This window comes from Dermacentor andersoni, chromosome 9 (assembly GCF_023375885.2).
Source record: "Dermacentor andersoni chromosome 9, qqDerAnde1_hic_scaffold, whole genome shotgun sequence".
In the NCBI taxonomy this organism is placed as follows: domain Eukaryota; kingdom Metazoa; phylum Arthropoda; class Arachnida; order Ixodida; family Ixodidae; genus Dermacentor; species Dermacentor andersoni.
Window position 1 is genome coordinate 81,836,969 of NC_092822.1, and position 72,089 is coordinate 81,909,057.

Here is a 72,089-nt window from a genome sequence, read left to right on the forward strand (position 1 = left end):
GGAGCAAGTTGTGAATGTTACGAATAAAAAGATACCGCATGCGCTATTAGCGGGCAAGCCTTGTATCATAGTTGCTTGACTCACCATGCAAATAGTTCATATTTACCGCTCAAGAGCAAAACACGTCAGCCGCCGAAACCGCGAAGGGACCAATATTCGGGTAAAGTCCGTCACTGCGAACATGGAGAAGTAATAACTCTACTAATCGCGAAAAACACACAAAGACGCCTTACCGAATGGAAGAACCACCGGGCGTAAATCCTGAAGGACCCAGGCCGCGTCTGCACAAGCTGAGAAGCGACCACGTTGAGAATTCCCAGCTGCTGAACACGCCGACAAACATCGTAACGAACTGCCATGGTGTTAGACCAGCAACTGGTGACGCGTGCACTGCCGTAGCCGCCGTGTGGGTCGCGTCTCCTCTAACTTTTCTCCTTGCCCACGGTCCCCTTCAGATTGTCGCGTGATTATCCTCTATTGGCTGTTCGCGGCTGCACCTTCCATGATTGGCTCAAGCTTACTCGTTTCTACCGCCCATGCCGTTCTCTCTCACGTGATCACGTGATTTTTTCAGATGGGCTGTTCTCCGACCACGTCGACAACCGCCTCTCTTCGCTTATCTTCCCTTTCCCTGGTCTTCCAGGAAAGCCGACAATAGTGCGCTTTTCCCATTAAATCTCTTTTTTCTATCTCTTGCCGAGCGAAAACTGCTCCATCGTGGTCAGCTGATTTAAAGACAACTTTCCCTGAACATTTGATTACAGCTAATGGCGGCAGATTTGGTGTTTTTAAATGATGGAAATCGTCATTTCTTTCTCACTTTGATTTTACCTCAACCGTTGCCTAGTATGTCCAATTTTCTGTTTTAATCAACGCTCATGCATGCTACCTGATGTCAGCCGCCCTGTACGCTGTTTCCGCGAGGCCAGGATGTTGATCTTGCCGACATTCTTTCTAACAATAAAATGACAAAAATAAAATCAATGTGCCCTTCACAGTATACGGGGTGTGCGAATGTCCTGTGCAATGGTTTTAAATTACAGGTCATGATCATTATAAGCACAATCAGTACCATCTTCAAAACAATGGCCTTTCCCAAAGATTTCTAAACACCTTTATTTTGCCGTAGCTGATCCAATCCTCTGCCTACATATTTCCTATTTTCATCACACAGGTTTATCCTCCGTATTCTTCAGCATCTTTTCCAATTTCCTTTTCTTGACGCTCAATGTCTTATGCAGTAAAACCACCGGTCATTTGTTTTGCATAATTTATGACTTCCTCACAACTCTCGTTTTCTCATCCACATTCGCGTAACATTCCAGTCTCCACGACGTTACGCATATTCATGTTTTCGTTCCGTCATCCCTCGCTTGGGCTTAGCTTCTGATCAAGTTCGACTGTTGCCCACAAGCATTTGTAATAAATTCTAAGAAAACTGCCTACCCCTCTGAAGTACTCTGCGTTATTTTCTGCAGCCTAAATAATGACTGAAAAACCTAGAGGTTTTCTATTTCTAAGCTGTTGAACAAATGATCGAGTAGGCTCGAGTTAACATAAATAGCTCATGGATTATATGAAATTGCTTATCTACAGCAGTAGCGTGTACGCTCAAGTATTTCTTTTTCTTTGGAATTCTGGCAGACGGACGCTTCTGCGAAAGTATTCCGACTTACTCTTGAAAGAAATAAAGTCACTCTAACCCATAAATATTCCGTACGTTTTCAGGTTGTTAAAGCGAACCTCCCTTTGCCTTTTCTTTCGACTTTCCCATTGCTGCTTCTGTGGCTGCGACTGTTCGGAACACCGCGTCGGGGGTGGTTCAGAGCATGTATATACATAGAAGAAGTGAGTCATGGAATAGACGCCAGGAACTCGTTTGGACGGCAGCGCGTCGAATATGCACAATGCCCTCTGGAGCTCCGGGGTCGTCGCCACATTAGCCTCTTGACCGCTGTAATTATCCTTGACCCCAGTAAGCCCTTACCTTTCTACCCACATGCGGACGGAAGCTATACACGCTGTAAGAGAGGGGGGAGAGGAGCAGAGAATAGGTAGTACCGACGCCGTCGCTAAACGAGTCAATAACAGCCTTGCCACTCTTCGCTCGCATTTCCCATACAAATAAATGGGGTGGGGGGGCCAGAAAAATTTAACGTGATAAGGCAATGAAACGCTGGATAAACTTAAGTTCAAGGTGCGGTATGGTGTGTTTCCGCGATTTCTGAAAAATAAAACCATGTAAAAATGTCTAGCGCAGAACTTACACATGGCGTCCGGAGCCCGAGCCGCAGTAATTAAAGCGCACCGCAGGATCTAGGCGACACAACGGAAGCGGTCGCACGTCAAATCAACACTTCTGTACCCGCCGCGATAGCTTTTTGGCTGTGGCATTGCGCGAGGCCGCGGATTTGACCGAGACAGCCGCATTTTAACGGGGGCGAAATAAGAAATGTTCGCTCAGTTTGATTTAGTGACACGTTAAGGAGCACGACGGTGCCAAAATTTATTTCTAGTGCGCCACTACGGCCTGTCTCATAATTCGATTGTGGTTTTGGCACGTACAGCCCCATAACTGAAATCTAGTTTAATGCTTCTGCCACGATGCGATGTGCCCTGTGAGGCAATGACAATGCTCAACAATCTCAAAGCTTATGAAATATGGCGCACACGAACGCGTCAAGCAAACACCTATACCGTTGTGTTTTGTGCACTACGCAGAAAAACAGCGGTGCACGCAAAGTAACGTTTAACAAATACTCACCACTCTCGTGTTGGACACAACGTTGAAGAAACTAAGCATTCTCCGCCAACACCACAGCTATTCATCGTCAATCAAAGCAAATTGCACTGAGAGCTTCGCTTGCATTGATTCCCACAGTACGTGGGATCTGCATATCTTTTTTACGCGAAGCATATTAACGTAGGTTTCGGGCCTTCGCGCGACGCCCGGCGGTGGCCACCATCGACCCTAAAGTGGGGTCACGTGACATGACGTCACGTGATGACGTCACACAGGCTGCAGATGGGGCCTCATATCGCGCCGTCGGTCGCCTCCCGGCGGTCGCCACCATTGACCTTCAAGTGACCTTCAAGTAGGTCACGTGGCATGACGTCACGTGATGACGTCACACCGGCTGCACATGGGGCCTCATATCGCGCCATCGGTCGCCTACCGGCGGTGGCCACCATTGACCCTGAAGTGAGATCGCATGATGTGACGTCACGTGATGACGTCACACCGCCTGCAGATGGGGCCTCATATCGCGCCGTCGGACGTCGCCCGGCGGAGGCCTCCACGCTTCGGTTCGCGCCGTCGCGCGCGACGCGGCGGCGCTTCGCATCCACTGGGCTTAACCTTGATAAGCCTCCAATTTTTAAGATGCGAGCGTACCGCAACAAATATTCGCCTTGTTACCATTGGCAGCAAAAAAATGTACAAAATAATCAAAAAAACTAATTCCTTAATTTGAGGAACGCAGGCTTCAAGAACTCGATTTTCGGTTGCTTATAATTAGGAAGGAAAGCATGTTAAGAACAGTTTTGAATATGCAAAAGATGCTGCACGAGCTGAAACGATCGCCGAAGTCACATGCACGCCTGTATTTCACCACTAATCATGCGTGCTACAAATTGATCGGGACTATTTCCATTGAGTAAGCAAGATTACGCGTGTAGACGCAAGCAGAATGCTTCGCTAAATCTCTAGCACACCTTGTTGAGCACCTAATAGTCTTCATTTATAAAGGCGTGCACTGTATTTGTCGCCCCGTCTGTTCCTACTTGATGGCAGTCTACAAGTGTTTACTGACTAGCCGCATGAATTTGTTCACGTGTATGGGCAGAAGACAATTTGAAATACTTCTTACAGGCGACAATTATCGAGAAACGGGCCATTCTAAATTCTACTGCGTAGAAATACCTATTTCGTGATCACTCCTTAATCTTAATGAACAATTTTTAAACTTAACGAGGGTTGCAACGTGGGCATGTTGGTAATGCATCTTCAAGGGGCGTACGGTAGCGCGACTAAAAGACATGTGTGTCCCTGTGCGTCTGTGTGTGTGTCCCTTTTTTTGTCCAAAAATGAGTCGCATTTTTCACAGACAGGAGTCAACGCTTGCGCGATTTGTATGCATGAGACAGTTGATCCATTTTATTGAACCCCTTTTTTCTAACAAATATGGCAGAAGGTATGGTTGTTTGAAAGCCGGTCAGGCGATGAAAAAATAAGAAATCTTTTTGTGTAGTATCGTGTGTTTGTGCGCTGTAATATTTCATATGAGCGCGTATGCGGTCTTGTGACTTGCTTCTTGAAAGCCTACAGTGATTTAGCGCCGTTTAGAAGACTGCCGGGATCAGTACATGTACACGTGTTGCACTTGGTTTGCTATAGGAAACAAACAATACACAAGGGTAAATGGGAGAAGCTGGGCGACACCTAGAGCCAGCTTCTCCAGCCAGCTAGTGCGTGCTGGCGCAGACAGGAAGCGGGCCAGGGCATAAGGGCAACACAAAAGATGGTGCATAAGAGAGGTTAAAGAAAGAAAAACCGAGTGCAGCTTAAAATGCTACATTTGAGCAGGGATGGGTGAAAGAAAAGAATTAAGGTGAATCAGGAGCACCGGACAACAGGGAATGTCCACAGCCCACCGTTAAAATTTGCCGTCTTCCGGTACTGTAAAAGTGCGCGCGTAGATTCGAAGGCTGACGAGCTACAAGGCCAGGTACTCAAAACTTCTCTCAGGAAAAATGTACCGGATTTCGTTGAAGGCAGGCAGAGAGCACGTCGTTTGTCGCATTGTAAATACAGTCAGCGGAGATTATGAATAGTCTCTTCAAATCTGCAGCGCAAATGAGTACCTCCCAATGCGAGTGCAAAGGCAATAATGAGCAATGAGACTTACAAGTACCACGAGTTAATTTCATTTCGCTCAACACTTGATGCGTGAAATTGTAACGATGGATCAAAGTTGTATAGTTGAACATTGGAGCCTTGGCAGAGTACTTGCACTACGACAGTAAACGTATCTGGAGAGCAGATACGGAGTATTTGGGCCACACTCCATACCTATTCACAACACGTTTGCTTGGGGCGCCAACACTTACGCAAAGAGTACCAACGCAAAAAGGAGCTGCAACAGCCGCAACAGTTTTATTCAAGCACCAAATTTCCGCCCCTTTTCGAACTACAAACATGTTCATTTGCAACTTGGAATAGCGCTAATACATCAGAACTGAAGAATTGGAAAAGCTCCAAAAGGAGCCGACGTGACGAACATTTCGGAAAGTATGTCGCCCTTTAATACTTTCAAAAAACCTCTTGTAAAAGTCACAATAAACGGCGAGGGTGTTATAACACGGTTGCGGAAGATTAAAAACGAGACATAAAATGAGCACTATGATTAAAAAGTGGAGATTGTTTTTTCGAAGGAAGAATATATATTGCGTCGAGTAATCAAACGGGTACCAAGGTAGGAAAGCGCCGTGGGCACTATCGGTGTAGCACCGTCATGAAATTGGGTACTTTTGAGAGAGCTAGAATGATGCGCTCGAGTACGATGAAAACCAACAAGGAAGTAATTTTAGGGAGCAGGAAATTTTAGAAGGGGTACAATTTGTTGAAAACAACCATACATGACCTGTATTAATGGACGGCGTTGTCATGGCGGTACCTGGAACGCCTAATGCGGTAGCTCGATGTTAGAAGTCTGCTAATCCGGATGGACAGGACAAAATTTGCAGCTAAGTCACATAATGGTCTGGGAAAAGCACGAAATGTTTTTTGACGAGAAGTGTGGCTCATTATTAATCGTAGCTGTTTGAATTCACGAATACGTATGAAATGTTCGCACGAACGTTTTTGGAGGTGAGGCAGTGGGGCAGTTGCATATGTATAGGAAGAGACAGGGGCTCTCACTGGCGCCTTAGACGTCCATGACATCAGTAAGGCTGAGGTAGCTGCAAATGAGGGCCAGGAGATCGACGTCGAGATCGTCGAGCGTGGTTCTTCCCAGTTGGTCGCAAGTTACTCTCCTCCTGATGACGCCCGTGAGGATGAAGTAATTGGCAGCCAGACGCTTACGAGCGTCCTCGACCTTTTCCTTCGCCTCCTTGTCGGTGAGGCTGAAGTTCTCGCACAGCATCAACGGCACGGAGTATGAGTACTGCAGGGTCTCGAAGGCTAGGGCATCACTCTTCTGCATTGACCCGTAGACGAACCGGATGGCTTGGTTCACAAGCATCTGCGTATCGGAGAAGGTGGAGTTTGTCACTGAGATGTGCAGAATCCATGGAAAGGCCCTCAGTCCGAAGTGCTTAATTTCTTCACTCTCGCAGTGCAGAGCATAAGCACTCGATTGTGTACCATCACATCGAGAGTAGAAGTTAGGTTACAGACGGGTTAATTGATCCAAAAATATTTGCAATCGTACTCAAGAGGTGAAACAGGCTCACCATGTTACGCCTCAAAGATTCCTTGATGACATAGTCACTGGCGCGGTTGTCATCGCCAACAGCCACGCTGACTACTACGAGAAAGCGATTGCGGAGAATGGCCTCCTTCAGCTCGCGGCAGACAGACCGCAACTGGGTCCAGTTGTCAACGCCGCTGTCCATGAGGTCGATATAGAGCAGGTTCATCGTGCGGTTCTGCTCTACCATTCGTCCGAGTGCCTTGACGGCCCTCCTCCTGAAGGTCATGTTGGAGAGGAATAACCTCTTGACGCTCCTATTATCTTCCAGCGACCGAAGGATGCTGACAGCGTTGGCTTCAGATACAGCAACATCCAGTTTCAGCTCTCTGCATAGATAGAAAAGGCATTGTTCATATGCTAAGGGATGAATGTGGTATATACCCAGCTGCTAGAAAAAGGCCTCGCGGATATAACGCGCAAAATTCCCATTAGATAACCATTTCGTTACAAACGATGACCCTACGAACGAGTGTTCCAATTGCTCGAGAATGCAGTAACCAGGAGGCTGAAACACCTAAACGCCGTGGATGAAACATGCGAGAGCTCTGCGTATCGACCGGTCGTTTCTCTCCACGTCGAGCTAGCTTGTGACGGAATGCCGGGGCCAAGATCTGTTGGGCCCAGCTTTTGGCTTTCCAGCTTGTTTCCTTGCTTCATGTTGATGCCCAGCGACGAGGTGGCAGCTAATGCCGATAGAAATGCTGTGATGTCTGATGCGTGCAACATGGGGTGGCATGAAAATAGGCAGGAGTTACTGGAAAAATCTACCACGGCGTGCAGTTCATAAAGAGAGTTTTTTTCGAGAAATACTGTTACGGGGATGTTAGGAGTATAAACTGACTGTACTTACCATACATATAGAAGTAATCAAGGTAGTTAAGATTGCTGAACAAGAACACTCAGCAGCGAGCGTCTCACGATCTTCCTTTCTCTTTTATCCTTCCCCAACAATAGAAAGCTTCTGGACGTTAGGTATTCTGGTGTATCCAAGCAGCGCATGCTATGAAGCATGCAAGGTCAGTCGTTTTACAGAGCTTGTGGTAATTCGAAGGCGGGTAATTGTTCACTGCACGTAACGTTTAGTATGTATCATGGGAGAAACCCTACGTCTGCATACTAACTTGAGGGATGCCTGTTCGTTTGCTTATTTTGGCATTCTTGAATAGGCGCCCTATGGAAGAGGGCTTTGAAAAAGACTCGTTTGATGCAGAATACTGCACAAAAATTATATGCATTTATAATCAATTATAGTTGCTCCTAGTTTTGTAGTTGAGCAAATAATTCCTTCATCTGGGAGAAGTCGAAGAATTCTTCCTCCATTTTGTAGTTGCGGAATTATTTCTTCACTAATTTAGTCATGGTAATGAACGAAAACCTTTAACGGAGTGGCATTGATTACTTCGTTTCTGTGCGCGTACAAGCATGGCTCTGTAATGGTTATGCATAGAGTATAGACAACATCTAGGGGGACATAACCCTGAACTGCCTGCAAGCGAGTATTGTTATTCAACGGTAGTCATGACAAAAGCAAGGATAGATACCTGAGGTACTTCGTCTTGCCGAGAGCCTCAGGCAGGTATCGGATCACCGATGGGATTGTGAATTCTGTGCAGTCCAAGGTGAGTGCGTTAACTTGGCGGCTTGACACCAGGGTGTCCAGAAGGATTCTGGCGTCCTCGGGATCGCGCCTGTCCAGGTCAAAGTAGGTGGAGGCCGCCCTGCACAAGTGGTTTCCCTCGGCGAAAACGTCCCCGTCCGGGTTCACCCAGCCCAAGACCAGACGAGAGGAGAGGTCGAGTTCCCGGATGGTGTCGAACACAGGGGTTAAGTTTGCTGGGCACACCAAGTTAACTGCGAATGTATCCAGTGTGGTGTTCACCTGCGGGAGGCACATAGGCGCTGAGGAAGAGCTAGTTGCAGTCTTCGAAGAAAAGTGAATGTGAAAAGTGAAGCCACACCGATGGAGAGATTTTGCAATCGGTGCACGAAATACGGGACTTTCGGTTTTAACATTGGGCTAGGCGAAGAATATGACACGGATGTGCGTAAATTGTACTGGTTGGCGTTGCGAGAGCAGTTTGAAATAAATGCCTTAGAGGAGGTGCTGCCTCAGTTAATATATTGAGGATTTCTATACGGGGGCCTTCTGGTGCAATGCATAGCGCGAGTAATACTGAGCTTTCCCTGTAGTAGCAATGCCGAATTCATGATTGAAAATCGTATTATGGTATTACCCATTTTGAAAGCATGTGAATTATTCCGGGGTGACACGTTGCTAGTGCTGGGCAACGTGAAAAAAATCGTGAGCCATTCTACTCTGAAGTTGGGTGACCAGCGAAGCTGTGTGGCACACGACAAAGGGGCAACTGAATTGAGGAAAAGTACGAACACGTTGTCTTGATCGATGGTCCTCTTGACGGAAGGCATGCACACATTTCTGTAGATCCACGTGCGCGTTATGCGTTTGTTATATCGCATTCCTGTTTGCATTTCGCTATATATTTAGGCAAGGAATTGCAGACCGATTGTCCTTGGGCCAGTGCCGCCAGCGCTTTCGCAGAGGTAGGGCCGTATGGGAACGCTGGCATGATGATCGGCATCGGAGACAGCCGCCGTAAAAGCGGTAAAAGGTAAAAGCGGGAGCCAATGGTTCGGCAAGTTGACTCGTCTTTTTAAGGCGACCTATGCTTTCCTCAGCATAAAATTACCCATCCCTATATATACTTTGCCGAGGAAAGCATATGTCACCGTGAGACTTGCAAGTCCACTTGTGAAACGATGGCTCCTGCTTTTACCTTATGGTTTTGCTCAAGCATTAGCTGAACGCTTGAGTTAGGCACAAACGACCATGTCTAATATGAAAAAAAAAAAGATGGCAACTATAGCCTCGATGAAACTACAAGATCTCGCAGGTAACTGAACAAAACATTTGGAAAGCGACAACGACTGCAGGTAATTAAAGCAATGCAACAGGTTCTCCATGGCGTATGCTCTTCGCCGATGCTCAGCAGTTCAACTTTGCTCCAAATTTTTTTGATCCCGAGTTCGTTGGGACCTGTAATCTAACTGTACCGTGTAAACACGTTGACCACAATGTTGAAGGAGAGCACGAGCTTGGGGCTAGGACTACCACATTATCGACGTTTGCGCATTGCTTTTCTATTGTATATTTAAGTAGCTTCTTGAGCCACACTAATGTATCAGACGGTCACACCTTGAAGTAGAAGTGAATTGCGAGCAACTTCTGTAATGCGAAATGACGTACAATGACACACAGTGTGCTCATTTCAACTTTATGCAAGCTGCACACCAGCACTTGCGGGCCTCGCGGTAACTTGATATTCTACCCATTTGGTTCGTTTGTTTCGCCAGCGATCTTTGCTATGTAATCTGTTTTATTTGCTTGTTTGACACGACCCCTTTAATGTAAACTCTTTGCCTAAGAAAGAAAAAGCAGCGGGCAACATCCACCATGCCATGCTCTCCTAGACACATTCTTTTTTTTTGTGAAGGAACACGGCTCTAAACTTGTACACACCACAGCAAAGCTCCGGCAATAAATTTTAAAGCCCGAGGGTGTCCGCGATAACTATGCGGAACGACAATATATTTGAGGAGCTCGATATTATTAAACACGTCCCGCACAAACGTGTTCATTGAGGCTAAAGGCTGAACTGGAAAGATTCACGATACAAATTGAAATGCCAGGCTCGTCATTGCTGAGTAATGTATCTGGTGTTATTTTGCACTGCTATCACTACAAAGTTGACTGGTTATACGACGCTTAAACAGAAAAGCTTGAAGTAAAAATTAAGCTTTGGTTCTTTACAGGTGTGCTTTCAGCTGTTTTGAAACTGAATTATGAGGGTACATTGCCAGTAAGGTCGTGTTATCACGCGTATGGTGTTGATGAAATCTTGGAGCTCTAAGCTTTCTCGGGGACGCATGCGCTTGATTGGCCCCACATGTCAAGCACTGAGCTAGATGTGAATTGTATTTAGTGGGAAGGTCAAAGGAGCGCTTTTGATATTTAATGCAATGGCTCGGAAGGAGCGTGCTATAATCAACATCGAAGGTAGACATTCGATGACAACTGAACCGAAAAACTTGCAACATTTCTTACAATACATGCATGCAGTGCAGTATATCGTAGAGACGATAAGTAACTAAATGTCTACTTCGTTTACTCTGAAACCTTTGTCTACCATCCACCTCCCCACATTTTTTTCTTTGCAATATAGGCAATTTTTTGAGGGTATAGGCAAAACTAAGTTGCAGAGGGCTGCAAGAATTTGAAACTTATTTGTCCTCTAAACAAAAGCTCAGATTATCTTGTATTTCCGTAGCAATCGCACTAATTCTCAAAGCGAGGATTTACGACACAGGTGTCGTTGCTGGATATCCTGATATAGGATTCCGAGCAAGCAACTTCATGCCGGTTTTTCCTGCTGCACTTTGAAATGCGCTGCTGAACTACCTCGATCACCTTCGTCGAAGAAAAAAAAAACCGATGTTAATGCCGTAATTCACTTAGAAGTTAGAGTATCATGGCGACACTTCAATCTTGGACTGTGGCTCACCCCTAGGGCCTGGAGCATGGTGCACCGTCCATTGATGGAGAACGGATTTTCCTGCAGGTACAGCGCTTGCAGGCGGGTGTCGATGACAAGTTTTTCCGCGGCAGCCGAGGCGAAGACATCGGAGAGATTGCAGTTCGTCAGCGCCAGACTTAGAAGCACACCTACGCCATGACAGTGACATGGCAGGAGAGAATGGGAGAGGGAATATGCAGTGAATATGCAGAAAAATAATTCAATGCACTCTCGTTTTATTCCCCGAAAAACCAGCGACCTGCATGTTGCGAGGTACGCCTGCAGAATTTTTTTGACCGCCTACGTGCACCTAAGGGAAAGAGCACTCTTGCGCTTTTGTTTCATCGTAGTTGTGGGAAGAATGCCGTTGAGAGGTGGACGCATAGTGTTTACACCGCGCGTGTAAAAGTGAACCAGGCAATCTCGCGTGGGCCTGGAATGCAGTGGCCCTAGAATAGGGGCAGGCAAATAAAAAAAAGAACATTCGACTAGCATCTCTGATCACCCTTTACTAGACAGGGTGTACCACCTACCTTTGGCCAGGGTTAAAAAAAAATGCAAATGACACGTAGCTGGACAGAACAAAGGTAATGTCTGCCGTCGCGTGGAGTTGCTCGAACTACTTTGTTCATTCCGCCTAATTAAATAATTAGTCTTCATTAACCAGCTGCTCTAATATAAAAATTAGATGAGAAGTGTTAAGAAGAACACTGTAGAGCGGCATGTAAAACTCGCTACATAGCTTCGCTGTTCAAGGCACGATACATAAATACATACAGCGTTAAAGAAGCCAGCAAATACACGCAAAGTGCTTCGAGCAGCTAGTCACGCGGCAATGTCTCGTCCATTTGTGGGCTTGTTTTACGATTTTCTTGATTTACTCGGGAAATTCAATTAATTCAGTAACGGCTCCGCCACGTAAAGGGCCTTCGTGGTTGTTCGGAATACTTTTTCGCGAAGCGATGTCAGACGCCAAGACAGATTTTTTGCGACACGGTGCCCTGAACGCTATCGCGTTGAAATTATCACAGTATTTACTCCACAACATACCGACAGACTCGAAACGGTGAATTGGGTAAAAGAAATGGGAGGGTAGATGTTTTGCCATGACCAATACATTCACCTCTATTCTATGCTAGAAAGGTTAGTCGAAGCTACACAGGAAAAGTTTCATAAACCACAGAGTTGCACAACCAAAGTAGGACCAATGGCGATGCAGCAAAATAAGCGCGAGCGCTGGTCACTCCGAAGCGCTTACCAGCATACTTGAGTGCAATTTGGTCCGCCTTGGTCGTGGCATAGCTAGCATAGCGGTCTCTGGCCGTTCCGCACGCAGTGAAGCCCTAGCAAGCCGGACGCCTAACAAGGGGCCTGCTTGTACCAGTAGGTGTCCGGCGGTGGGGAGCGAACCACGCAAACTGCCGTAACCGAGTACAGCAGCTAATGCTAACTGAGACAGTAAGTTGGACGCTATGGTAACTGAGCATATTACCAGGTGTTTATCTCTGCGTGACAAAGACACCAAGTTTTTAATGGTAAGACAGACTCACACTCTCACCACTTGTACTACTCACTCCATCACATGATCCCATGCTCTGCACCATTAACCACTTGTTCGAAAAAATCCAGTTGTCAGTCTGCGCTCGTATCTTCAACTTCTTTTTGATCTTTCTCCGGCTTGCGCTGGCCACCCCTAGGAATATGTACGCCAATTCGGTGCCACTCCATGAAATAGAAGTTTCCCCAGGCACTGGAGCGGTACATAAAGACACATAGCGGTGCAGGCCACACTCAATGCGCCAAGTGAAACGGCACATGGATTGCACAACACTCTTTTAGGAACATTCACCCTAGAAGCATAAAAAACTTCCGCACTCGCCAACTATCACTGAAATTGAGCTGCGCCTACGATTTCGCAACCAGTAGTATAAAATTTTCCACCCATAAGGGTACCGGTTTGTCCGGACTGAGAACTTTACGCTAAGGACTAAGAAAGCTTTAAGCCACACGACAGCGGGCTCGTATTACACCTGCAGGGCGAAAATCCGTGGCTGAAACTTAATCTGGACCACAGGCTCTGCCCTAAAGAATCTGACAAGAGATCAGTCACGATTGCTATTAGTGCTTAGCCTGCAATTTTACTGCCATGCGTCGCAGCTGCCACGTTAGCTTACCGCAAGATATGCCCAAAAAAGAATGAACATTCATTTTTACTTAAAATGATGTTACTCCTCTAAAATAACGTTAACGCATGCAAAAAAAATGTTTATTGTGTATCGTCGCTTGTAACTTGCGCGCACAAGTAAGTGTCGATGCTTGCCTCCGATAAGGTTGGCGTAGGCTCTCTGCAACGGCAGATCCGTCTTGGGGCAGTTCGCGAAGCTGAGGTGCTCGAGGCGGCTCGTCGGTGAAGGTGGCGCCGCGGTCGCACCCCGAAGAGTGGCCGGAGACGGCGGACGTCGGGTTAAGGCGGCGGCCATCGCCCTGATGTCCGGGGCAGCGATGAAGCACGCGTTGACAGTCAGTGTCCGCAGGCTGACGCTCTGCACAGCTGCCTTCAGCAGAGCTGACGGATTAGCGGTTCCCCCGCCAGAGACCTGGCGGAAAATTAGGCGAAGCCAAGGCATTCAGGCACAACGGACAGTACTTGGTATATGGTGGCTCGCGATGCGCGATCGAAAATGCAGCTTGACTGAATCGCAGACAAGCTGAAGGATCGCGCGCGCAGATTGTCGAGGGGGGCAAGTTAGAGATTAAAACCGGATATGTCTAACAAACATTGCCGTTCTTTATATAACACGTGGAAACGAAGCAAAAGTTACCTTTTTTTGGGAAATAGACTGCCGTACGAGAGAACTTTAGTTAATTCCCTCGAAACAAATGAATTCATCCCACCACTATTGCGATTGGCTAATCCGCATGAAGCAGTGCGCGCGGTACTGCACGCGTGTTGTCAGAGCTACTGGTCTGAAAGATCGCAAACCGAATCAGCAGTGTGGCGTCTACCGAAAATAAAGGCGTGTTTAAGCGAAACATAGCCGCATGTGCGTGTTCTCAGCACGTCAGAAATAAATTTTGGCCAGAAGAAATTTCGGAAGCAGTCGCGTGTATATCACATTCATTACAATCACCGCAGCCTATTACCTCTTAAATGCACGCGGCAATAACAGGCGTGAAGAACAGTTCCAAGTAGTGGCTAAAAGCTTGCCAAGTGCGGCAGCAAGGTGGGGGGGAAGAGGTTATGGCCAAACGCTCGTATGTATGCGTTTAGGAAAATGGGTAAGCTAGTTGCAGTACCCTGGCTGCACCACGGTCGACACATAGACATGGTCGTAGAGAGAGAACCACGTGGGATCGAGTGGCGTGCGCAGTGGTTTGCCGGTTCTCCGGTCACCTACTGAGATGGTCTGAATAAATTTGGTTTCTCGTTTGGGTCTAACGTCTCTCCTGCGTTCGGCTTCCTCCGAGGTCCCACAGCGCGTCGACCCGACGTTTCCTCCGCGTTTCAGATGCTTCAGCATTTCTATGCCTACCCAACGAGGAAAGCCCGTAACGTAAGACTATCGTTTTCAACATAGAGGCCTCAGGAGCGAGCGAATTCGCATTCATGCTGCTTCTCGCTTTAACGCTAACTAAGCGGCGAGAACACGGCGCACACGAAGCTATCAGCACCCAGTGCACTGTCTCCACCGCAGACCGCTTTCAAGATATGGCGCGCTCGTTTCGCGGCAACGCGAACTGAGCGGTGAGAAAAACGCGCCCGTGCTGCCGTGCCATACGTAGCCGGAGTACGATTGATCACGATGGATTATGGTTTGACACAGGTGGATAAGGCGATAAAGGGCACTAACGGCTTTGATAATCCGAGCGTCATCAGCGCACCTAACGGCGCCACCTACATTACTTTGCTTGCATCATCAATTCACCATGCGCCGCCGTCCGCAGCAGTTCAGGTCGCCGCAGCGCTGTGGTTTGTACTGGTTGGACTAGGTCTCATAAGATTGACGATACCGGCCTGCGTGGAGATTTGGAGTATAAGTCTGTATAAGCATTGCACCAGGTGGTCGAGTAGTTTCTACGCGATTTTTTTTTTTTCGAGGGCGGGCATGTCGATTGAGCAGCTATATACGGCAGTTCTCCAGGGCCAAGGCACATTTGACCCCAGGAAAGCTGGTTCTTCGGAGGCCCCACAATAGCGTTCAGAAAGGCGCCAGAGGGAAAGCGAGACGCACTAAAATGAGCAGCTAACCAGCAAGCGAAGTGGAACGTAAAATTACAGCGTTCCTGTCCACATTTGTGCATCCATGTTATTGTCTTCTGCTCCGTTCAAGTCGCATGCGCCTTTATGCTCTCAACCTCGTGGTCTTTCAGAAACGAGGATAAACTTGCTCGTCGGAAGTAGTGTGTTGAGGTCTGGGCACCCTCGTAAATGGTAGTGGGAAGTCCGGCGCTTGTGATGTCCACCCTCGAGTAGAAACAGGTGCGACGTACATGGCTTGCGCAACACCGCTCTGCACTATCACTTATATACTGGCACCTTGGGACGTCAGGATATTGACACGAAAGCTTGTGGAGCCAGTGGTGAGGGAGGAATTGAACCTGTGCCATGCGCCGGGGCTTGTGAGTTTCATAACGGGAAACGGGATCGAATGTGCTGGAAGGCTTCAATGAGAACCGAGTTTGCATCAGTGTATCGTGCATTTTGTTATAAATAAAAAGGACGTGTTCGTCAAGCCCAAATTTCTTGATAGACCTTACTCCATAAAACTCGTGGCTAAGATGCAACTGCTTATGGGATTGGATTTTGCTTGGTCCTTGGAAAGAGCATGGTCACTTGCGCAAGGTTTGACTTTCATACTAGCGGGCTTGTGAAGTAGGCAATATTCACCCTAAAGACTACTTTCAAATATGTTGAGTGTTTAGTTTAGTAACAAATATAAATATTCCTATGTGTTAAGGATATTCACATTCCCTGCATAAAAGACATTTCTGCATGCACGTGAATATTTTGGTTGAGGTCCAGTAATTGCGCATACGAATGTGCTGCACATTTGGAAGTAGCGTATGCTTGAAGAAAAAAATCTTCAGTATTTCGTAGTCTCGCTATTTGCAGTGAACGAGAAAACTGCAATTATGTCCGTAAAAATTCAAAATATTTCTGGAGCAACATTGTAGATGTAAATGCTTCATCTCCGCAAGAGTGCGTAAAGCAAGTCCTGGTTTGCAACAACAACCAATCTTGCTGATGACTGACTGAGCTGCTATTCGGTATTTAACAAATAAAAGGCGGTTTTCTGTGCTTAGCAGATTCTTTCACACGTAAAGAGCCGGAGATGTGCCTAGCGCTGGTGATTATTGAGGAACAAACCGATGAATGGTCAGGCAGGGCCAGTGGTGGCTTGTGCTTACAAACGAGGAAAGCTCATTATCTGAAAAACCGTGCGCATTATCAATCGACCATGAATGGGAAAATGATCCTGGGGTAAGCACCGCTAAAGTGACTCAATTGGAATAACTTTTTGCAATTCTCATTCGAAAAAGCATCTCGATATTTCTTCAGGAAAATTAAACGCGCACTCCTGCAACCAAAAAAAAAAAAATACTTTAGAACAAACCTACAATTATCTCACCCACATCTATTCTTAAGTTTAACCCAACAAATCTCGTGGACACCGCCAATTAGTCTCCCCTTCGCTAATGAGCACTAATCCTTAAGCAAAAATATCCTAGCCAATGGACGAAATTTATACCACCGTTCACTAATTTTCTTGTAAATCATCTGTCCGATGACAAGCTAAAACACAGACAATGCCACAATTAGCACCCAGTTCGGTAATAAAATGTTCGATATCATAAAGACTGCTTAAAACACCTCTATCTTGTTTAAGAGTTCGTTGAACAGAAATGCCAGCGTACCTGTAAGTTTATCTAAATTGAAATGATTTAGAATATTGACTATTTCTCTGTCGTAGATAACGTTGTTATCAATTCCGCATCATTTCGTTGCGACTCTAGCAATGAGGCCTCGACGCGGTAGGGAGGCCGCATGACATGCGGCCCTTATATCGTCCTCGACTGGACGCGTAGGCTGACCAGCGATCGCAACACGAGGTCCTGAAGAGTAGTGGTAAAACGTGGAAAGGTAGGACCCGCGTGTACTTAAGTGGATATATGTCGGTCAGTAGAACGAACATATACAGTGCACCATAAAAAAAAAACCAAACTTATTAAGGAATCCTGAACTATGGGGCCACTGGAGGGAGCATTATAAGGGAGCATTTCTTACAAATTGATTTCAAGCTCTTTGACCTGAAACCGAACACTTACTAACCTGCGTTGTGACGAGATTTACTTACCGTACACGGAGTGTTCAGTAACATACCCTTCCTTTGCTAAATTACGGAAGGCCAGAGACATCAATTACGGTCAGCTACTCGTAGGAAGCGCAAGTTGAAAACTGAGCTCATGGGGTAAACTGCAGGGTGGGTGAAAGAATGACGTGCGAGATTAGCCTGCGCGCGCAGCACCACGCGCCACCGGATCTCCGAGGCTACCGAATGGTAAGGCAACGCCTACTACGCGACGGTGGCCACGTGGCCCCGCCTGCAGCTGCAGGTAGGCTGCGCAGCGGTTGCATGCATAACATGTAAAAGTAACCAGTCATCTACCATGAAATGGAACCTGGGTGCGTTTCAAATTTTGGCGGACCCAAAGTTTGCCAGCGACGCCGGAAGGCCGTAGTGCAAGTCGATGCTGCATCAGTTCCCGACTAGCGGGCACAAAGCTTCAAGGAGACTTGAAACCTGCAGCTAAGGCAGCTATGGTGTAGCGAGCAGAAGACAGACGAGTGGTGTTATGGAGCTGAGGTGTGCTGCGGAGTGAAGGGAGTGAACGAGCTATACCTCATCGATCACTGATGATCATCATCACTGATGGAAGCGAGGGTAAAAGCGTAACTGCAAGTGCTTCCCGAGCACGAGCGCTAACCGACGCCAGCAGGAATGTGTGCGAGTCGTCCTACAGCTGAGGTCTAAGAAGCCGCAGTTCTCTTGCAAATTATATCGCATTTTAGACTAATGAAAAAAAAACATCGTTCTTAGAGATATTTACTTAGGCTTAGTACTTGGCTTGACATCAAGTATTGGACGTGAAGGGTAATTAGGTGCGAAGACGTGATGACGCTTTGCCTCTCGGAAAGATCGGATGGAGAGATTTGCATCAAGTCAGAAAAACAGCTAAAAAAAAGGAGTGCTCGGATATATCTTACCTCAAGTGTCTCGAGGGTAGGGTGCTTACGGACGACGTCCGCAAGGGCGTCGCCTGCACGGGCCACGAGGAGGGGTCGCTGCAACCACAAACTCTTCAACGAGCAGTTGCGGGCCAAGTAGTCGAGGAATGTGGCAGCATCATCGTTTTCGACCTGTGAATGCAAGCCAAAGCGCGCCTGTCCAGACGGCAATTTCGCGCAACACGCGGGAAGACCACAGAATAAGAATCGAATAGTCTGCTATTCAACACGGTGCAAAACCTCGCTATTAGAAATTAAAGAATATTTGTCCCATGCGATTACGTCGAAGGAAAACAAGAGTCAAGACCGATTCCGGTGTAAGAGAACCGGAATCGGTCTCTTACACCGCGGTTGTAGTGCAAGCGATACCGTTAGTGAAAAAGCATAAAATAAGTCGCATATTCTGAATAGTTAGCCGTCGTTGAGTAAGTATATGCCCTTGGGCAGACTACGCGTTCTCAGTGTATTTAGACAAATCTACTTATCATACAGCAATTATGTTTTGGTTCGTTCAAAACGACATGCCGTGCTCTATTGCCCTTAACGCATTAATCGAGCACTGCACTCGTGCTTGTACTAGGGACGTGCTGTTTTTTCCCACCCACTTTAATGTTATCACGTCCAATTTCTGTACACGGCTTCGTTTGATTTGCAATTGTCATTTCAATTACTATTCATTTGTCAACATAATAAATAATGCCTTTAGTTGCCATAATCCATGAAGTTTTCCATGTGAGATTTTTTTTTAGTTATTGGGGTTCAGCATCGGAACGTCACCTCGAATGTTGTTCGAGTAGATGAATTCCCTATTCATACATCCGCAGTTCTTTTAATGATCCCTGTATAGGGATTTTACAGGTGCCGCTAACACCAGCACCAATACACCGGAAACCAGTAAGTATGAAAACGGCACCGAGAATCAGCTTGCAGTTGTACTGATCAACATGTGTCAAACGCAAGCAACTATTTCCTTGGGACAATGCGTCGATACTGTATTTTTTGGCAACGCAAAATTAATTTTACTTTATTTGACGTGGGGAAATAAAAAGTGAACTTCTGAATCGGGAGGAAGCAGGCACCTGACGCCGCCGGCCCCTCGCTCATCGTTACGACGAGATACCAGGTCGCTCAGTGCGGTTTACTTGAAATGTAGAGAAGCAGTGCGAATGCGCGAGCTCCATGAGCCTCGGTCCATCAAGGAATACCCATGTTTAGGGCAGTCATCCATGCACATCTCCCCACAGAAGTTGTACATGGTCAACCGCCCGCGCTGAATAACCGAATGTCAGCATTGACTTCCAGGTTAGCACAGCGTCACCGCCACCACGATGACAAAATATCACGAAAGACGATGAAACTCTACAAGCTTTAGGGTAAGCCCTATAACGTCCTCCCCACACAAGCACGACTGAATAACTCGAGCAACTTTACTTTTCACTGCAGCGAACTGGAACTGGAACCGCGGAGCACCGGGAGGTTTTTTTTCTTTGCTTTGGGAATCGAGCAGCTGGCGAGATATAGTTCAACCACTTGGAATAATTTCGCCCACGCAACCGCATTTTTATTCGGCGCTGCAAGCAATCAAAAAGCCATTCCTAACTTATCCGATCAGCGCTGGCCACAAGAATGTAGCAGTCGGAACCATTCTCTGTGGTTGGAGCAGGTCGCAAACAGATTTTTCTGCGCGCACGCACTTTTCCGAAGTTTTACGAAGAGTTCACGACAGCGGGTGTACGGCCGCAATAGCGTTGCAAATTAACCGCAGCAAAGACGCCGAATGCAAGGGAACGAAGCAAACAGGCTGCTACATTCGTCGTCTTCAGCCAGTAAGCTTACAATAAGATTGCAGCACAGAGCTAACAGATAAACGAAAGCTACAGGTACGCTGCCTCTGGAATATTAACCAATGTTTCACATAGTCCAGTGAATACAGCGGCTGTCACAGCGGCTGGGACAGCCGTGTATGCGGCCGCCATGGCCATTGTAAACAAGTGAGCACAGGTCGATCGGAAGAAGCTCAATGGCGAGCGCTGCCAACTGACCACATAACGACGCCCATGGCTATGGTGCTGAAAAATGCCCACACGTGGGAGGCTACAATTTCGTTTCGCTGCCGCAGCTCCTACACTCGGGTAATTGAACTGTACTGAATCGTGTCCTGCGTTTCTTTGAAGCAATGCTTGCTGGCGGCAACATTTCGGCTTTCCTATTCGGTATTTTTCACCTTGTATAGATTTCACCTGAAATCCGCAGCAGAAGGGGACGCGTCTGAACGATGTTTATTGCTATTGTTCTGAGGCATCAGCTTCTCTGTGCATGAACATCTTTCTACGTCATAAGAAGGCGACTTGTCAGGGAGTCGTTACATGGTATTAGAGAACGAACGACAACCTAAAATAAAGGGGATGACAAATATTGAGCGCAGTACTCCAGTCGCCTTGCCAAGAGGAATGTTCGTCAATAGGACGATTTGCGATTGCGTATTGTGTATGATGCCTTAAAATATATATCAGTTCCTGCATCCGCCCCGCGTACGCAGGCTTATGGTAGAGAACGTGTTACCTATTTGTTTCTTGCAGACATGTGGAAATATTTTACTTCGATAGCATGCGATGTCCAGACACACGAGAGCGCAATTTCGCTTTCGTGTAGTTATTTACTTTTCTATTATTTTGATCACCTCACGGCATAAGGAAATCCTCGCTATCTTATGCGTACCTTGCCGACCATAGAATGCCATTTAACCGCTTAACACTAGATACCATCCATCCTTTTAACAAACTATTCTCCAGCCTCATGGAGGCCTATAACCGTAATTTAGTACGAATTCAGTGAGCGTTATATCACATACAACCACTGAAACTTTCAAGGAAACCGCAGTGAATGACTTAGTACTCCGCATGTCCGTGAAAAATTAGACGCCAAGTGTGCGGCGCCCAATAGTTTCTGCACTGCGATCGGGGGTTGGTGGGGAACCGCGGCGACGTTTGGGAATGGAAACCGCCTCATCGTTTCCAAGAGCGGTGTAGTGTTGGCAACAGTCAACTTAGAGGAAAAATAAATTTGTTGCGTAGAACGAGCTTGCACTGCGCTTTATTTCTGAACGAAGCATGAAACTATCTGAAAACTATAGCACAATTACACCTTCGCTGCCACGGGAACTCTTCGTTGTGCAGGAACTAAGAATAGCTGCGCCACATGGAAGGCGAAGTGTCATGGGCAATTTTTGTTACAGAAGCGCATCCGATACATTTAAGCCACTAACAGGCGAAAAAGGAAATACTGTACATTAAATGTATTTATTAGTTCATATCTTCATGTTGCTCAAATGAAGTAACAAGTGAAATATTGAAGCGTTCCATTAAAAAAACTAAGCAAGATACAGCAGATCAATACTTCGTTGAACAGCTGGTGGAATGTAAATGTAGGCTCAAAAACTGGCATATGGTCCTAGCTGTGACAAGATCAATGTGTATTTGAGATGCACCTTTATGTAGGTGCATAAATAAAAGTATGGAAAGACAGGCTAATATTTGAATTTCTGGTTTTTGCAGATGTGGTGTGTCACTATTGTTGAACTGCCATCTAAACGGTTAACTATGACCGTCGTTGTTTTGATAGACGAGCGGAACCATCCACGGTCTGACGTTATATGAATGAAATGAACATCTTACTAATAAAGGAATGCACGATTGAGACGTGCAAGTACCGTCATGCAACTAGGGGTTGGCAGGCACAGAGACGAGTACGCAAACTATTCGTGCACTTTCAATTTAAAAGGTATTCGCTTCGCTAGAGCTGGCGAAAGAAAACTACATTGTTGTGTAGCGGTTGCGCTGCTACGTATATTTGACCTCGGTTTTTAGAGAGCTTTAGAGTAGGGGCCCCGATATTTTGGGGGGCAAAAAGCTTTGCGGGTTTTAGCGTTGGGGCACGCAGGGTTGAGGAGTTGAGTAGGGCTTTGCGTTTGCGGATAGTCTTGCGCTGGCAGCGCTACTGTGCCGTGAATGAGAAGCTACAAATATACAATATACTATTTTACGATAAGGAGTGTTGACTAGTGTTTTCTCGTGTAATTAGACTTGAGGTTATTTTATTAGCAGCAAGCAATTTGCTGCGCTTAGTTCTGAGTAACGAAATTTACGTGCCTTCACTGGACAAGTTGAGCCATGTGAGGCCTACGAGCCATGAAATTGACAATCGAACTCGGAATCAGCGGCGTCTACCAAATCAATCTTCATTACACACGTTAGTTGATAGAAAGTGATTACCGCAGTCACATCTAGCTCGCGCGTAACCGCGAATCTAGTCCAGTTTAGTGCTGGGTTTGAGCTGCCGCTTTGATGGGTGCAGACATGTTTCTTGACGCAAAGCTTTTGGGGCAGCTTTAGGTGTTCCCGATAAATCGGAAATAGCGTGCCTGACGCAGAACCTAAACGCACTGCGCGCCTCACGCATGCGCAGTGGCTTCAATACAGTTTCTTTGGAGCCCTTATACGGCTCTTTTTTTCCTTTATACATGTGGAGGTGGAAATGGCAGCTTTTTAAGGCACTACAGATCTTTCGGTTGAATACCCGTGTGAACTGAAAGAGTGGCTTGAAATTTGGCTGATGCGGCAGTTGAGTGGTACATAGTGCCAGTGTAGCAAGTAGATAGTGCCAGCTCCGAAAGTTCAATGGCGGGTTGAAACATTGCGCCTGAATTCTGTAATCAGACGCGAAAGGAGTCTCAAATTTATCCCCAGAAGATGAACCAGAACACAACTGGTGTTTCCAGGTTTTCCGGCTGGAGATAAACATTGCGTCATGGTGCACAGACAAGAAAAAGGTTTCCGGTCACTACCAAAGTCAAAAGTTCTTTCGGATAAAGGTGCGCCGTAATTAACTTCGGACTTGGTGGTGAGTCGAGAGCTGTTTGTTTCCGAATATGCTACAGGACCATACGAGTTGGCACACTTGATTACGAGGCAATTTAACGATGCAGCATGCCAGTGAGTAACAATTCAAAAGCACAGAGGCATCTAAGTTCAAATAGAGCATAGCGCGAAACAAAAAGTTGCAAGAATGGTTACCGAGACTTCATCCACGGTGAGATGGATAAGGGAAGTGGTATCTTCCATGTAGCGTCCCAGCGTTAGCGCTACTTCTCTGTCGAAGAACACACGCATTAGGTGCAGCTTGCGAAGAGATGTCAAGGCAGCCAGCGAGCGAGACCATAGGGTAGCTATCGCAGGAGGTACCTGGAAGAATAGAGTGGGGACAGGAGTGATTAAACAGAAAAACGACGTAATTCCATGCACCGATGGACGTCACAAAAAATGAAATTATGGGGTTTTACGTGCCAAAACCACTTTATGATTATGAGGCACGCCGTAGTGGGCGACTCCGGAAATTTCGGCCACCTGGGGTTCTTTACCGTGCAGAAGAAATCTAAGTACACGGGCGATGGTGTTCACGCTGCTGCTACAGAAATGAACAGAGGTGAAACAAGTTCGAGTGAATTTGACGACGTGACGGCAGTAAAACTTCAACCCGTAACCACTATCGAACTGAAGCTTTAGTTCACATCTAAATCCGCGAGATTATGTTGTAAACCACGCGGAGCGTGCTTGTAGTGTTATCGCTGACAGCTAGGTTAATCGGAACTCATTCAGCATTTCCCCCGCTGCTTATCAGCCCATATGTTGTTCCGAAACCGCTCGTCGTAATAGTTGTTCACACGGGGGCACACGGGAGCTGTTCTGTTCGCATGCTCAGCGGATGACCAGCAGGGCCTGTGATCTTTAGCAGAATAGCCTAGGACGAAACGCTGAAATGCACATGTGTGAGCATGCGCCGGCAATCGCTCCTCTCGCATAGGCATCAGTCACACGACGCGGGCCGTCGCGGCCAGCGCTAAATGGCTTGTTACTTCTGTCATCCACGGGTCACGCTCACCTGGCCGAGCATATGGGCGTCGTCGGAGTGCAACTCGAAGTGCTCGAGCTCCCAGGCGCGGGTCTCAATGGCGTTCCAGAAAACCATGGGTTCGACTCTGTTGATAGCCGCGTCCCACACGACGCGTAGGACGCATCTGTGGACAAAAACAGACTGTCAGAGCCGACACTGAATTCGCGAACGAATTCGACAGTCGGGAATGCACTCGGCCTGACCGATAGTTTGGCAAGACGCATCGAAACAAAACCAAAACTTGCCGGAAAGACTGCTTCCCTCAGACCGGCCACCCATCGCCGTAGACGATGCACGATTAAGGGTTCAGTTTTTTATATAACCCGAATAAGATATGCAGAACCCACGCACTGCGGGAATCAAAGCTATGCGAGGCATATTGTAGGTACTGGCTATCGACGTAGTCTGGGGTTCTCCGAATGGTTATCGGATGGGCGAAAGCGCATGTTTAAAGCAAGCAGGTGTGGTTGACGGGAGACTTGCGACTACGGAGGCAAGACTACTACGATAGTATGACGTCGACAGCATACGAAAGTTTACACTTTGTTTCTCCGCGAAGAAACTTGCGATCATAGCGACCTGGGTCGGTCACTATAAGGCGGTACAATGGAGAGATTTAGATTTCGCTTACGCAAATGAGGTTTGGCTGCCCAAGGGGACGCAAACCGCAACCCACGGCTGCGTTTACAAGCGAAGCTTGTATTGTATTGCTTCACTCGTGCGGGCATCGGTGTTGGTGCTGCCGTACGAAAAACCCATGCAGCGCGAAAATTTTAATTGCTTGAAGGGTATCGAGACCACCCCACTCATCCCGATTCAGCCACTGTCGGTTCTTACGCGACCTTTAAAGCGGGTCTTCATAAGCATGAAGTAGACGCAGCGCAACGCACGAGCCAATCACAGGCGTCCCCTCCATCCGTAGGACAGCACACGAGGGTTGGGCCCTCCCGCCTTCTTTCCTCTCTTCATCTTTTTCACCCCACAACCCTTTCCCCGTGCAGTGCTGTTGAGGTGCCCTTGCGAGAGAGTTACGGCACTTCACTTATCTCTCCCACTCTTTAAAATCACTCCGTCCCCCCCCCCCCCATCCGGAAGAGGTAAAAGGGTGTGATCGCGTGTTCGCTCGACTCGCGCCCGCCGTTTTCTGTTTATTCAGGCTCGGCAGTCAGAAGGAGAGGCTCAGATTCGTTCTTTCTGCCTCAGAGCAGGCGGCGTCGAAGGAACGGCAATGGGCCGCGTGTCATGCGTTCGGCGGAAGAACAGGCAGCATTGGATGAACGCAGGCGGGAACTCGCTCCAGAAAGGGCTCGTCGTCGACGTGCCGATAACGCCGTGAGAGAGCGCGAAGCCGACGCGTAACGACAACGAAGAGCCGCTGATTCCGCGCTTCACTTGGACCCCTCTGCACAGTAGTGCAAGGGGGGTGAAAATTTCTTTTGTACTCCTTTGGAGTTCGTTTTTTAGCCCGGCAATTTCCGTACCCCAAATTCGCATGCGAAAATACTAGAACTCACTAATGTAACGCAACATCTCCGTAGCGTTACCTGCTACGAAGAAGTGACTAATAAATTGGAGCCAATCCCGAACGCGGCGCAATATAGTCAAAGCTTTAGTTGCCATGAGGCAAGAAGAGAAAAAACTGACACAATGTAGGGGCAAATGTGTGGCCGAATGCAAACCAGCGCGGGCTCACGTGCCCTTGCAAGTGCCCTGTGATGCGAAGCACCCGTCAGTGGTCTAAATGAGCTCGTTAATTTTGGTACGAGAGAAGCATGAATGCGACGGTGGTTGGACTAAAAAAATTTGGAGGACCTTAAGCTTCGCCTTTAACAGTGGAACGCGATGGCATTCAAAGATCCTTGACTGTTTCCTGGCAACTGTAGGTGATGTAACCATAATGTTTACCGGAGAACAATGGCGGCGAGCGCTACGGACGAAGGTGAGCTTTCTAGTAGAAACGTGGCCTCTTGTCTGGGCCCCGGATGCGCGCAGGCGAGCGCCATCTGGATGGTGCTGCAAGGAATCGAGCGGGACGTGCCACTCCATGAATGGTAGAAACGCTGGAAAGGGTGTTTGCGTTGAAATATCCGCCTAACACAGTTACCTTGTTTTCGTATAGTAAAATTACAGTCCAACGCCATCATGCCTATAGGCTGTGTCTAAGCCATACCTTACAATTTTTCTGACGCATTTTACTTTGAGAAATTCAATTAGTTCGGTGACACCTTTGATCTACACGGGGGCCCTGCGTGGTTCGGTGCGAGTGCTTCGGAACCATTTTTCACTCACGAGACTCCCGGTGTCAGCGTATGGCGCCGGATTTCCTGCGACACGGGAGGATAGTGGTTCCGCCACATCGCACATTGAGTGCGATGGTAGCGTAACGTTGAGAGCATCGGGATGCTCTGCACGGCTGGCGCACTTCTACTGTTGCGATTTTGATATTTTACGTTCCAAAACGATGATCCGATTATGCGCTACGCAGTAGGGGAGGCTCCCGAATAATTTGCGCCACCTGACTATAGCGTGAACCCAATGCACCGGGCGGTTTTGCACTTTGCTTTTGGTGAAGTGCTGTCACCGCGACCAGATTTTATCCAGCGACCTCATGCGTAGCAGTGTAACGTACTTGAGCTAAGCTTCCACGGCGAATGACGCGAGTTTCCGTTTTATGAAACCAGCGGAGACATGAACCTACGTACCACAAGGTATCTGACTAGCCAAACAATGCTTCGCTTTAACGATATAGTTATGCCGAAAGTTTTATAGAAATTTTGTTTTGACCGAAAATGGTTCGTGAAAGAAGCTGCCGGAGATCGATAGGGCAACCCGTTCGCAGCTGTGTGTCTACATGCACTCCGACGAAAGGAGCCCGGAAATTCGAGACTGTTCGCCCAACGAGTAATTATCTTGTCCGTACTCTGGTAAAACAATTGGTAGTGACAACTAGTGAACACTTTCTCAAACTACAGGGATTTGAAGAATTTCAATGGGGCACGAATCTTCCAAACTATAGCGCAAAATTAGAGATCAGGATAGAAGAGGCACATCTGCGATCGCTACTGGCACCTCTATTGCGTTGCGCCCATTTCGTACCGTTTAAAATGGGCAACCTATACCTGAGTTTGCCTCCCCCCATTAATGTTCTTATAGAAATAAAACTTCGATTACATTAACTACTAACGAGCTTAAAGATTATGTCTTAGCAGCGTTGAACTAGAAGTTCAGTAGGGTATGGTGGCTGTTACGTTTCGCCTACAACGCGCGGTAATGCCGGCGCGGATGCAACGTACGCCGGGGCTTTGTTCAAAGCGGCGGACATTTTGGCCCGTCCGACGCCGCCGCAACGCCTACCCGCCAAGCGTGCCCAGGCGTGTTTCAGTGCCACGTGTCTTCGTGTGTGCGTGTGTGTGTGTGTGCCCTCGCTTGTCAAAGCGCGGCAGCCGGGGAGCGGAGTTCCCCGAATGAGGAGCCTGGAGGTCTCTCGGCTCAACTGTTCGCGCCGTCGTGTGGGTGAGGGTTGGCGATGCGTCACTACTCTCGGTTCAGCAGGTCTCTCGGCCCGACAGTTCGCGCCGTCGTGGGCTCCTGCTGCGCCGTCCCGTGACCTTCATCCCGTGACCTTCCCTCCTTCCCTTTTGGACCGCGACGCCGGGAGTATAAGAGCAGCTGCCCCCGGACGCCAAGAGAGAGGCTCCGATTTGTACTGTTGAGTTACGTGCTCTCCCGTCTCTCCACTTCGGTCGAACTGACCGGCCGCTCTTTTGCTATGTTAGAATAAACAAGTTGTTCGGTTACCAGTCTTCTCATGCTTTGCCGGGACCTTCGGATGCTTCCAGTGCCCCAGGCCGCCAGGCCAACGCTACCCTTGGGGCTTGCGACCCATTGGCAATAACGGGCGTCAGCACCGAGACCCCAACAACTCGTGCCAGCGGTGCGATTCCAACATCTGGTTGCCAGCGGTGAGATCGCGACAACGGAGGCCAGCAGCGAAGAGATGCGGTTGACTGTATGCTGAGCAGCACAACGACCATCCGGGAGCAGTGCAACGAGCCCTGTGTGATGACTGGTTGCCTGCAGCGGAACGACTGCGCTGAAGTCTTGGCTGCAAGGTTTGGTGAGTGCGGGACTTTCTTCTTCTGAGTTTTGCCAGGCTTTTGTTAGTGTTAGAAACAGAGCTGGTAATTGTGGTTGTCGTTACTACCGGGTTAGTTTGCGGCAAGACAATAGTAGGCAGTAGAGAAAGCAGCATTCAGAGCAGCCATGGATTTGAAGTCGTTGCGCAAACCGATATTACTGGAGCTTGCAAAAGAGTTGGGTCTGGATGTCTCAGACAAACTCAGAAAACCAGAACTGCTAAGGGCTATTCTTGAGTTAGAAGCTGAGGATGACGAGCTGTCGGAATGCCTTGAGACCATTGAGGAGAGGGAGCTTGAACTTAAAGAACAGAAAGAGAAAGATGAGCGTGAACGAAAAGAACAGAAAGAGAAAGATGAGCGTGAACGAAAAGAACAGAAAGAAAAAGAAGAGCGCGAACACGCTTTGGAAATGAAGCGTCTCGAGGTAGAGATGGAACGCGCTCGTAATGGAAGTCAGGCACACGGTGCAGGAGAACGAGTATTGTTCAAAATGACTGACCTGATGCGGCCGTTTAAGCTTGGAGAGGACATTGGTTTGTTCCTGGTTAACTTTGAGCGAACGTGCGAGAAGCAGGGGTTCTCTCGGGAAACGTGGCCACAGCGCTTGCTCACTTTGTTACCCGGCGAGGCGGCCGACGTAGTCGCTCGCTTGGAGAGAGAGGAGGCAGAGGATTTCGACAAAGTGAAATCGAGTCTGCTAAAAAAGTACCGGCTGTCAGCGGAGGCGTTCCGTCGGAAGTTTCGGGAAAATGAGAAAGGCAAAAGTGAGTCATATACAGAGTTTGCGTACAGGCTTATGTCAAACATGCAGGAGTGGCTCAAAGAAGAGAAAGCGTTTGGTGACCACGAGAAAGTTCTGCAGTGTTTCGGGCTAGAACAGTTTTATAGTCTGTTACCTGAGAACGTGCGGTACTGGGTCTTGGATAGGCCAGACGTTAGTACGGTGGCTAGAGCCGCTGAGTTAGCCGAGGAGTTTGTGACGCGTCGGGCTCGCGGAGCTAAGGACGGTCAAAAGGGTGAATTTGGCTCCAAGTTTGAGAGGCCGAAGTTCACACCCATGAGAGCAAAGGGGGATACACGTAGTGCGGATGCGAGTGAAAGCAGTCCGACCGAACGTAAGGAGACGGCGGCAACCGAAGCCGAACGCAGAAAGCGGTTCGAGACGAGGCAAGCGCGCGTTTGTTATACGTGCCAGAAGCCGGGTCACTTTTCGGCGCAGTGTCCAGAAACAAAAACACAAGTCGTGTTTTTGTCTATATGCAGCACTGACGAGAACATGAAGCTTCTCGAGCCTTACATGCGAGACCTCCTCGTGAACGGGAAAGAGTGCCGAGTGCTTCGCGATTCCGCAGCTACAATGAATGTAGTTCACCCCTCTTACGTAGAACCCGATATGTTCACAGGCGAGTGCGCATGGATCAAGCAAGCAGTGGAAGCTCATAGCGTGTGTCTGCCGGTAGCAAAAGTGCTTATTGAAGGACCTTTCGGAGCACTTGAGACGGAGGCCGCAGTGTCATCTATGCTGCCCCCCCAGTACCCGTACCTATTTTCGAACAGGTCCGATCACTTCCTGCGCGAGAAGGGGCTTTTGTTTGGTGAGGCTAGCGTTCAGGCCTTAACCAGATCGAAGGTTCGGGAGCTCGCTGCAAAGGCGGTAGTTGCGGGGCCGACGTTGTTGAACGATGAGAAAGGGTCAGAGGCGCAGCAAGCTGGTATTCAGAGCACGCCCGAACAGAATACAATTGAGCCTGTAGCGTTAAAGGCAGCAGATACTGGAGAGGAAATTCCCGACACGGGAAAGTTAGAAGAGCTGTCTCCAGATTTGCTCATCGCGCCTACGTCAGACGGACTTAACAGGTTGCTAAAAGTCAGCCGGTCGGCTTTGATAGCCGAGCAAAAGAAGGATGGCAGCCTAGAAAACATACGCTGCATTATCAAGGAAGGTATCGCCAAGAAAAATGCTCGCTTTGTGGAAAGAGGTGGGGTCCTGTACCGGAAGTATCTAGACCGCAGAGGAGTGGAGTTCGATCAGCTGATCGTGCCTCAATGCTATCGTCAGGATCTGTTGCGCTTGTAGCATGGGGGTTCGTGGTCCGGACACCTAGGAGTTAAGAAAACTAAGGACCGTCTCTTGCAGGAGTACTATTGGCCAGGGTGTTTTCGGGACGCAGACCACTTTGTGAAGACATGCGACACCTGTCAGCGGGTGGGCAAGCCAGGGGACAAATCGAGGGCGCCGTTGAAGTTGGTACCTATCATTACGGAGCCTTTTAGACGGCTCGTTATTGATACAGTGGGACCTCTGCCGGTAACAGCCACGGGGTACCGACACATTTTGACTGTGATCTGCCCAGCGACAAAGTTCCCTGAAGCAGTGCCGCTTAAAGAACTCAGCTCAGTTGAGATAGTCAATGCACTACTGTCCATATTTGCGCGAGTTGGTTTTCCTGCAGAAATCCAGTCAGATCAGGGTACAGTGTTTACTAGCGCTTTGACGACAGCCTTTCTCGAAAGGTGCGGGGTAAGGCTGTTACACAGCTCAGTGCACCACCCCCAGTCGAATTCCGTTGAGAAGCTCCACTCCGTCATGAAGCGCGTGTTGAGAGCATTGTGTTTTGAACATCAAACTGACTGGGAGCTGTGTCTGCCTGGAGTGATGTTTGCATTAAGGACCGCGCCGCATGCGGCTACGGGGTTCTCGCCAGCTGAGCTGGTGTACGGTCGCTCGCTGCGATCTCCGCTTCGCATGCTTCGAGAATCATGGGAAGGCAGGGGCGACGACCCAGTCGTGGTAGAGTACGTGCTTAAGCTCCTCGAACGCTTAAGAAGGGCACAGGAGTTGTCAGGTGAAGCAATGGCAGAGGCCCAGCAGAGGGCCAAGGTTTATTATGATCGGACAGCCAGGGCCCGTCGTTTTGAGGTGGGCGATGAGGTCATGATATTGCGCACATCGCTAAAGAACAAACTCGACGTGCAGTGGGAGGGCCCAGCACGGATTGTTCAAAAACTGTCGGACGTTAACTACGTGGTGAGTCTGCCAGGAAAGCGGAAAGCACAGCAAGTTTACCACTGTAATCTGCTCAAACCCTATAAGCAACGGGAAGCAGTGGTGTGCATGATGGTAAACGTGCCCGAAGAGCTTCCGGTCGAGCTTCCGGGACTAGGCTCAGTGACGAACAGGAAAGACACCGATCAAGTCATTAGTGACTTAATAAGTAAAGCATCGCTGTCGCCTGAGCAGAAAACCGAACTACACCAGCTCTTACAAGAGTTTCAAGGTCTGTTCTCTGAGAGGCCTGGTAGGACTTCTGTCCTTACTCATGACATAGAACTTACCTCCCCAGAGCCAGTACGATCCAAGGCGTACCGGGTGTCACCCCGCCAGAGCGATATTATGGAGGCTGAGGTAAAGAAAATGCTACAGCTCGGTGTTATTGAAGCGGGTGAGAGTGATTATACCTCCCCTTTGATTTTAGTTGAGGTACCGGGCAAGGAACCTCGTCCTTGCGTCGACTACCGCAGGCTTAATTCCATCACTAAGGATCAAATTTATCCGATCCCTAACATCGAGGAGCGCCTTGAGAGAGTGAGTAGCGCTCAGTTTATTTCCACCCTAGATCTTGTCAGGGGTTATTGGCAGGTTCCACTTACAGAAGAGGCTAGTAGGTATGCGGCGTTCATTTCACCAATGGGGACATTCCGTCCTAAAGTTTTGAGTTTTGGTTTGAAGAACGCGCCATACTGCTTTTCAAGCCTCATGGATAAAGTGTTGCGGGGACAGCAAGAATTCGCTTTACCGTATCTAGACGACGTAGCGATATTCTCCGCATCCTGGCCTGAGCATATGGCGCACTTGCGGGCAGTGCTAACCCGCCTGCGCGATGCGGGCTTGACAGTCAAGGCTCCCAAGTGCCAGTTAGCACAGGCCGAGGTTGTCTACCTCGGACACGTGATTGGTCGGGGTCGTCGCCGCCCCTCTGAAATAAAGGTGGCCGCTGTGCGAGACTTCCCGCAACCGCGTACGAAGACCGATATTCGGTCGTTCTTAGGTGTCGCCGGCTACTATCAGAGGTACATCCCCAGGTACTCTGATATCGCGGCTCCCTTGACGGATGCTCTAAGAAAGACAGAGCCGCAAACAGTCGTCTGGGATGAGACGAAGGAAAGAGCTTTTAGCGCCCTAAAGAGCGCCCTAACAAGCCAGCCTGTGCTACGATCGCCCGACTACACAAAAGGGTTCGTTGTTCAGTGTGATGCTAGTGAGCGAGGCATGGGCGTTGTACTGTGCCAACGGGAAAATGGAGAAGTATAACACCCCGTCCTGTATGCTAGTCGTAAGCTGACCAGTCGTGAGCAGGCGTATAGCGCCACCGAGAAAGAGTGTGCGTGTATCGTGTGGGCCGTTCAGAAATTGTCATGTTACCTAGCTGGCTCGAGGTTTATCATTGAAACGGATCACTGCCCTCTCCAATGGCTGCAGACCATCTCTCCCAAAAATGGCCGCCTCCTGCGCTGGAGCCTCGCTTTGCAACAATATTCCTTTGAGGTGCGTTACAAAAAGGGGAGTCTCAACGGTAACGCCGATGGCTTAAGTCGAAGCCCCTAACGTGGGAATCAGCCTCAAAATTGCTTGTTACTGATGTTTTTCTTCCTGAGGCAGGATTTTTTTTAACTTATTGCTTTTGTGTAGTGTTTCAAAGTGATGATGTGCTTTCTAGTGCAATTTTTCCGATTTGTGGACGCGTTCTGAGTGCTGCTAAACTACTGTAAGGAACTAGGCAGCAGTATAAAAGGGGAAAGAGCCTGGCAGGGCTTAGTGAGGGTTGTGCCGTGCTTGCTGACTGAGCGGTTGACTTGGCGTGGTTCTAACGCTTGCCGGAAACGAGAACAAAAATGTCAACTCTCCCGAAGTCACTTTGCAGTGTCCTGTGTGCACCTGAACGTGAGAACGAGGCCTTCTCTGTGCGCTGCGCTCAAGAAACGCCCAAGGACGCCCAACTTCGGTTATGAGCATCATCGAGCGACATCCCTCCGGACAGCGGATGCAGTCCCCTGACCATCGGGATCTCCTTCCCCCGGCGGGGCGGTCTGTTACGTTTCGCCTACAACGCGCGGTAATGCCGGCGCGGATGCAACGGACGCCGGGGCTTTGTTCAAAGCGGCGGACATTTTGGCCCGTCCGACGCCGCCGCAACGCCTACCCGCCAAGCGTGCCCAGGCGTGTTTCAGTGCCACGTGTCTTCGTGTGTGCGTGTGTGTGTGTGTGCCCTCGCTTGTCAAAGCGCGGCAGCCGGGGAGCGGAGTTCCCCGAATGAGGAGCCTGGAGGCCTCTCGGCTCAACTGTTCGCGCCGTCGTGTGGGTGAGGGTTGGCGATGCGTCACTACTCTCGGTTCAGCAGGTCTCTCGGCCCGACAGTTCGCGCCGTCGTGGGCTCCTGCTGCGCCGTCCCGTGACCTTCATCCCGTGACCTTCCCTCCTTCCCTTTTGGACCGCGACGCCGGGAGTATAAGAGCAGCTGCCCCCGGACGCCAAGAGAGAGGCTCCGATTTGTACTGTTGAGTTACGTGCTCTCCCGTCTCTCCAACCTAGTACAACCTCGGTGCGCTTACATGAAAAAGAATTTGAATTTCTTAGTCGTTCCCGATAGAAACGTTTCTTGTCTTTTCATGCTATGCGATTAGCGATGATGCGGTTGCGCATGCTCTGCTGGCCTTGCTGGGACTACACCGGTTCTAATAAACCTCAGTTGATAGTCCAGTCGTTGTGGTGTGAACATCTCATCTTGTCCCTTGTGTTTTTGACTGGTTTTCTCGTTCAAGTATGTACCAACTGGCCCAGATTTCAACCCTTCTGCAAAGCGTCTCTCCACTTCGGTCGAACTGACCGGCCGCTCTTTTGCTATGTTAGAATAAACAAGTTGTTCGGTTACCAGTCTTCTCATGCTTTGCCGGGACCTTCGGATGCTTCCAGTGCCCCAGGCCGCCAGGCCAACGCTACCCTTGGGGCTTGCGACCCATTGGCAATAACGGGCGTCAGCACCGAGACCCCAACAACTCGTGCCAGCGGTGCGAATACAACATGGCTCACTGCGGTGTTAACTTAAGGCTCTTTGGTTACAGTTCGTCACAAGATGTCGCTGCTAAGGGCGTTACTGCCGTAATCTTCCGCTTACCTGGTACTTTCGCAAATGGTAATGCTTTTATGGACAAGCTAAAGTAATTTAATATGTTAACTTGAGTCCGATTCCCGCCACAATACAGCAGAAGCGAGACGCAAGGATGGACGTGTTCCCCACAGTCATCGAGGTAGGAGCTCGGGTTTTTGCAATCTTGCGATGGAGGGTTTCCGAAAGCTCGGAAAGCCACGTAAGGTTAAAAATAAGTCGACATTTTATTCGGGTGCCAATAATCTGTTTTCTTAATTTGTGTTCACTGTAATCGCTATATGTCGTTTTGCCTTTGTTATTTAGGCTGCTTCTCACAATTTTTTAGCATGTGTACTGCGTGAGAGTAAGTGTCAGAGAGCAGGACGTGCAGTCATGCGACGCGCTTGAGTGTCAACATCAGTGAAGAAAAGATGGATGGAGAAGTTTAGGAAAATTGAAACGAGAACCTGTTTACATACCCGCACTGGAAGATTTATGCGGTATTGGCAATGAGCAGCAGTGCGATCCAGTTTTGGCACTTTCTTGTGCTTATTTGTACATCACTCTTGCCTTCATTGAGCAGACATACAACACGACGAGGTAGGAATGACATAATCAAGCTGCAGGTTGTTCCAAAGCGACAACGCGAATAGCCTTATCTTGTAATGCAAAGTTTACAAAAAAAGAAACAAGGCTAATATTGCCCAACCAACCATATTCTACATGAAAACCGATCGCAACGCGGCCGTCGTAAGAAAGATTTTAATTTGGTAGTGCTAAAGTATAATGTACAGTAGGAATACGAGTGATAGAGTCACGGATATTTCTCGAAAGCTTTTGTCGTATCGAAACAGACCACTGCATCGTGCCTGAGGGTCTAGCCAAGAGCCCTCGTCAGCCAGAGAGGCTAGGCCAGAGGCCACATGCACAAATGTTTCATCGCAGTGCCTGTTTAGCCACTCACCATAACGAATAATAAAGTGCGGAAGGCGCAACGCTGCCCGAAAAAGAAAGCACACAAAGGAAGAAAAGAGAAGTGGAGCTCGACGCCTCGGTTCGTTCCTGGGCTCTGGTATGAAAGAGCCGCGAACTAAGACCGCTTTGGAACCCATCTAGAGGCCGAGCGTGTCTCCAATGATAGGAGCGCTTGCCTGTTGGAGGCATGGTAGCAGGAATGTTAATTCAGTGCTGGGCAGTGTTGAAGATATATTCATCGTAGGTACATTCTTAGATACAATTTGGGCATATTGTATTTGCATTATACGCTGGCAAGACGTATCAGCATTTGCATTTCCGATACACGAAAGAATACATGTATGCTGGGATGCAAGATACTGCTATGGCAACATCACCGTGCGAACCTATAGGCATAGGCTGGACTGCTTCTCAAGCAGAAACTGGTGCGACTAACACCTTAACAAAACGAAAGGCAGCGACGTTCTTATCTTTCCAACAGAGCCCTCCAGCGCGGGCAGGCGATGAGGTCTGCGCATTCCTACTGGTGGAGCAGAGTCGCGTGGTGGCGCTGGCGCCGTCTCGACAAAAACAAGCCCGCAAACGTCTGCGCGCCGCCGACCTTTTAGTTTCTTGATTTCTTAGTTCTTGAGCCGGTGCCATGATACTTGCTCGCAGCCAGCGTACTGTGCCGCGTACATACATCAGTGCGTGCGGCTTCTATGACTCAAATTCTGATGACGCTATAGCGTTGTTATCGAAGTTCCTTTTGCATGGTGCTTTGTTACGAAGTCTGAGTAATGCAAGAACGGATTTGGCTTGCGCCTAGTTGCTTTCACTCATCAGTGATTTGAAGGATCTCGTGGATGTGTGCGACTGTTGTGAAGCAATGCCTGCGTACCGCAGCTTCCGGGAGAATTGCGCATAAGGCGGCTATCTTGCCAACGTGATTGTTGCTCGCAAGCGCCAAAAGCGTTACATGAAACGTTCTCGAGCTGCACACGTTCACTCGCAGAAGAAATTTCTTCGAATTATTGTCCGTTAATGAATACGTCGCTAGCGAAAGGTTTATTACAGCAGATAAGTTGAATATGAGAGGTCATGGCAGATTTATATGCTCTGTATACACGATGCGACACAAAAAATTGCATAAACGGAATAGGTTTACGGACAAGGTAAAACTGTACAGCGGCACTTGAACCATCGTGCAGAGACTGCTTAGTGACGTTCTTGTGATTCGATGGCGACCTGCAAGCTGGTCGGCAAGCAAAGCACCGGCTCTCATCAATTAGAAAAGCGACAAGCAAAAACCGCTGACAGCGCAGCGTATAAGGAGCTGTCATGTCAAGCAGCTAAAGCAAGCTCAAGAAATTGTTTCAGAAAGGAAGTATTCTAATTTCAGCAAAAAAGAGAAAAATTGTCTGTTAATATGTCATTTAAATAAAAGATTGATTGGAGTTTAAAAATTTCCAAGCAATATTCTTGCGCAAAAGGTTTGCTCCTACATTGTAGACATCTATAACAAGAAATTTGCAAATATATTGAAGTGTCTTGAGACTAATTTAAGGTATCGTATCGGATACAATAATTGCGGTAGGATCTGGCATTTGTATCTCAAATACTTGTTTTTCAAGTACCTTGTATCGTATCACGATAGAATTACTGAAGTATCTTTGACCAGCCCTCTTGTAATTTCGTATAACCTACAATATTAAACGGATTTCAGAAAATTAGAAAAAATGCTCCTTCAATGGCATTTTACAGCTTGATGTACAACCAAAATTTACAATTGAGACTGGTGCGGGGCCCTTTATGTAAATAGCCAACAACCCGGTAGACGCTTCTGCTGAAGTGCTGTTTATAGGCTGATAAATGTGAACAGACTTACGGCTTTGACAGCATTACTTCAGTGGTATATACTACGCAATGATAACCCATTTAGCCAGTGAAATTTCTTTCCAGCTGGCTGGCCTGTAGCCGCTGGTGCAAAGCGTTAGTAGCAACACAATAGATTACGCATTACTATTAGGATATTCATTCGACCAGGAGGCAACTTTTTTCAAACGCATTGTGATTGACAAAGCGCCAGGAGATGTCACCACCAGCTTTGCTGCTGCTGTCCAAGACTTCGGTAGCTCGCAAATGGCAAGAAGCGTTTACAGAGAAGCGATAGGTCTCCAATGGTGTAGAAGAGAATCAGTTTCCCACTGTATAGAGGCTATCATTTGCATAATGCTCGTACACCAAGTGCGCGCCACCGTTACCGCTTGGTCGATCTGCTGAGCGAGCACGCTTGACAACATCCCAATAAGCCCACGTGAACGTTGTGCAAAGGCGAAACTTTCACTTTTTGCTGAGCCCGGAGTACGCTCAGGCCATGGCTCGAGCGTTGCAACGCAATCAGCCATATATTGTATTATTCGACCTGTGTACTCAGAAGCACGTCAATGTATGTAGTCAGCTTCATGTGAACGTTAGTAATCTTAGGTTTAACATTTTCGCTTCGTGCTATGTGAGAAGGAGCACCGTCACAAACTTAAAGCGACAACATACGCCCCTCCACACCCCCTTCCTACCTTATTCGCACTCAAAGCACAACGGGACCTTCTTGCTAACCTGTGCTGTCGCAGGAGCAAGTGCATCAGCAGGGAAACTCGCAGCACCTCCGGGAGTGTTGGCGCGCTGGTGTCTGGCCAGGCGTACCCCTGGAGGGTGAGCTCGCCCCACTTGTGCTCACGTAGCTCGAAGAAGCCCTTGGCGAGCATTCGATTCCACGGATCCAGCTCGGCCATGATCCAGCAGGGCTTCTGGTCAGGCTCCCAGGTGCAGGAACGCTGGTAGCTGTCGTCGTCAACTCCACCGTTGCCGCCATCGTCACCCCCGTCGCCGTCATCATCGTCAGGGTCTTTGCCTTTGGCACCCTTACGACCGCGACCCTTGCCACGACCACGAGGGGCTACATAGTTAGAACGATTATGTAGAGTTTTAATATGTCCGCAAGCTCATCAGGATTGCTGATTACCGGGTTCCTGAAGGAGTGAACGAGTGGTCGGGTTGGTGGCGCCGCGTGATAGCAGAGCGCAACCAGACAAACATACTGCAGTAACCAAATGCATTCTGCTTCACGGCTGGTATGAATTTTTGGCAGCGGCATTACGCTGAGCAGTTCACATTCTTTAGTGCTTTCGGCATGAGCATCAAAAGATGTATATAAGGCACGGTGGTGAGACGAAGCCTCACGAGACCTTTCTAATAGCGTCCGGTAAAGAGGCATTATATTGAAGCACCACTAAAGAAAACTAAATACTAAAGGAAACACTAAAAGTAATAATGACAGGAAAGTGACAGACGGTTCTTTACAGAGGGTATTTTGATGCACCTGCCCACAGCGTGGTTCTGAGACTGCTCACGTGGGGACAAGTGAAATGAGTCGGCGGTCACAGTGACAAGATCTGCGGTGCGAAAAATCGCAAAAACCTTTGCGCAGGCACAGATAGGCCAAAAGTACCTTGACAGAAGGAATTGTTGGGCACCAGTGGGTACGCGTTCTCCGATTGTTTTATTCACCTGGTAACCTGTATATTTTCATCTGTCAAAGTGCATGTCAACGTGCAACCTTTCAAGATGGCGCGTTCTTGTCCTCAATGTTGATAGCCAACTCGTCTTAACCTAGGTGGCATGCATATGCTCCTCTATTCTTTCTAGTGCAGACTGGCGTTGATAGAGAAACATGTGGTTATGTTTAAACAAAATTACGAAAATGCAACGTGTACAGAAAATTTTGAAATGGTGAGGAGGTGTAGCCCTAGATATATTCTGATAAAACGCGTATTTGCAGATCCTGCAGTGACGCCAATGCCAGCGCCTGAAAAGCTCAAATGGGCATGCAACGAAGCTTTCATGACGGGACAAAGGAGGTCGCAAGGCCTCCGAGCGGGTGAACCATGGACCGTGGGACAGGCGCGAATCCACAAGTTCACAGCCATGGTGAAATCAATACAATACAAACGCACAGACACGCAAGATAGACAAGCTTATTTTGCCCAAGGAAGACATCTGCAAACAAAGCCTTCATTACCCGATTTGCCGCCGCGTTTCTTGGAACCACGAGAAGGCCCTCCCCGGGATGTTGATGGACCTCCACGGGAAGCTGATGGAGCCTCAGACCTTTTGGAAGGCTTCGCTTTCCCGCCTCCTAAAGCGCGGCGGAATTCGCTGTTGAATATGCCAGTGACTTCGTTCACCGTCGGTCGAGTCAGTCTGCAGAGGCTCTGTAGCAATGCCATGTATTCCGGAGACAGGACATTGCCGCCTTCTTCCTGCTTAGGCGCACTGGCCATCTGTAACGCGCAAAGTGCGGTAGAAATTCTATAAACAGTAATGGCACTGCGTCTCTTTCCGTGGGCCAGCATTCCGTTGTTTTTACCGACTTCCAGCGAAACACGATCGGTATAGGCGATTTCTAAAGGGCATAAGTACCGCGAAAAAATTCACTTTACGAGGAATATAGGTGCAGGGCCCGTACGTGGACTGCAAAGGGCTAGATTATCGCCTCCAAAGAGGTGAGAAACGACACATTTCTATTTATTCTTTGCCGCTGTTGCATTGAATGTTTCTAACCACGGTTCGGGAAAGTTCGCAACGAGGTGGTGGCGCCTACTTTAAGAGACTCAGATTGTTGTAGATCAATAGGGTTATAGATTTGCTTGTGATAAGGAAACGAAACAAGAAAATGAGAATAGGTGCAGCTTGTTGTGGAAGGTTTGAAAACAAGCGCGCGTAACAGCACCTGCATAAAACAATGCAGAATAGTAATTTGAAAACCTAACAATTAAATTAGGGTGTTGTACGTGCCAAAATCGCGGTCTCATGAGGCACGATGTAGTGGAGGACTTAGGAATATTTTGGACTACATGGGCTTCTTGTACGTGCACCTAACTATAAGTACAGAGGTTCTTTCTCCCCCATCGAAATGCGGCCACCGTGGCCTGCATTTGATGACCCGACCTGTGCTTAGCAGCCCAACACCACATCCGCTAAGAGAGCACGACAGTTATTGAAGCTGTGACGTAATCTTGGATACTTACAACCAATGAGACAGTTTGATGGACGAGTTGTTGTACCATTCTTTTTGAATAGATGAAATCTAATAGAGATATGAGAGCCTTAGCAGTGAAGGCAAAAGCGCAGTTGAGTAGCCCTCGTGAACAAACATACGACTTTAGATGACAGAATCGTACATGCAGGAGAATTTGAGGGGAACGGGAACTGAAATTTATCACCACGCAGATAAGTTCACTAAACATTGTGTGCGGCATATCGTTAAGACCTGTATATGCAGTATACCACATGGTCCCATCAACAAGGACAGAAAATCAAAGGAGACGCAGAGATAAGAGACTGATCGACAGCGCAGAACCACGCGGCATTCGCATTGAAAATTTAACATTTATGGAAGCTCAAGCACTTGAAGCATAATAACATGAAGCAGAGATGGCACTGGCAGGAAGTTATCAAGAACGATTTCCATTATACGAGTAGAAAAGGAAGTGACGCTTAACTAAGATGCATGAAGTTCTTATACAGGGTTTCCAAGCTAGATTTCACCAGAGTTTACAAATATGCCGCTGTACTTTAAGGCAACGTGTCGAAATGCATGTTGCCGACTTTTGCATGGAGTAAGTCGCACTATATGTTGTATTCTGCTGAATTGTACAATTAGTCACGATTAACTAACCAACTTCTGAAGCAACGAAGTTAGGCAAAAGAATAAAATTAGAAAGTTTTTGGACGGTTTGCAAAACGTCTGAGTAAACAGGCTCTAACTTTATATCTGTTAGGTATTAGTGCTTTTCCGCTTACTGCAGAATCTCACAGAATAAAAAAAATACCACGGGACATGCCCGCTTGGGCGCCGTAATTGCAGCGCTCCCAAACGTTCCGCGTACAAACGAACGTAGCATGTAGCTGAGTGTGTGCCACTTAAAGGGCGACAGGAAAGCGACGCAGGCGCTGTATCTGCGAATTATACGAGCGATCCGCTTTCCTCGCAGCAATTTATGATAGCGGTAAGCAGATACGCTCAGGAAATGTGGTTGTGTCCGCTGGAAGGCAAGGAAAATGTTAAATAGAACTGTACGATTTTGGTGAACAGTTTCTGTTAGGCGGAAGGGTCATGTGGACAACTGATGACGCATAGCACAAGCACAGCATGGGAAAGGTTTCTGGTCATTAGCCATGTACTTTCTACATGCGGTCGCGAAATGGAAAGCAAAGCGAAAATGCCAAGTGCCAATAGAAACGCAGTGGTTCGAGAAAGTTAAAGCGTTGACATATTTATACAGTGCCGATGCAGCACGATAGTTTACTGCGACAGAAGTTAATCCAAACACCTCATATAACCACAGAAAATGCATTGGGCGACATTGAGCAGAAGATAGGAAGATATTCCTATAGTGCAGACAGTTGCTATATTTTTTAAACAGGTACTCCAACCAGTCTGCCACAACAGGCTGGTTTCGCTTTTGGATTGAGGCCAACAATTCCTGCGCCTAAGTGAGTTAGTGTGACTCCGCTACTTTATTGTACGTATTGAACCATCGTTACTTACAAATGTAAAAAGATGTTATAGAATGTGCCATAAATGACGCCCGAAAACCTTTTGCAGGCGCGCATATGGAGAGCCCTTTGCCGGGTTCGTAACTCGGTATTGGAGCACGAACACAAAACGTTACACATCTCCTGTATGGTCACATGAAGTCCCAGAGGAACGATAACAAGAACTTGCGCAGTAAATGTGCCAATAGTGTGCAATACGTAACGAAAATCTAATTGCAAAGGAAATGTTCAGTTTCAGCGCAACGTGGAGAGATAGCGTTGATCACGCACTAGTATTCAAGAATGATGCACCGAAGTTCAGTGTCAAAAGTTCCACACTTGCGCAGAATGCTCACACCGCCATAGTGATAGGGAACGCTACCCCTACTCTGCTGCCCGCACAGTTGACCAAGTTGAACGTCCGTGTAGTCCTTATGCGTCTTTCTTTTGTGTGTGTTTTAACTTGCGTCAAAAAACAGGTCTTTTAGCAAGCACCAATTAGGCCCACAAGCAGTTCTGTCGAACGTGATGGTGCGTGCTCTGGGCTTTTCTCGACCGATTTATGCCAGAAAATAAAAGCACGCGCGCACACAAATTATAGCGCGAATTTTGTTAAACGGAGTTTCTGACTACCAGCGAGGAGAACGGACGCCTTGAACACATGGTTTCAGAAACAGCACGCATACGCACCGCACTTCCAAAAATTAAATTAAATTGTGGGGTTTTACGTGCCAAAACCACTTTCTGATTATGAGGCACGCCGTAGTGGAGGACTCCGGAAATTTCGACCACCTGGGGTTCTTTAACGTGCACCTAAATCTAAGCACACGGGTGTTTTCGCCCTCATCGAAATGCGGGTACCGCACTTCCAATCTATTCTATCCGCTAGGAGCGTTTACTTCCTCATTACCCTGGAGCCGCGGATGCGATCTGGTGGTGCTGGGAGGAACCCAGCGGCGCGTGCTCTGTTGCGATTGTTTGGTCTATTCGACAAGGGAACAGCCAAGACACGGCTGCCACGGTAACGAAATACAGCGAGGTTCGCAAGGAAAAGCGTCGCTTGTAATGCACACTGAGAGAACACGGCTAATGGCGAACATTTCCCTGACTGTGCCGGGCCACCCAGTAACAGCACTATGACAAAACAGCGGAGAGACACTCAACAGAGAACTCACGAACAGAAAATTAATACACATTTTTCTAGGCAGATGACTACAGAGTAATGGAATTTGGAAATGGAATAATGGAAAGTTTGTTTCCGAATGAAAGGAATATGTCGAACATCTGAGGTTATGTCGTGGCATGGTCATTGATTGTGAGGACAAACATAAATGAACAGTGACAGTACCGTCTCACTGAAGAAATCGCGCCAGTTACAGAACGAACCTAGTAATGGCTTGTCGCAAAGTTCGTAACCTAAATTCACCTCCAGTCTGCCCATATAGATGCTACGATGGGAACCATATAATTCATTATAAGGAAAGTAGAGTTCATCTAAACGTCGCAGTAAACCGCCACTTAACAGCATAACAGACCACTGGTGACACCGGTCTCACACGGTGTACCTTCGATGCGTTGAAGCCCGACGCGGATTGACTTTCTCAATCGCGACGGGCTACTTTGGGTAAGCAAGCCAATGAGAAGCGATGAAGTTGATTTTGATGTGGCTGGACTGCGATCGAGTGCCGCATGTGGGTACTATACTGGCATTGGTGCAACTGAATGTCGCGTTAATAACTAGCTAGCAGTAGGTTAGCATTAATCCGAGATGTAACCAAGATTTCACGAAATTTTCTAGCCAACTAAAAATAGCACTTCACGTCAGATATACTTCGCCCTAAAGATTTTTCGAGAACACCGTATTTGCCTCCGTTATTTGCACACTTTTCTTCAATTAGTAGCTTAATAAAGACGTGTAAATTACGCGAGGATTACCAGGACAACCTTGATGGCATTCCTTTTGTTATACCTGCTTCCTCAGAACCAGAAATCCGGCAAACAGCCATCGTAGCCGGTGTCGCAAAATGATAGATGTTAGAGTATTTCACAAACTTGAGTAATGAAGTAGGCATGCGCAAAGTACGTGAGGAGGATGGTATGTAGGCTGACGACGCTCATGTCTCATTTGACGGTAGCCTTGTTCAAGTAAAATCTAGTACGTGCGAAACCAGGAAATTAACGCGACGAAAACATATTGCCCAGTGAGTGTCATGTGTGCACCACTTACTAGAACGAAGCGTTCTGAACTGCCGGTGGCGAACAGTGTAAAAAAAAGGTGATACAAACAAAATTAAACCCGGTCGATAAAAGCACTCGTGACATCTCAGTAGGAAGAATTCACCAAATTATGTTTTACATTGACGATTAAAGCGAAGGCAATGCCGTAAGTTGCGCCGCGTCCACTATCCCATTGCAATCGGAAGATTCGAGACTGAACTTAGCCGGTTCTTAAAGGCGCAAGCTGAGGAGTGCGCAGTCTCAGTCATGCAAAGTCGGAGACTGCGATTGACAAATTAATCAGTAACAGAAGGACCAGCAACAAATGAAATTTAACTTTTGGAGTGCGTTAAGCACGAAAGTATTTCGGCATTAACACTAAAAAACCACACACTCGTACAACGGGCCACTGGCCAGCAATCAGACAAACTTTGCTTCTGCACTTTTTAGCGACTTTCGCGTTGGTTCGGCCCAGTCCCGATACTGCTGTGGCGCTGCTCAAGTAATGCAACCTTTTCTGCGGAACGATCCACTGCATTGCTGTGTAATTAACATGAAGTAGCGAGTTACACTGCGAAATACTTTGCCCGCTTTCACTATTAATACTTTGGGACCCTCGTCTGTATACTAGATTTAGGTATTTTTTTTCTGTATGGACAAATTCAAACTTCCTACTTGCACGCATTCATATAGGCATTTTCTACTCAGTGAAAAAAAGCAAACAGTTTTCTTGCCATGGTTGAACGCGGGCACACTAAAATAATTTTCAACCTAAGAAGTGGAAAAGGGTGTAAATGTGTATAATGGACACCCTTAGGGCGTCCACTATATAGATAATACCCCAAGGCTGAGAGCTATAGACACGTTTACACCCTTTTCCATTTTTAAGGATGTAAATTATTTTACAGTGTAAACCAAGTTTGTCGTTTGATAGCATGATTAGTTACCGTACCTGCAATCGCACCACAAGTCAGCACGCAGACGCTGCTCGGTGCGGCAGCAGCAGCGAGCACATTGACCTTTATGCTGCGTCTCGCTTCTACGCGAACTAAACGTCGAAAGCACAGCGCACACGAAGCTACCAGCACTCGGCGCACTTTGCACACGTAGCAGATCGCTTTCGAGATGTGGGCGCCTACGCGGCCTTGCACAGAAGCTACCGGTAGTGGCAGGCTAAGTACCAGTTTGACCTCTGCTGCGCTCGACGCTCAGATTTACAGAACCAGGTGTCTTCTGGGTTTGTACCCAGAGTAGTAGAGCTATCGCTATAGAATAGGTTGAGCAAAACAAGCACGTTGGCAAGATTGCCATGTTGCTTCATTCGCGATTACTTTTATAGCAGCAAAGCAAGGCTTAACTTTAAACACAAAGCAGTGTTTTCATGGTTACATGCATGACGATGAAATAAATAGTCCATTTAAAGGTTAAAATAAATTTTTTAAGCAAATGGCCGCTGTGTCGCGAAGTGAATAGCAGAACAAAATTTTCTCTTTCCTTTTGTAGCAGAGAATCGAAGTGCTAACGTGTCAGATTCAGTTGCGATCAGAACCACAACATAGAACCGAGTTACAGAGGATGCCGGTCGCGTAACGACTACGTGACAGTAAAGAAAATACGTGCCCGAGATAAAGCGTATCGCGCGATATCATTGCTTAAGGTCTTATTGCTGCTGCGCTGCCTTCACACGACCCCACTCATGATTCGCAGTAACACAAAAGTTTTAGGATTGTTCGCTAAGCAAAGTCATTCCCATCACGCCATGATCCGATCATTTGCTCAAAAGGTCCCAAAATGTTTTTGTATGACATCGACCCGCGAAGCGGTAACAATGTTTAAATTATTGTTGCTTACAGAGGGTGACAATTTCACGTCGCACTCTCGACCTGTTACAGCGCGAAGTCCACATCGAAGGAAGAACTGCACCTATACAACGGCAAAAAATATGCACATTAGTACCTAAGCGACGAAACTAAGTAGGGAAGACAACGTTTTTTTGTAGGATATGCACGCAGTGCGGTCACTTGTGAACACTTAGTGGTAGCAGAAGACGCCAGGCGCCATCCCTATTATGCGGGGTTCAGTCACTATCCGCCAGGCAGCGGCTGCGTTGGATATACGGTATGGTAGTGCGCACCATGTAAACCTTTGCAATTTACTATAGTGCGAGTATGGAGCGCGCTGCGTGTCAGTCGCCTTGTAGCTGAGAGGGGAAATCATGTAGGAAACAGCCGAACAATCTACATAGAAAGCGCAATCGCCTATCGCGCATAACACGGTGCAAGAAAACGGAGCAAAATAACTGAAATTACTATAAAAAAACTGCAGTGCACCGTCAATGAGAAAGTAAGGTGGCTTCAAGCGTAAACGCCATTTGCTCCTAGCAAAAAATAAGCAAGTTCCGATTCAAGTAACGGTGATTAAGTTTTCCTTGAATCCTAGGAGTGTATACGTGCCAAAACCACGATGTGATTATGAGGCACGCTGCAGTGAAGGACTCCAAGTAAATTTAGACCGCCTAGAGTCCTTTAACGTGCGCTGAAGGCATAAAACACGGGTGTTTTAGCATTTCGCTCCCATTGAAAAGCAACCGCCTGGATTTAATCGCGCGATCTCGTGCTTAGCAGCGCAACGCCCTAGCCGCTAAGCCACGCACGGCTAACACTACAGCTCTACCCACGAGTCCCCAAAAGCGCAAGAAATTGCTGTACCATACGAATGTCTAGTCCCACGTAGTTCAGAATGGGGTAGTCCCGAAGTGCGCACACCAGCGCCAAGTGCAGAAACGAACGTTCCCTATCCAGAAAATTTAGTAACGGTCTATGAAAGCCAATGCAAAACACCGTAATGTTGTCAAGCGTATTCTATGTTTACGAAACTGTTGCTAGCTATCGGAAGCGAGTCTGTATAGTCTCGGTAATTCCTTGAGCTCAATTTGCAGATTCGTGGGTTTACACGCGGTCACCCAAATGCACGGCCCTGTGTTCTAAGAAACTACGCCACGGCAATTACACGTAATGTTGCGCCAAGTTAATGGCGCTGTAAAATTCTCCCTATGAGGGGCGTAGCTATCCACAGTTAAGCGAAGAGTTACGACGAAAATTCGCGGTGCGGTGGCGAGTGCAGTAGAGCGAAGCGAAAGATAAGTGGACGATGAGACAAGGAAGTAACGAACGCTACTTCCAATAAAGGTTTACAATACAGAAAGTGCACAAGAAATCTTCAAATGAACGGCAAATGCGTCAAAGAACTAAAATACAGTACTGTCACTTTCTACAGAGTATTTTCGTGTTTAGCCACAATAAACCTCATTTGGAAGTAGCACTCGACTTTGTTTGCGAGGTCCCAATAATCATTGCATACCAGCCATCCCACAACGTTATCCTAGCGAGTTATGCATAATTGTAGTGGGCGGCCATTCCTATCAAGAGATACAAATCCTGCACGCAACTCTATGAAGACGAATGTTGTACTGACGGAACTATTGCTCCATATAGTGCGGTTGAAGCAACACTTTGCCTCGGAAGGACGCTGTAGTCATGGCCTCCGGAATAATTTCTCCGCAGCTCGGGGTTCCTAACAGGGAACCCCAAGTTTAAACACACGATCACTGACGTTCCACACAAACCTAGTGCTGCCGCTGTTATCTGCAATCGAACCCAGGGCTTCGCGTTTACCATCAAAAAACTATTGCTACTGGACTACGTCACCTTTGTGCTACGCTTGATAGCTCAGAATGACAGCAGTAAGCGCGAACTGCTGAAGGCGCGATGTGAGCTCGCTATTTCGCTCACTTCCTTGGAACAGTGTAGTAAAAGGAGAAACAACGTATACTGAACGTTGAAATGAATTCAACCGAAGAAAGGCACACTCTCTGTGCACTTCCCTCGAGCCTGGATGTATTTTGCGCAAGCTTCTTATGCATTCCTAAGTCCTTCTCAAGGCGAGCTTAAAGGCGAGGCGTAACATTCATCCCTAAGACACGCTGCTTCTCCCTTCCCTACGTCACTTCTGCTTGCGTGTAATAAAAAACGCAAGGCTTACCGTTAAAACTTCGCTGGGCCGAGCTCCGCTCCAGCGTGGCTCCGCAGACGTCCGAACAAAGCAGCTGCCCTGCAAGCTTCCAGCGATGGTAGCTGGTGCCGCGAGAATGCGACCGGGCAACTGCTGGCCACAGAATATCAAGGTGACGTACTCATTGCGTCACAGCATATTTAGCGCATGGCGAAGGAAACTCGACCACCAACGCCACCGGTGGTGATACGGTATTGTGAGATTGTGGCAATCAGGACATGCGCAACAAACACGATATTTTTTCGACGTTGCACGTTCAGTGATGCATAAATTTTTTTGATCATTTGTGTTTGTAGGAGCTGATAACTGATCTGAGAGTAATGCGAGGACACCACACCGTAGATCATGACGTCGTAGAGGAGAGCGATAGCTCATGGAATTGTAGGATTGCCCGAAAAGAGCGGCGAAACCCCCAGAGATGCTCGCCGCACCCGAAATATATTGTCTCGTGAGAAAGATGCATTGCAATATGCCAGTATATCTTCTTGCGTAATAAATTTAAACATTATCTCGCGGTACCGATCAGCCTTTCCAGAATCGACCCACTATACCAAACAATGTAGTTTTGATCTTGGAGCGCAAATAATTACACATCAGGATTGGCGACATTTGTGTCACTTTGTTTTTCCAAAAGCGCAAGGGGTTAGGTCAACAATTAAAAACACTGCACAGCCGCTGCCAAAACAAAGAATTAGGCTCATTATTTATTATATTCATTTTATTCGAATGCGGTAATCATGCTCACACGGTTATCGAGCTCTCTTTGTTCTAAGAATCACTCAAAACTTACGTTCCGAACTTTTTCACTCGTGTGAATGTTTAAGTACGTAACAGGATCGACTCTTTCTAAAACGCGGCCTTTATTCACAAAAAATCTTCCGCCACAATCGTTAGAACACGTCTAGTAAAGACCCAGGACAGCTCCGGGTGCAGCCATCTTCTTATGTGACCACACCCCGGCACCTTATGATTTGTTGTAGCGTAGTCAGAACGACACGGACATGAAATGCTCACAAGACAAAACACAGCACTAACTTCTAACAACAGCTTTATTTACTGTTTTCCACGCCGTGCGTTTGCCGCTGAACACTTCATAAGACACATGTACAGGGTCGTCCACTCAAATTGAGCACGGCTAAGCGTGGCATCGCTCCGCGGAGCGCCAGTGAGTCCGGCGCGGCCGCGCATAGAAGCGAAGCGGCGCATGCGCACAGGGTCCTAGGGGAGGTGCTTTGCGTCGTCCGCTACAGCGCTGGAGCGTGACGCTCTAGGTTTGCTGCAAGCACACTTCACCAAAATCAAGGGCTAGGGTCAAACTCTTGCCTTTGCTTCGAGTTATTGACAAATTCGACTTCGCACTGTCGTCTGCTAGCCGCCTGGTTAGCTCAGATGGTGGAGCGGCTACCCCGGAAATGCCGTGGTACCGGGTTTGAGTCCAGGACCAGGATGAATTTTTTTTTTGAACTGCGAGGCTTTTCTTTTAAGGAAACCCTATGGGTTTCCTTTGTAGCAATTGCTACGATTGGGTGGATTTCTCATTTTCCCTTAATTGATTACTTCAATCCACCTTGCGGTTTTCCGCACAACTATTACGTCAAACGACGTTAATGTTACTCCTTCTAGCAATCTTCCTTAGTGTGCAGCAGAAACCACGTTATGTAGAAGATGATGGCAATAGTCATGTTGTTAATGGTGTTGCTTGTACCATCCACTCGGCCGGAGCATTTTTCTTGTGCTTCCTTAACGGGCCCCTCACCAGGCCCCGTAGCAAATTTCGGTTGCACGCTGGAACTTGTTACGGCTCCTCTAGTAAACGTTATGCGGCATGAACTTGTCAAATTGGTTCATTAATAGCCGAGATAGAAATGTTACAGTGTAGCGAATCCATCATTTCAGGAGGCGAGCTCCACTACCAAGCGAGAAACTCTCTCCACTCGCCCGTCTAACCTCCGCAAGCGAAATTCCTTCCCTGCGTTCTCCCATACTAGACCTCGAGGATTGCGTGACGCATACGTCACGGTCCCCACCTTCATTTCTTTTTCTCCTCGATTTTTTTTTTTTTTTGGCGCTGCACACTTTTGTTTCCGACGTCGCGCGCGAGCTCTTCTGATGGTTGTAGCGGTTGTGCTTTCACGCAGCGCGCGATTTTGCGCGCTCTGCACAAGAACACATGGCTTTCGATATGCTTCAGTGCTACACGAATACAGAGGCAGAACAGGCCGATCACAGAGCATGATCACACGCTGGAGCATGGTAGAAAATGGCATACCTTTAGTACCTGTGCACGTGACTGCACGACCGTGGGAACTAGCAGACGAGGCGGAAGTACATCTCTCTCGTTTCGGTTCGAAGCAAAACAAAAAATACGCAGACATTCCATTTGTGTGTTTTATTATTTCTCTAAACTTCAATTAGTCAATTAAAACAACATATCACACAAATAAGAGATGTTGCCTTTAATAATTCTCGAAGTCACGTGTCACCATGAGCGACGTCACAGTGTGGACACGAGTACGTAGGCGCACGGACACGAGTACGTCACGGTCCGGCTTGGAGCGCGGTCGCTGCAAGGGAAAGGGAAAACGGCGTTCGTATTGAAATTTCAGACCTTTACACGGCGCGAAGCGATGCAGTTCTTTGCAAACACGATCTTTAACGCGCATTGTATGCTCGGCGGTTGTCAGCTCAAGATGGCCAGACCTGGTGATGGGCCCATTAAGCAGTTGATCTGAGGCTGATACTAGCATGGGGCCAGGGTATGCAGCATAATCTAAACGCGCGACTTGTACGAAGTAATTGTGCAAGCAGTTATGCTGGCACGATTTCTTCAGCACTTTACTGAAACTCATCTTTGGTATTCTCATCTTTAGAGCTTTAGCAGCGAAGAATGAAATGGTACAACTGGCTTTTTCGTCCTGGCCTCATCGCTGAGGGACAGCTTTAGAAGTAATTTCGCTGGACGCCACCGGTAACGAATTTGATGGCTTCTTACATTAGAAATAAACGTTGTAGTATACCTATGTGTGAGACATATTTGTCCTTCTTGTAAAACAAATTTTCGGCAGGAAGTCTTACAAATTTCAAGCCTCATACTTAAGAGTGTGTACTCATCACTTTAAAATATTATCACAATTTTCTTAACTGCAGTGATTGAGAAACCTGATGGGGACAAATTCGGTGCATTGTACAATGTTCTGAATTATCGCACAAATTTCTAGGTCGAAGTATCGAAAAACACAGGTAAGCATTAACTTATTTATGGAAGCTGTAAACCTATAGACCAGAATCTTTGATTCTTGAACCTTCGTTTCGAGAAAACAGACTTCACGTGCAACCACATGAGCAGGTGGCGATATGGACCACCTAGGAAAATGCGGGCTGCGCATTCGACAAGAACACGCTGCTCCTGCAAAAGGAGGCGGTCACCTAGCGACTCTCCAAATCCTGGTCTATATATCGTATATGGTGTCAATAAATTCTCCGAAATATTCACTTTCTTTAAGAGCGACATCTGTTTTCATTCACTGGCACGGATTGTAAATTTCGCAATTCGATATTTTCTCTTTCTCTATAATCTCTATCATTTGGCAATTTTTGAAATAGCTTAGGACCTTGCTATTTTCAGCAGATGTAAAATACCGTTTTTCATACAATCGGTAGAACCTATATTTCTCTCTCAAGCCCTTAAGTGCTGTTGATGAGTCTAGTTCGTCAATGCGAAACTGGAAAGCTACACTTTGAACAAGCTCAGCTGTTCCATGTTGTATTTTCGTTGTCAAATCAATTTGGATGAGTGGGACATGTCAAATAAGTTTTTGATTTTTCGTCGTGTTATGCTGATGACGACGAGGTAATGAGGTTTAACGTGTCGAAACTGGACAGAGAGACGCTATATGAGAGGACTATGGATTAGCGTGGTTCTTTTCCACTTTGTATACGGCCAGCAATATAACCCTACGACCTTCTGCTCATCAAGCCATAACCATTGAGCTAACGTGGCACATGGCGTCGCCGGCTTATTTTTCGGTTGCGATGGGCAGTTGTCCATGACTGCACAAGGCAAGAAGGTTTCTCTCCTGATATTCACGTGCACAAGCGTAAGTGTTCAAAATATATTGCTGATTCCTCTACACAATGCAGCCTTTCGCATAGCCTCCATGTTGAACTGGGACAGCGAACAGCGGAAATGAAGTAATCAATCAATAACTGCAGCTCCTATGAAGCGATTAGGCAAAATAGCACTATCAGTGTATGCTACAAGGGCGCCGATTTGTAACAGTTCTTCAACCCACGTCGCGACGTAATAGGCTTCTACGATTGTCGCAGTCACCACCGTCATCCTCTTGCTTGCTGCTGTCATCCCAGAAAATTTTTCCCGATATCGAAATACGTTAGTCCCTGGGTGAATCTGTAAGCAACAGTTACGTTGCGCTCTAGAGGAACCAATGACACAGCCTAACATGTTTCGAAAAATTGTTGAACGCAGTCGTTGGTCTCACTACTTGAAAGTCGAGTCGCTCGCCGTGCTGTACCCTGAGATTTCCCATTCGACTCAGTATCAGATCCGAATGTTTCGCCTGGACACGTATGTAAATCTACCTAAACATTATTCCCCAACCTGTCAACAAGAAGGCTAAGAAGATTCAATCCAAGGGGTTAAATACTTTGCCAGTAACAATCGTACATAGTAGGGCATATTAAGGAAAATGATTCTGGCGCAGGGACTATGCCGAGTTGTTCCTCTAAGGTGGGCTGGTAAGTGAACAACGTTAGACCTGCGGCACCGGTGTACAGGGCATGCCAGAACACACGCATTTCAAGTGGGGTTATACTCGCATGTCCTGCAGGATGCGTGTAAAGAGCCTGCGCCAGAAAACGAAATTGTGGTGCACGTCGCAGCCGATGCGGTATATGAAAGCAAAACACCACCAGACAGTTCGCTGTGGCAAAGCATCTTGATTTTCAGATGTGCGCTCCAAGTGTCATAATCAAGTGCTTTCAGGAAAGCAATTGCCCTTGAGCTACAGCGCTAGCCGCGCAGTGGATTGCAGTGGAGGATACGTAATATTGATATCCTGTACAGCGCGATCTTGCGCACACTATCATTGAAGTTACTTCTCGAATTTATATTGTGCTCAGGAATGTCAGACTTTCGCTAATTATCGAAGAAAATTATTTTCGTGAACATCGTGCACAGCCGGACGAATGCCTCTCCCAGCTATTTCATTACACAACCTATGTCTTTACAGTCCTATACTGCACTTTCCTTCTTTTAGGTAACCGTTCCACAAGTCTAACGGATCACTAAATATCCGCCCTGCGCGTTTCATGACCTGCCCATTTCTATGTACTTTTTGCATCGCATCAACTGGAATAACAGCTAACAAAATTTATTTTCTAAACCGCACCAGTGTGTTCATTTCTCCTTACGGCGCTCTTTACGTGTTCAAGCCTTTTTTTTTTTTCTTCAATTTTCTGCCCAAATATCAGCAGAACGCAGTGATTTCATTATTTTCATGGATAGCGGCAAGCGGCCAATCATGAGTTGGTAATGTCTACTGTATGCACTCCATCCTATTTTTTTTTCTTCTGTAATTTTTTTCTCATTCTCGGGGTCCCCTGCGGGTAATTACCCGAAATAAGCGCACTCTTGCAGAATTTCGTGGCTGACTGCCGATCACGAATTATTCTCTTACCATGCTATTGAGCATTACCTTTCTCTTCTGCACACCAAACCTCAAACGTACTCTTATACTTTGTGTAACCCTACCTTGATCCTCAATCATTTGCTTCAAGCTATCTGAATCGTTACTACATAGGACAATGCCGTACGTAAACAGTAAACTAGATATATTTGTCGTTGATCCTCACTCCCAATTCTTCTCAGTCTAATAGCTTGAATGCGCCTAGGCGTGCTGTGCATAGCATTATAGAGATTGTCACCATTCTTGAACGCTTTCGTGATAACTATTTTTCCGCTTTTAGTTTGGAGAATTAAGGCAGCTGTGGAGTATTTACAGATATTTGCTACAATAACTACGTACATTTCCTGTAGTCTGGCTTACGCAATGATGCTGGTATCTTCACTCAATCAAGTACTTTTCATAATCCACAGAAACCACATGGAGATGTCAGTTGTGCTTCGACTACTTCTCAATCACCTATGTCATGGATACGATCCATTGTTCGACATCGCTTCCAAAACACAGCCTGTTCTCTGGGCTAACTAAAGTCAAGTGTTGCCATGATTCTACTGCTAAACACTGTGGTGAATATTTTGTACATACTGAAAGCATGCCAAAGGTCCTACAGTTCCTCAAATCTTTGATGTCTCCCTTTTCACCGATAGGAAGGATTTCGCCATTCATCCTATTATTAGGCACACTTGAAGTCTTGACGCAATGTGAATAAAGTTTTGGATGCATTTAGATTGTAATAGCTCCTGCATTCCTTGTCCCACCTACCGTTATTTAATCTGCTCCTGCAGCCTTTCCCCTGCACATATCTTTAAAAGGCTTTACAACCTTATCGCTACTTACACGCGGAGCATCACTATCTTGTTCGTCACTAGTTCCAATCAAAGTTGTGTGGCTGCTCTTGTTGCATTAGAGGTCACTGTATAAGACCTCTCATGCCTCTACTATATCATCGGCATTGCTCATGATATTACCTTGCTTAATTTCTCTCCGTAGCATAATGATGTATCCTATTCTACGTTTTCTTCTCACTGATTCTCGGAGCTGTAGCAGCTGACCCAAACCCATCCGATCTCCTAATTTACACTTTTATGCTTCTATGTTTCTTTTTTAGCCTCATTGGAATTTGACAGCATACCTATTTACTGTATTGGTGCCTTACCTCCAACTCCAACAGCTACCTGTTGAATGGGCCTAGTTATGTCCTCAGTCATTACCTCTATGTTAACTTCACCTTGCTGTTCAAAAGCTGCCAGTTTGTGCGCAAGCATTTGCATAAATTCGTCTGCTTCTAGGTTGGCTTCTTTGCAAATGATTGATTTTGCTTTCACCTCCTCAAATTTAGAGAACTCTTTAACCTAAGTCAACTATAATCACTGCCTTTCACCTTACCTAATGTTTCTACATCCTGCGCAATGCTGGCGTCAGCAGAGAGTATGAAATCTCTTCCATCACCGTTAGTGCTTTTCCAGGTCGACTTATTGTGCTTGCGGAAAAGGTAGGCCTTATTGGGAGTCGATTGCTTTTCGCTAATTTCCACAAATATATATTCTCTACTATTCCTAGGGTTGATGCCGTAGTTAGCAATTGACTCTTTCACAGCCTTTCGTATTGATGTCGCCCCTAAATACAGTATACTTAGTTTTTCCTTTCTTTATTGCTAATTCAAAGTTCTCACAAAACTTCTCAACACCTTGGCTTGGTGTTGAAGCGTCGCCTTTCACTGGAATAATTAATTCGAAAGCATTGCGTGCCCCCTTATGCAAAAATTTCGCGTGGTATTCGTGGCGTCACTGAATGATCGTACCAAAGATGGCCGACGGCAAAGAGTAAAACCACACCGAAAAATACACCAAATCATGCCTAAATTCTCAGGGAGGCTGCTGCAAACAAAGTGAAAAAATGCCTTTGAAAAGTAAAGCGTCAGGTAAACTTCGGTGAGAGTGGGAGTCGAGCCCAGGCCCCCGGGGTGCTAGACGAGCGCGTTTCCCCGAAGCATGGCGGACGAACGGTCCTGGTTGACTAGATGTGTGCCTAGTGCGTACGTCATTGCGCACGTGACGTCGCAACCACATGACCAACTAAACGTGTGGGCTAGTGTGTGCGTCGCTAGGCACCTGATGGCGCATTCGACGGGAAGGAAGTAGCACCACTTCATGAGTGTATAAAATGATTGTATAAAATAAAAAATAAATCATTATAGACCAATTCAATGCCGCTGCGCGGCCCTTCGAGTTATGAGCTCCTCGCGTGCAAGCGAGCGTGCTGAAACGCTTGGCGCGTTTTCATTTGGCCTTATACTCTTAAGTGAAATTACACCCTTTGGTCTGTGTCCTGCCAAACAACGATAATCATCATCTGCCTTGATGCGCTTCCTTTCTTGAAAACGCCGCGCCCGCTACTTTCCTGTCGAGAATGCTCTGTCATGTAGATAACGAGCATGCCGTTCGTGACTCGAAATACAGGCCTCGCAGCGTTAAAGAAAGGAAATGCAGACAAGACAGATGAGGATAATTGTTGTGTGGCAAGATACGACACAAAGGGTGTATTTTTGCTTAAGAGTGTACCGAGGCACGCTGAAAACGCAGGCGAGAGGTTCAAGGGGCAAGGAAGGTGCAAAAAAAATAACTCAGTGCTCTTCCGCTCTGTAATGAAGGATGACCAGCGAAGCTGTGTATGTGGGCCCCTTAATGGCAAACGGCACCTCCGCCGCGCGGGTCGGGCCGGTATTGCACTATCTTCGGGATCGATCCACGTATGCGGTGTGCTTAACGCCTGCTTTACCTCCGCCACGGGTCTGCCAGGCATTGCGCAATCTTCAGGATCGGCCCACGTATGAGGAATGCATAACGCCTGCATGCTTCACCTCCGCCGCTGGTCGGCCAGGCATTGCGCTATCTTCGGGTTCGGCCCACGTATGAGGAGTTCTTAATGCCTGCTTCACCTCCGCCGCGGGTCGGCCCGGCATCGCACTATCTTCGGGATCAGTCCACGTATGGGGAGGGCTTAACGCCTGCTTCACCTCTGCCGCGGGTCGGCCAGGCATTGCGCAATCTTCAGGATCGGCCCACGTATGAGGAATGCATAACGCGTGCATGCTTCACCTCCGCCGCTGGTCGGCCAGGCATTGCGCTACTTCGGGATCGGCCCACGTATGGGGAGTGCTTAACGCGCGCTTCACCTCCGCCGCGGGTCGGGCCGGTATTGCAGTATCTTCGAGGTCTGCCCACGTATGGGGAGTGCTTAATGCCTGCTTCACCTTCGCTGTGGGTCGGCCCGGCATTGCACTATCTCCGGGATCGGCCCACGTATGAGGAGTTTTTGGCTTACCACGCCAACGACACGAAAATTTCCTTGGACGGTAGAGGTATACAGCTTCGCTGTAATATTTCACCTCACTGTCTAAATGATTTCGCATTCTCATACGCAAGCAGTATTAAGTGTCTGCCGAATTTTTTGATGTCTCCTTTTTACGTACATTACGAGCGTTGCTACCTTCTACATTGCTGCAGGTAGGACGCCTTAACTCAGCATACCCGCTTTTTATTTCGACTGAATAAATATTTGTCATGCCTTTTGTATAAGTGAGGATATGAAATGATGAAGCAGCATAGTAGTAAAAGAAAATTCATGAGCCGTGAGTCTTTACGAAGCGGGCCGCTACCACATGGGAACCGGTAGGCCGAGCCTCTCGGCCGCACCGTGGGCCGGCTGGACAGCCCAGAGTTGGTGAGCCAGAAGAGGGCTGCGGAGAACCGCCTCCAACTGGCCGAGCTGTTATTGATGATAGAGCGTGACCGGGCACACCGCCAGAGCATGTGGTCTAACATGGCTATTTCTGCACAATCGTGGCAGGTAGCATTGGTGCAAGTATCCGGATAGATTTTCTGTAAGAGTGACGAATTGGGATAGGTATTCGTTTGTAGTAGACGGAGCGTTAATGCTTGAGCTCTCTTGAGCCGCGGATGAGGAACAAAGTAGGTTCTACGGCTGAGATAGTAGTGTTTAGTAATCTCGTTGTAGGTGGAGGGCGTGTCCCTGTTCTCTGGGGATTCGCTTTCCGATTGGTCGAGGGTAGCGCGGTGGGCAAGTTCACGCGCAACCCCGTGAGCCAACTCGTTGAGGTTGGGAGGAGCACCCTTTATCTGACCCTGATGTGCGGGAAACCAATAAATGAAGTGGTGCGTGATTGCCTTGCCCCCAAGGAGTCTGAGGACCTGTTTAGAAACGGTGCCTTTTTCAAATGCTCCGACTACAGATCTTGAATCACTATAGATGATATCCCGTGAGCTATCCAGTAGGGCTAGCGCAATAGCAATTTGTTCAGCTCTTTTGTAGGCCCGTTCCTACGTGGGAGTGGCCCTCTTCGGGAAAACTCACGATCTGCAGGACTTCATTGAAGTTTTACCCTACCATACCATTCCACTCTGTTAAAGTGGATGACCAGCGAAGCTGCTTAACGCATCACAAAGAGGTGACGCAGAATTCTGAAAAAAGGTACGAACATATTTATGGCCCTGACCTGGTGGTCATCGTGACGATATAGGCACGCACACACATTCGCGTATTACCTCTGTTATTAAATGTGTTCGTCAGAGAGAGAGAGAGAGAATAAACATTTTTATTCGGTGAATGAAGCTTTGGAGAGGCGTCCTCATTCCAGAATGCCTTGAGCTCGGGCCGCGTCCTGGGCCCTCGCAATCAGCCGTTGCTGATCCTCGAGGTCGGAGCTGGCCAAGGCTCTCTCCCAAAGCTCGTTAGTGGGGTAAGCATTCGGAGGATTTACTGGTGCCGCTCTGCAACCCCCTACTATGTGCCTGAGGGACCCGGGCTCTGCGCAGAAGCGGCATTGCGGGGAGAATTTTGTAGGGTCTATGAGGTGATTTCTGGTTGGGTGGAGGAATGTATTAACCTGTAGAGCTCGGAGGAATCGCTCCTGCTCTCTAGGTAGTGACTTGTGTGGGGGTGCATATGTTCTGCGGGTTAGCTTGTACTGTTGTGTGATGTCTTGGTAAGAGACTTGGTAAGATGGTAAGAACTCGAATTAGCCTAGAGCTGAGGAGGGAATGGAAGAAGCTAAGAAGCCGATCAATGAGTTAGCGGTAAGAGGGAAAATAGAGGAATTCCAGATTAAGCTACAGAACAGGTATTCGGCTTTAACTCAGGAAGAGGACCTTAGTGTTGAAGCAATGAACGACAATCTTGTGGGCATCATTAAGGAGTGTGCAATAGAAGTGGGTGGTAACTCCGTTAGACAGGATACCAGTAATCTATCGCAGGAGACGAAAGATCTGATCAAGAAACGCCAATGTATGAAAGCCTCTAACCCTACAGCTAGAATAGAACTGGCAGAACTTTCGAAGTTAATCAACAAGCGTAAGACATCTGACATAAGGAAGTATAATATGGATAGAATTGAACATGTTCTCAGGAACGGAGGAAGCCTAAAAGCAGTGAAGAAGAAGTTAGGAATTGGCAAGAATCAGATATATGCGTTAAGAGACAAAGCCGGCAATATCATTACTAATATGGATGAGATAGTTCAAGTGGCTGATGAGTTTTATAGAGATTTATACAGTACCAGTGGCACCCACGACGATAATGGAAGAGAGAATAGTCTAGAGGAATTCGAAATCCCACAGGTAACACCGGAAGAAGTAAAGAAAGCCTTGGGAGCTATGCAAAGGGGGAAGGCAGCTGGGGAGGATCAGGTAACAGCAGATTTGTTGAAGGATGGTGGGCAGATGGTTCTAGAGAAACTGGCCACCCTGTATACGCAATGCCTCAGGACTTCGAGCGTACAGGAATCTTGGAAAAACGCTAAGATAATCCTAATCCATAAGAAAGGGGACGCCAAAGACTTGAAAAATTATAGACCGATCAGTTTACTGTCCGTTGCCTACAAAGTATTTACTAAGGTAATTGCAAATAGAATCAGGAACACCTTAGACTTCCGTCAACCAAAGGACCAGGCAGGATTCCGTAAAGGCTACTCAACAATAGACCATATTCACACTATCAATCAGGTGATAGAAAAATGTGCGGAATATAACCAACCTTTATATATCGCTTTCATTGATCACGAGAAAGCGTTTGAGTCAGTCGAAACCTCAGCAGTCATGGAGGCATTGCGGAATCAGGGTGTAGACGAGCCGCATGTAAAAATACTGAAAGATATCTATAGCCGCTCCACAGCCACCGTAGTCCTCCATAAAGAAAGCAACAAAATCCCAATAAAGAAAGGCGTCAGGCAGGGAGATAGGATCTCTCCGATGCTATTCACGGCGTTGTTTACAGGAGGTATTCAGAGACCTGGATTGGGAAGAATTGGGGACAAGAGTTAATGGAGAATACCTTAGTAACTTGCGATTCGCTGATGATATTGTCTTGCTTAGTAACTCAGGGGACCAACTGCAATGCATGCTCACTGACCTGGAGAAGCAAAGCCGAAGGGTGGGTCTAAAAATTAATCTGCAGAAAACTAAAGTAATGTTTAACAGTCTCGGAAGGGAACAGCAGTTTACAATAGGTAGTGAGGCACTGGAAGTGGTAAGGGAATACATCTACTTAGGACAGGTAGTGACTGCGGATCCGGATCATGAGACTGAAATAATCAGAAGAATAAGAATGGGCTGGGGTGCGTTTGGCAGGCATTCTCAGATCATGAACAGCAGGTTGCCATTATCCCCTAAGAGAAAAGTTTATAACAGCTGTATCTTACCAGTACTCACGTACGGGGCAGAAACCTGGAGGCTTACGAAAAGGGTTCTACTTAAATTGAGGACGACGCAACGAGCTATGGAAAGAAGAATGATAGGTGTAACGTTAAGGGATAAGAAAAGAGCAGATTGGGTGAGGGAACAAACGCGAGTTAATGATATCTTAGTTGAAATCAAGAAAAAGAAATGGGCATGGGCAGGACACGTAATGAGGCGGGAAGATAACCGATGGTCATTAAGCGTTACGGAATGGATTCCAAGGGAAGGAAAGCGTAGCAGAGGGCGGCAAAAAGTTAGGTGGGCGGATGAGATTAAGAAGTTTGCAGGGACAACATGGCCACAATTAGTACATGACCGGGGTGGTTGGAGAAGTATGGGAGAGGCCTTTGCCCTGCAGTGGGCGTAACCAGGCTGATGATGATGATGATGGTAAGAGACTAGAGGGTGCATGCGCTCGGGTTGAGATTCCTCGGTGTCGGCTCGGTGGGTCAGATCTCGAGCCACGTGGTTGGCGACCTCGTTGCCAGGAATGCCTTGATGAGCTGGCGCCCAGATGATCATGACTGATCTCGTTGGCGGCTTTTGATTGATGATCCGGAGCGTAGTGGTATGAATTCTGCCGCTAGCAAAGTTGCGGCACGCCTGTTGGGAGTCGGTCACTATGACTGCAACCTCTGTTTGGGAGAGCGCGAGGGCTATGGCCGCTTCCTCGGCTTGGAGGGGATTGTTTCGTGTGAGCGAAATGCTGCTCCGATGTTCTGTGTTGACGACTACGGTGGCTGCTGTGGCTGCGCGTCTGGAGTAAGAAGCCGCGTCCGTGTATGCTGTAGAGGGTAAAGTCCCGTATCGCTTGTGTATGGCCAGGGTGCGGGCCTTCCTTCGCTCTGCGTGGTGCACTGGGTGCATATTGCGAGGTAGAGGACGTACGGTGATGTTTCTCCGGATGGCATGGGGTAAGCTCACAGTGGGGCAGAGAGCCCCAGGCGTAAGAGAATGGACCTCCCTGCTTCCGTAACCACCAGCCTTGTTCGCTGACTGGATAAATGTGCCTCGATCAGCTCCTCGGCCATGTTGGGCCCACCTAGTCATAGTAGGCGTTCTGTGGACGTACTGGTTGGCAGGCCCATCACCTGCTTATATGCCTTTTTGATCATTGTGTTGATTTTCTTCAGTTTCGTCTCGCTGAGTAGTGCGTATGGAATAGCGTAAATTATTCGAGACACGATGAAGGCTTGGACTAGCCGAAGCGTGTCCGCCTCCCCCATGTCTCTTGTCTTGGTTGTTATTCACCGGATCATGTGCGTAACTTGGGCTGTTGTATTCTTAAGCTTTTGAATTATTATTGTATTGGTTCGATCCGACTGGAAAACCATTCCGAATATCTTTACGCTCTGAGACGGAACGATGGTGTGTCCCCCCAGTTGTATGTTGATAGTGGGCGAGTCGGATGTGTGCTTCTTTCGCGGTGAGACCAGGAGTAGCTCCGACTTTTGGGGGGCGCAGCTGAGCCCGCATGACTTAGCATAGTCGCTCACCACGTCTGCAGCTTCCTGCAAGCGGTTCTCCATTTCCCCGATGGACCCTGTGGACGACCAGATGGTAATGTCGTCGGCATATAGGCCATGCCGTATCCCTGGGATGTTATCGAGGAGCGGCGTTAGGCCTATTAGGGCGATATTGAAAAGGAGAGGGGATAACACTGCGCCCTGTGGTGTGCCGCGCCCGCCCAGTAGGAAGGGGGTTCGTGGCTTTGTCCCCGACCTTTAGGATGGCTTTTCTATCTGAGAGGAAATCTCTGATATAGGAGTACGTCCTGGCCCCACAGCCCAGCGCGTTTAGCCTCTGTAAGATTGCTGTGTGCTTGACGTTATCGAACGCCCCTTTAAGATCTAAGGCGAGGATGGCCGTGGGGAAGTTGCGTGTCACTGGTACAATCACCTCCTCTTTCAGCTGAAGTAGGAGGTCTTGAGTTGAGAGGTGCGGACGAAATCCTATCATCGTTATTGGAAGTTTCCCCGAATCCTCCAGGAATGGTTGTAGCCGGTTGAAAACGATGTGCTCTAGGAGCTTTCCTACACACGAAGTGAGGGAGATCGGTCGTAGGTTCTCAATAGCTGGTGGCTTGCCTGGCTTCGGCATCAGACAAACCTCGGCTATTTTCCAGTCCTCGGGAAGGTTTCCTTTCCTCCATACTTCGTTAAGATGAGCGGTAAGCTCTGCTAGTGAGGGGCTGTCAAGATTTACAAGTGCCGTATTGGTAATTTGGTCCATTCCTGGGGCTGTGTAGCGTCTCAAGCCCATTATCGCCGCTGTTACCTCATGTAGATGAATGTCCTCATCTAGGAGCTCGTTAGGGGTGCCGGTGTAGGGTGGCAGAGGCTCCGATGTCTGTGTGGGAAAGTACTGGGCTTTGACAGTCAAAAGGAGGTCCGCCTCGTTTCCAGGAAATTGGTGAATTACTCGGGCCATATTGTGGTGGGATTCCGTTTTGCTGCTGGCCGGGTTGATTAAATACCCCCACGTTGATACCCCCACGTTGATTAAATAACTTCCACGTCTTGGAAGTACTCAGTCTTCCTCTCAAGCTGTCGCAGAGGGATAGCCAATTCTCGCGGCATAGCGTGGTAGCGTATTCCGCTGCCTCTTGTGTGAGTAATGCTATTCGCCGCTTGAGCTCGCGATTTAATCTTTACCTTTTCCAACGCTTCAGCAGGCAATGCCGGGCTTCCCACATGTGGAGCAAGCGAGCGTCGATGCTTGGAGTGGTGGTGGATGTTTCAAGCATTTTGGTGTGCGCCTTCACATCCTGGTGAAGCTGAGTGATCCAGTCCTTAATTGACTGAAGCTGTTGGCTCTGTTCGTTCGCAACTCTTTCTTCTCTTATCTCCCGCAGCTTGGTCCAATCCGTGAGGCGAGCCGTGTCTATCCTGGCTTTGTATTCGAGCTCATGGAGAGTGGTGGCTAGCAGCGCGTGGTCGCTGCCTAGGTACTCCTCCAGATTGGTCCAGCAAGCTTGGGGGACACTTCTGGTGAGGGTTAAGTCGAGGTTCGTGTCTCTTTGAACACTTGTGCCGAGCCTCATGCTATTCCTTGGATCGTTGAAGAGCGCGAGATCCATGTTCTCAATAACTTTCTGAAGCATGTTTCCCCTGGGGTTGGTGTACGTATAACCCCAGAGGGGGTGGGCTGCATTAAAGTCGCCCACAATTAGAAGCGCATGGTTGCCTGCTGCGTGCGTGGCTTGCTCCAAAACCAGTTTGAGGACCGATGGCGCGCTTTTCGGCCGACAGTAGACGTTTAGAACAAACATGGGACCCTTTTTCTTTGTTGCCTGTGGGATAATTTCCAGCAGAATGGCAAGCGGTTCGGATTGCTGGAGATGGTGTTGAACGGCCACTAGCTTTTTACTGACCAGGGTGTGAAGCCTGCTCCCTGTATCGGTGCCATAAGTGACGTATCCGGGTAGGCGGACGTGTGTGTTCGTTTCTTGCAGTGCGATGATTTCAGGTGGTCTTGTTGATGTAGCGATGTATTGTATCAGTGATCCATACTTGTTCTTGTAGCCCCGGCAATTCCACTGCCACACCGTGGTTTCGCCTGGGGAGCCCCCGCGCTTACTGCATATATATTTAGGCGGAGCCGTCTTGGTTATCAAGGGGTGCTGATGCGTCCACAAGATGGGGTTCTGGGGAGCCCAGAGAATCTGGCAATTCTGCTAGGGTCTGATGAGCTGTTTTCTTGGGGCGCCGGCTTTGACGAGCTTCCAGTGCTAGTATGCGTTCCTCTAATCTCATGATGCGTTCCGCCAACTGAGTGTTAGAGTGTTGTTGTTGAGTTGCGAATTGTTGTTGTTGTGCCGCTGACTGTTGTATAGCTGTGAGTTGTTGCTGCATAGTAGCTTGTAGGGATGTCTGAAGGCTCTGAATAGCTTTTGCTACTACCTCTTCTACCTTCTGGAGAGTGGCATATTGGACGGGTATGACTCCCTGCGGTGCAGTGGGCTGCGCGGTTGCTCGTTGCGGTGTCGGATTTGAAGTGACTGTGTGAGCTGGCTGCTCTTCCCGTTTCCGCTTCTCCGGGGGTGGTTGAAGTGTTCGTCACAAAAAACAATGAATACTCATGCCCCTATAAAGAATGGCTCATACCTCCGTAAGCGCGGCTTCCCCATTGCGAAGACAGAAGTGGAATTCTACGCTGGAATAATGAGCGGAAATGGAGCCAGCTGTGAAAGAAGACGACGGCACTGGAACAATTACTGATGATAATAGTTTTTGCCCAACGGAACTATCTGTGCAAGAAAACGACGACGGCAAACGCGCAAACAGTAGCACGAGCGCGTTCGCGCTGTTGGCGCCGAGAATTCTTTGTCTTTTATAAAAAACACTAATACATAAAAATTTCTTCAAATGCACCTGTTAGCCTTGTGCCTTGGTCCTTTCTGGATCCCAGGTGGGACTAGGGTAGTTCAAGAGCACGTTACAGGTCGTCTCGCCCACAGGGGTATGGGCCATTGAGCTTCGACGCTTTGCACACAATGATCAGGATTGGCCCACGTCATGATAGTTTCTGCACGCACACGCCACAAAACCCTCGATCAGAGTCATGTACAACTTCGGTCTAAAACGTCATTTCGTTTTCGGGTAAACGTTTGTCGATGCGCTACGAATTCATACATGGCGCGTTCACCATTCACAAATTAATTCACACGTTTTATGCAAAAATGTCGCGGTGCCGTCATAAATCTGCGCTTCCTGCGTATAGTGGGAGCAGTTGACAGTAGCAAGCTCACAGGAAAGGGGTTGGGAAAGTGGAGTTGGAGATAGCTTATATCCAAAGGAGCGGCAGGAAACAATTATTGTTTGAAATCGTTTTGCTATACTAAATGGCCTTTGACTGGTAACGTACCAACAAAACTTTTGTGAAACTAATCGTATGGCTTTATCATTACCCTCCTCGTGCACTTGTCATCCCAAAACTCATCTTCGCCTTGTGCGCTCAAACCTCATTTGTCGGGAAGCGGTCTACGCCTCGGTATATTCGAGAGTGGTGAACCCTAACTACAGGGTTTGCCCATAGGTGGAGTGACTATGTTCCGCTTTACGCATCACAGGCGACGCTGCGAAAGCTAGAGTGGCTTCTTTCACTGCACGCATTCGCAACAACATCGACAACATTATTAGTGCATACCATAAGAAAACACTTATAGGCACGTGTCAAGTAATTCGGCATAAAGTTAGGTGTCATATTTTTGTGTGCCCAAATGCGAGTACTTATTACATGGAAGGTGTTGCAGGTGTGAACGTACTTCCCACCAAACAAGTACAAGCGGAGTGACATTTCTGCTTTTAGCGGCCGCAGCGCACCACGCTTGCGTTCGCAATCGAAATCGAGGGTGCGTCGCATACGGGAAGCACAAAGGGGCACATATAATGCGTGATTAGACGTAACCTTAAGTGCACAAATCGCAGTGCTAATGTTTCAGGTAGTTATCCAATTCAATGCGTCGCAGGCCAAATACAACTTCAATACGAAACGCCCGAGGTTACACACCTATGACTGCAAAACTTGCTAATATTCCATGGAGCTGCCACTAGAATTTGAAACGGCATATAGCACGCAGCATGACGTCAGGCAGCGAGCCTTCGCAAGTCAGGTTCTCTGAAAACCATCCCCGTCCCTTTCTTTTATTTTTCTCTCTCTCGTGCATGTAAAGGTCGCCCCAACCCGTGGCCTTTCAGTGATGGCTGAGCTTGGCGGACTCGGTCGACCAAGGTAACGGCCATCCCCAGTAGGTTTTACATGACGTGAACTACCTCGGGTGCCTTGCTTTGGGCATTTCGAAGTGACAGGAATGCGCCTATACTTAAATCGTGTTTTTGTGAAATTGTATTCAATTTACCGATAGGTTAATTCAGTAACTGATATGACCTCTATGGGTTATTTCGTAACGCATTTGGCTTATAATTATCAAAGTATGCACACGGAGGCGTAAATTAAGAGCCTGTAGCCCTTCTTGCTGGAAGTGAGCAAAATGGTGTGTCTTTCTGCAGTATTTTATATTTGCACTGTATATTCTGTAATTATGCACACTATGTCTGCAAATATATTGAAGGTAAGTTTGACATGCATGTGCGGAAGGGGGAGCTAGAAAAAAATAAAGAATAAATTTTGTCATCCACCCTACAATGGACGAAACTACAAAGGAAGCCCAATACGGTCGTCTCACAAAATAGTTAATGAGAAACCCGAATTGAATTTCCTTTGTAGTTTCGGCTACTCTCACGTGGATGATCAGTTTTCCGCTCCTGTAAATCGTAATCTTTCAAAGTGGCGCTCGAAAAATTCAAAGCGCCCGTAATCTTTCAAAGCTGCGTAAAATTCAAAGTTGCGCCCGAAATGCGAACCACTGATTGTCATAGCAAACTAGTAGAGAAAGAGAGAGAATACAAAGAAAGGCAGGGAGGTTAACCAGAGGTAGTTCCGATTGGCTACCCTGCACAGGGGGAAAGGTTAAGGAGGATAAACAGATAAAGAGAGTGACAGGGGGAGACAGAGAGAAAGCGAGATGCGCACTAACAAAGCGCGTACGCTATAGAGTGGTAGAGGGCGGCGTTCTTAATGTCTATCGTGAACCCCGTAGACCGATAGCTGCACGAAGTAAGGATAGTAGTTTTATCGGCCGTATGAACTTGTAAACATTCGCTTACTAAGTAAATTGACAATGATAGAATGTGTAGGCGTGACTCAACGAGGACGTGGAAAGACCCAGACACACCGAGACAGAGCTGTCTTTGTGTGTCTGCTTCTCTTTAGCGCTTGTTCAGACGCGCTTACACATTCTTTCATGGATTCAAACCAACTAGCCCGCCAACGTGTTCTAACTAAATTAATTAGCACGGTTTCACGCGCGCATAGGTAAACATGAATACAACTCGCTTGATGAGTGCGGAAACTCGTTATCAAGATTCTGGAGGGAAGAATCGCGGCAGCAGCAAGCCGAATTGACCTTCATGCATCTCTCGCTTCACCGCAGATGAGACATCGAAAGCGCAGCGCATACGAAGCTACAGGCACTACGCGCACTCGGCAAACATCGCAGATCACTTTGAAGATGAAGCCCACGTAGGCGCGCACTTTGGGCATGTCGCAGATCGCTTTGAAGACACACGAGAGCCGGCAACGCGCCTCTAGGGCATCCGCCAAAGGCGTCTACTACGGTGCCTGGCAATCGCGTGCCCAACGCAATTATACACGCCACGGTTGTCTCCACTCTGTACGGAGCGGCGAGCGAGCAAGAAATCGAGGCACCCAGGCAGCCGCCGGAGGAGAACGCCCCTCCTCTCTCGCCTGACCGCCCTGCCTCGCCCGCGACAGGAGAGGGCACGCATCCTGGCCGCGTTCCTCAATAGCGCACGCGAGATTGAACCGCGTTCACCGGCTCACGCAGCACATGTATTTACAATTAATAGTAGGTACAGCGGGGCGTGGCACTTGTGGAGACGCCGGACGTTTGCGCGCATGCCTGAGTAAGAGCGTGTGCGAGAGAGAAAATGTGGGAACGTTTGCTCCTTGAAGGTATGACTCTGCCTAGGCACTATGGAGGAGTTTCTTAGCGCGTGTTATATGCGTTTGTCCCCAGGCGTGCCGGCAGAAGCCGTGGGGCGCAGTAGTGCTCAACTTAGCATCGCAACTTGGCGGCTGGACGTAATTATATTTATTCAATCGTGTTTTTTTTACTAATTGAAACAACGTGTCATTATTTCGTATTATTGGCGGCGCCTCCAGGACACGAAAGCGGCAAAGGTGACACCAAAGCTAGAACGCGGACTGATGGTCCATGGGTTTGGGCTCACCGAGGCATGCGCGTTCCACGGGTGTATAAGATCGGCTGTCCGCGAAAGCGGACAGCCTATTTTTTATGCGACCACACCCTGGGACGCTTCGGCCCCCGCGGCGCCAACGCATAGGCCGCCGCCCTGCTTGCAGCTTTGATCCCCCGCTACCCCTCGGGTGCCCTGGAGATCCTGCGCCATCTGCCTTATTATAACCTCAGGTACTCTCCTGATGTCTCCATTTGCCGGTTACATGTGCCCTCCTGGCGCAGTGCTTGTAGAAAATCCAATCTATCGTCGCGACGAAAAAAAAAAATTACCCGCGCCGTATACAACGCCTACTAGAACCTTGCCCTTCAGATGCAACGATCACCAAATTTTGCGTCCGTGCCCAGTGCCCAACAGCGCGGGCAGCCAGCGGCGGACCGTAAACTCGACCGCACTCCGAAATGCCGGCGTGTCTAGAGGACAAACGCATACAACACGCGCTAAGAAACCTCCTCCGTAGTGCCTACGCAGAGTCACATATTCAAGGAGCAACGGCCCACATATTTTCTCTCTCGCACCCGCTCTTACTTGCGCCTGAACAGAAACGTCGAACGTCGCGAAAAACGCCACGCTCCGCTGTACCTACTAGCAATTGTAAAGATACAGGTTGCAGACTGCACACGCTTTCACTTATCGCAACCTCAAGGCAAGGCCGATGGCAGAGATGAGGCTGTAGTGTCCATATAATTGCTATCGCAATAAAATATCAGTAGCGAATTGATTTTTGAAGCGTTGCATGCAAGGTGCTACTCATACCGCGTCACGTCCTGCGAAGGTTATCCCCCCCCACCAACTCACGCACACAAGCACGCACATGAGAAGGACAGACAGGCAGACTGCTCCATTGTATAGGTGTAGCGTCAGGTGATACCTTACTATAGAAAGCAATGCTTCAATGCATCCATTACAAGCACGGCGCCTCTATAGCGATCACCTGTGCAGCCGTAGTAGCGGGTGCATGAGTAAGGAGAACCGAAGCACGGCCAGGTGAGTCGACACGACACCGTCGGGCCACTCACAACCCTGCAGCGTCAGCTCGCCCCGAATGTGCTCACGCAACTCGATGTGGTTCTCTGAGAAGACGCGCTGCCACGGCTGCAGTTGTGACACGATCATGCACGGCTCTTTATCGTCGTTGCCGATTGAACGAACTTCTTAAGAGGAAGCTTTAGCTCGGGTGCTCCTATCTAAATACATGTAAAATGAGAATTCGTTTTTCTCGGCAACCACTGCACCAAATTTGACGAGGTTTGTTGCTTTTAAAAGAAAAACTTAAAATCTAGTGACTGTTGGTTTGGAATTTTTGATTTAGGTCCTTCATTTTTTATTAAAATTTGACAAATATCGCAAATTTTCAAAAAATGAGACTATCAAATTTACAACTCTAACTCTAAAACGAAAAACGATAATACAATTCTTTGAACTGCATCTAATAGTACATCTAAAGCGGACAAAATTTATATGCTATACATGAATCTAAAAAAATTTGGTAATATGGAAATACAGCTTTTGCAGAACCTTTGTAAACAACGTAACAAATTCACGTAAGATATGAAATGACATATGAAATTTGTCCGCTTTCAATGGTCGAATGGATGCCGTTTACAGAACCGCGATATCTGCTCTTGATGCAGAGTTATGAATTTGTAAACTACATGCTTCTATTTTTTTCAAACTTTCGAATTTTTGAAAATTTTTTTAACAAAATCCAGGACCTAAATAGAAATTCTGCCACCAACAGTCACTAGAATTTCACTTTCCCTCTCAAATGCAACAAATTTCATTAAAATCGGTCCAGGGGTTATCTCAGAAAAACGTTTTTGCGTTTTTACATGTATTTGAATAGGCCGCTTCGGAGTTGGGCCCGAGCTAAAGCTTCCTCTTAAGAACTGTTGCTGCCCTCGCCGCACACGCTAAGGCGGGAATCGAGGTCTGGGGGGGAGGGCTGGGGAGGTGTTCGTGCAGGGATAAAACGCCGTGCACAGTTGATAAGATTTTCAGCCCTAATAATAATACCAACACTATAGTGTATATGTATATGTAGATATGCGCATATTTGTGACCATGTAGAGAAACATACAATGAATACAATGAAAGCACCGGGAAAAGTATCTGTGGTTCGAAGTGGAATGCATAAAATAATAAAAAGCGGCGAATGAAAGTGGACGAAAAGATAACTTGCCGCTGCTAGGAACATTCTAGATGCCAAGTGGTACCAGAACAGAGCCACTTTGGCGGAAAATATGCACCAATGACAACTGTTTCAGCTAAGCGGACTCCGCTTCTTTAAAGACCTTCCATCCGCGCGCGTGATGCGCATGAACTATTGAGTGGGAACAGCTCAACAACGTCGGCGGCTTAGCGCCTCGAGCATGGGAATTTTTTCTATTGCAAAAAAATTTGCACCTTTGCCTTTTATGCAACAATCTCACACAAATAGAGATAGGTGGCAGTACATTCGTGTCGTAATTGTGGCATTGTTTCTTGCGGTGTATCGCTTATAGAGAAATGTCCTTCATAGAAGGAGCGAGCTTGAGTCTTTGTCGCAGCGTCATCAAATTCTGCGTCGCGGCCATGTCGCCTTTTAAGCAGCAGCACACCCGGCTAAATTCGTTCGTACGCGGATCGTGTGGGAGCGCTGCAATCACGGCGCGCAAGCGGACATGACACGTGTGTATTCTTTCTTCTTGTATTTCGCAGGCATTTGCAGTAAGCGGGAAAAAAACTAATATTTGATTGAAATTTAGCAACTGATTAATCGGACTTTTCGGAAACCGTTGTCCAACTTTCTAAACGGAATTTTTGCCGAATTTTGTTGCCTCAGATGTTGGTTAAGTAATCTTGAATATATATAGAATTAAGCAGAATCCAAGGAATGCCATACAATAGGTCATACTGTAGTCAACCACATACATTTGGTCGCGTCGTCTTAGAAGGCAGCGGCGGATTTTTTACTGTCGCTTGAGTTAGCTGGGACACCCTGTGTAACACAATTCGGAATCCTGCGATGGATTACTCTCCGAGGCATACATTATTTGTGCAAAAAACGAACGTGAATATATGATTATTCAATAAATTTTTGTTAATTACCTTTTAAACGAATTACCTTTCGCCACATGTTGCGCTAAACTAATTACAGCAGGTGACTTTTCAAATCACATCCGCTTTGAAATAATTCTCAGGATGGCAACACATTTGGGATAGGGATTTCCAAAGTTTGCGACGAAATACATTGGGGTGCCAGTAACACCTGAGCTTCACTGCATCAAAAGGCGTTCTGTCAGAAAAGTAAGTGCAACGACAGTGCATCTTTACAGTAAGCTTGAATGGTATTATCTCAAAACTAGTGCGTATTTTCAGAACTC

The 72,089-nt window shown here is 47.6% G+C and overlaps 1 protein-coding gene across 1 annotated transcript; it reads right to left on the bottom strand.

Moving 5' to 3' along the window:
• Positions 1–5,136: 5,136 nt before the first annotated feature.
• On the bottom strand, positions 5,137–48,551 carry LOC126528310 (uncharacterized). The gene is made up of 11 exons (XM_050176190.2): positions 48,400–48,551; positions 39,623–39,884; positions 38,161–38,500; positions 24,294–24,429; positions 23,429–23,596; positions 18,336–18,488; positions 13,389–13,665; positions 11,057–11,217; positions 8,018–8,355; positions 6,457–6,802; positions 5,137–6,245 (listed from the first exon to the last, which is right to left on the bottom strand). Exons 2-11 carry the CDS (start codon positions 39,882–39,884, stop codon positions 5,928–5,930), a joined length of 2,499 nt encoding a protein of 832 aa, XP_050032147.1. The 5' UTR covers positions 48,400–48,551; the 3' UTR covers positions 5,137–5,927.
• Positions 48,552–72,089: the final 23,538 nt, after the last annotated feature.

Excerpts from the sequence above, each read along its gene's own strand:
- LOC126528310 (XM_050176190.2), bottom strand. The coding sequence starts at position 39,884 with ATGGCCAGTGCGCCTAAGCAGGAAGAAGGCGGCAATGTCCTGTCTCCG. Across the intron at positions 8,356-11,056 it reads CCATGCTCCAGGCCCTAGGG|GTGAACACCACACTGGATAC; the intron begins GTGAGCCACAGT and ends TGCCTCCCGCAG. Across the intron at positions 6,803-8,017 it reads GGCAAGACGAAGTACCTCAG|AGAGCTGAAACTGGATGTTG; the intron begins GTATCTATCCTT and ends CTATCTATGCAG.